Here is a 72,089-nt window from a genome sequence, read left to right as displayed (position 1 = left end):
CCAGGAAGTAGAATAGAGCTAAATCCTGTGTTCAAGGAGATAAACTGATTAAGAAATGGATAGAGGGAGTAGTGAGTAGTGACGTCAGGGTAAGATCCCACCCAGCTAAAATTCCAACTGGTAAAAAGGAATGAAAGAAAAGCTTAGAGCTGAGAGTGGCGGAGCACACCTTTAATCCCAGCACTCAGAAGGCAGAGGTTAGCAGATCTGAGCTTGAGGCCAGCTTGCTTTACAGACAAGTTTCAGGACAGCCAAGAGTAAAGGACAGAAATTTGATGAAGATGTAATTAAATGAGGGTGCTATGTTTCATGCCCAGTAAGCAGCAGACCTTGGCAGCTTTGACCATGTGATTCTGGCTCTAGAGTTAAGGATAGGAGAAATAGGGTATGGAATTTGCCACCGAGTTAAGCTTCTGAGGCAAGGCATTCTGAATGGAGGCCTAGTAGAGAGGCCATTGCATGAATAACGTATCTTATTTTAAGATACGTTACATTTGTTTTTTCTGTGGAATATTTGTTTAATAATGCAAAGATGTGTTGCATTCCTTTATTTTACATTTGTTTAACTCTGTGAAACTGTGTTACTTTGTCTAAAACACCTGATTGGTCTAATAAAGAGCTGAGTGGCCAACAGCAAGGTAGGGAAAGAATAGGCAGGGCTATCAGGCAGAGAGATTAAAAAGGGGGAGGATCAGGAACAAGATAAGGAGGAGACCTCTAGGGGCCAGCCACCCAGCTACACAGCAAGCCATGGAGAAAGAAGTAAAGAAAGAAATACAGAAATAGAGAAAGGTAAAAGCCCAGAGGCAAAAGGTAGACAGGATAATTTAAGAAAAGCTGGCAAGAAAAAAGGCAAGCTAAGGCCTGTCATTTATAAAAAAGAATAAGCTTCCATGTGTGATTTATATAGGAACTGGGGGTGGGCCCCCCAAGAGAATAAGAGTGAAAACAAACAAACAAACAAACAAACAAACATGTGAAGCTGTGAGGTTGAAGCCTGGATTTCCTTGGAGATTTGGAGAACCCAAGATGTTAGAGATGCCAAAGTCGTGGGATACCTGTCTAGGAGCTGCTAAAAGGGAGTAGAACCAGCCCAAGAGAAAGAAGTGTATCGCAATCAACTTTTACATCAGACATGGAGATGCAGAGTTTGGAGTTTGCCCAGCTGGTTTTCAGTCTTGATTTTGTCCAGTATTTCCTCACCATGCTCCCTTTCCTCCATTTTGGAATGGTAATGTATATTCTGTGCCATTATATGTTGGAAGTATGTGATATGCTTTTTGACTTTGATTTTTACAAGGGGATTACAGTTAAGAGGTTTCCGTGCATTTAAAAAGAGATTTTGGACTTTGAAACAAATTTGAGACTGTTATTGACTGTGGGGACTTTTGAAGTTGAAACAAACGCATTTTTGAATTATGACATAGCTATAAGCCTTTGGGAGCCAGGGAGTGGAATGCAGTGGTTTGAAAAAAAAAATGGCCCCAAAAGAGAGTGGCACTATTAGGAGATGTGGCCTTATTGGAGGAAGTGTGTCACTGTCAGGGTGGGCTTTGAAGACTTTTTCTCAAGCTCTCCTCAGTGTGACTTCAGTCAACTTCCAGTTGCCTGCAAGATGTAGGACTCAGCTCCAGCACCACATGTGCCTGCATGCCACCATGCTCCCACAATGCTGATAATGGACTGAACCTCTGTAACTGTAAGCCAGATACCCCAATGAAATGTTTTACTTTATAAGAGTTGTTGTGGTCATGGTATCTCTTCACAGCAATAAAAGCCCTAACTAAGACAAGCACATAACAGTCTAATTTTTAATGCCATACTTATCTCTTCTTTCTCTGACATTCACTAATGTTTATAGTAGTGATTATTTTCATATAGCGTTAAAATATTGACAATGGACTTAACACAGTATTACTTACTATCAGGTCTATAATATATAATAAATTTGTTCAGAATTTAACAATTTCCCCAATTTAATATATATGGGATATTTTAGTTTCAGGAGCGTTTTATTCCATTCTTTTTTAAGCTATTTTTACTCTTTATTTTGATTTCTTACTTAGAATAAATAAGGAATCTTACCTTGAGTTTTTATTTTAATTTTAAGTGTTTTGTCCTATTATTTTCACAGTTTTAGTGTTTTTAACCCAACCTTAAATTTGACCTTCATATTCTGATTCAGTTTCCCACCCAAATTACCTTGGTATTTACAGATTTTGAATTAGAAAAATACTTGCATCTATCTCTTATTTATTTCCCATTTAATTTTTGAGTTATCTTTCTTCTTGGGCCATTCATTTGCTTGTTAATGTCTATTTGTTCTTCTGTTGGTTGCAAAATAAGTATTTTTAATAATTTTTCCACTTTTGGCAGGTAATATCACATTTACCTCATTTCAGCACTAGTTCCACATTAAAGATCAGGTAGGAATCTATAGTTCCAAACAGATAATCTTACAGATCTAAATTTGGAACTTAGGAACAACTACAGGAACGAAGCTGTTTACCCTTATTTATGCTTGCGTTGATTAAATTCTCCTTTTCAGGTGTGTAGACAAGGAATGCTCTCAGTTACAGAGCATCCTGTCCAAAATTACTGTTATTTTCATGAAGAAGCTTTCGTTGGTCAAAAAGTATAAGTTGGAAGACATAATAACAATGCCATTAGTATACCACCTCTAGCATCGGCTATTCATGTGGGACTTTTATACTAAGTGAAGGTAGAGATGCTGAAATTATTTTTCATCAATTATCTCATTGATTGATAGGTCTGGAATAACAACTCTTTTATGAATATATAAGCAGTAAAAATGTTAAGCTTTCATTGCTATTCTTATTACTGTCTGTTTAAATTCAAATAGTTTTTATTATCTATTACTAAATAAGTGGATTATACTTTAAAGATAATGTCAGCAACAGATGAGACATCAAAAATTACTCTCCTTCACTTGAACAGTTAACACAGTTAAATGGTAATAGTAAATTGAAATGGACACATGTTAATTTTGTATGTCCCCTGCCCTTGTGCATCAGCTCCACACAGAGAGGACAAATGCATCTTGGATATAATTAGTGCATCATGAAGTATAATGTCTATTCCCTTAAAATTGCAAAAGAGATTGTTGGCCAGATTCATAGATACCAGGTGGTAGGGCAGGAGTTGGAAGAAAGGAGTAGAGGAGGCAGATTAACAAAAACAAACTATGTATGAGGGTCCCATGGTAAAGTCCATTATTTTGTATATTAATCTTAAAGCACTAATACAAAATTTCTTATATCCTATAATTTCAGTTTTTAATTCAGTCATGTAAAAGAAGATGTAAAAACAAGATTTTCCTGAATTTTTCCTAATCCAGGTTTCAATAAGCTTTAATATAATTCTTTTTCATTTTTAAAATCAAATCATTTTATTAGCTTTTAAAGAACTTCAAGCAATGTATTTTGATTATATTCTTCCTCTTCCTGCTTTCCACCCAGATCTGTCCCCACTTCCCAGACTACCCAAATGTACCCTCGTCTCTTTTTTAACCCATTGAGCATGATGTGTGATGCCCATATACTTTTCAGGTGTGGCCTTCACTGCAGCACACTAGCTGCTTCCTCCTCAATGATAACTCAATCTCCCTCTACCTGCAGGTATCAACTGCCAGCAGTTCCTTAGTGGTTGGAGTTCACGTCTACTTCCTTCCATCTAGAATTTTGTCTGGGTGAACTTGCACAGGCCTTCTGAATGCTGTCTCAATTGCTGTAAATTCATATATTCAACTGCCCTTCTTTGTTGAGAAAATTCTGTTCTCTTTGTAGTCATCTATCACCCCTGGCTCTTACAAACTTTCTAGCACATCTTCCAAGAAAATCTCTGTGCCTTACAAGGATGGGTTATTATATATGTCCCATTTAAGGCTGAGCATGCTGCAGTATCTTGCTCTTTCTGCCTTGACCAGTTGTTTTAAAATAATAATAAATAAAACCTCATCCTTTGTAGTTAGAACTTGGTCAGCGTCAAGAAAGGTTGCTTAGCCTGCCTGATTAAGATACAAGGAACTCTGTGAGAGACAGTAAACAGATTTCAAAAGAATTTCAAAGTCCAACATACCAATATGGAATTAACTTTTAGTAGTGCTTCTGATACTCATTAGTTTTGTAGCTTTGGTTAAACTCTGCAACAGCTATAAGAGTGAATAATTTTGACTTGTAGATGAAGAAGGAGGAGAAAATGAGTAAGAAGGTGAACAACAGAAAGTGGGCAGGAAAAAATGATTGATGAAAAAGTTAAATCAAATTTTAGGTCAATGTTTGATAAGAATACCATGTATAAAGTTATTGGCTTGTAACAGGTTTATTTGGGTGTCTCTGTTCAGGTTTGTTCACATGTGGCACAGGTGTGTGTGTGTGTGGGGGGGGTTGTGTGTGTATGTATGCCAGAGATGGATGTTAGGAGTCTGTCTTGGTCACTCTCCATCTATTTTGTGACACAAGTCTCTCACTGATCATGGTGTTTATTAATTCAGCTAGGCCAGCTGTCCAGTGAGCTCCTTTCAGCACTGGAACAGTAGATCCCATGATTCCCTGCTTCTTCCATGGGTGTTGATATTCAGACTCAGGTCTACATGCTTTGTGGCAAGCACTTTATTGAATAAACTACTTTTACAGCTCTTACTTCATTGAAGCAAGTTTTAGTTTTCTTGAGTAGCACAAAAATCATCTATTCCTATGATTTCCAAGAAACTTATTACAGTATTTTAGAACATCTTATGTGAATCATGTCTTTTATCTTAACAGTTATGCCTCCTTAGTCATGATAGTCAACTTTTCTTTGTCTCAGATTTTTCACTGACTTGGATACCATTAAAAATATATTGCTCTGTCATGGTGGCACACATTTATAGTACCCACTACTTCTCTAGAACAGCATAACCTGACTCTGTAAGTTGAAGGCCACCAGGGTAATATAGCAAATCCCTGTCTTAAAATAAAAAAAAAAAAAGCAAAGAAATAAATGTGAAAGACCTTTCCATACCAGATCCTATGAAAAGGGTCAGTGAGATGACTGAATCTTAATTCTGAAGACCTCATACTTTCATTAGGAAATAAGTATTCAAGTTTCAAAGTATTAGCAGAAATTATTAAAACAAACACCCCCTTGGTGTGGAGCATTCTGAGCATTGTGTCTAGTCTGTCACTTATAAGCTATATGACATTCAGCAGTCCACTTAACCTAAGACTTAGTCTTCTCATCTCCAAACATGGTCTCAACGATGCTATCCCCTCTATGGATTACTTTTCAACAGAGTCAATGGGGTGTGAGGAGTGCTGACTCCACGAAACTTGTAAAAACAATATGACTAATAGATACATCAAGGATGAGAACAAGAGAAGAAAATAGAGTGAACTGTTATTGCTATTTTATAGTTTTAGTAGTAAAGTTATATATTAGGTCTAACTTTTTTTTTCAACATTTTCTAGCTAAGGTGCAGTGAAGTGCAGCAACAGTATTAGAAATCAAAAGAATAGTAGATTGTAGCAGAAACAGTGTCCCTGAATCCCTCCTAATAACTTAAGTAGTACATTCATTTTTTAGATCTATTAAAATTTCATACAATGTAGTATTTTGAACTGAAATAAGAACATTTTGTAAAGCCCCTTAAGTAGAAAAAGACTAGAAGATCATCATCCTGAGGCACATTCTTACAGTATTTTGAAATAAAATTAGTCATTGGTAGAAATTTTCTAACAGGTTACACTGAAGTTTATCCATTCAGTTAATATTTTCTCAACATTAATAAAAAGTCTGTATATCTGCCTTCATTTACTGTGATCTTTATCATAAAAATGAAGACAAAGGCTCGGAGAGGTTCAATATTTTACCCTTAGTCAGATAGGTAGGAAGCAGGTCAGATTCAGTGGCCTCCATATCCAGAATGCTCTCCCCCTCAGATGCGGATGCAAGTGTAAAAGCACACCTAGTTTTCTCCCAATCTAGATTTAGTTAAAAATCACTTGCAGGTGCTGTTTCTTTTTCTCCCCCTCTAAAATGAATTCTGAGGGATATAATTGTTTAAAACTCCTTTGTCATTTAACATTTCAAATATACTAACAGATGGCTTCTCCCAACTCCAGGCAGATGATGGTTCAGAAATAAGTGGTGTTGCGAGATTTCTTGGGAACACTTGGGGACAGGAAAGACAGCTGTCACTGAATATCTTAATTACAGCATTTACAAAGTTCTAATTAATGTAATGGTACTTTTATGATTATATTAATGTTATGACCATTGGGGCATTTGTTGCTGAACTCATTTGGCAAGATAGTTTGGAAGTCATTGTGGATTTTAAGGCTAACAACTGTTATATAAGCTTGAAGATTTCTGGCCTTACTCTAGAAGTGAAAAATAAAAATGATCTCATGCCTAATAATTTAGCTGAAAATGTATCTTTAGAAGTTCATGTTAATCAAAACATAGGAATTGAAGGGTAAGGAAATGTATATTTTACAGTAAATTAACAGATATGATAGAACATACTGTAGAAAGATCAATGGTCTTATAGCATAGGTGTTCACACTGTGGCTCCCAGAAATTGACTTTGTTATCCCGGGAAAGACATTTTGTCTTTTCTGAGCTTTATTCTATTTTAGTTAAATAGAGAGAACATCTTTCTTTCTTATTAATGTCTTTCATGACAAGAATAACTATGTTACAACTAAATGATTTTGAGGCTATCGTTTTTTGTTTGTTTGAGCCAGGTCTCATGTAGTGAAGGTTGGCCTGGAATTTATTTGGTAACCAATGATGCTGTTGAACATCTTACTCTTTTGTTCCCCATTCCAAGTGCTGGAATCACAGGCTTATGCCATCATGCCTAGTTTTATACAGTCTTAGGAGTAGACCCCACTTCATGAATGACTGGCAAGCACTCTACAGCCTCACTCCTGGTCTAGACTCCTTCTCTTTTTGTGTGGTTTATTCTTACATACATAATTATCAGTTCTAAAATACCTGGATGACTCAGTGAAAGCTAGATAAAACAAAAACGGAGTTTCAAAATTCCAAATGTCTTACTTTCACCCAAATTAATGACTTATACCAACCTTTTCAATGTTTATTATTTTTCTGGTATTTGAAGAAGCAATTGGGAATTTAGGAAAGCTTCTAGAATAGTGAGCTTTTTCTTATCAGTATGAAATAGTGTTTGGCTATTATTGTCAGCTATAGCACACAGCATTCCTGTGAAAACACAAGAAAGCATGGGCTAAAGCTCCTGGGCCTAATGTCAGATGTGCAACAATTTAATCTCCCCTTCTTCCTTCTTTAGATGAACACTACAGACCTCACTGACTTCAACATCAAAGAAAAATAAAAATTATAAAAAAGTGATTTGCAAATAAATAATTGTGCACTTGTGTTTTTGTAATATCTATTCTAATAGCTGCCTATTAAGTTGTGTGGGGAAGGAGACAAGTTTAAATTATTTATTAAACATTCAAAGATATCTGAATTCATTAAAATACTGTATTTTAAATTGCATTTAAATTTGACTCAATCACATTGTCTTTACTGTACAAAACAATGTGAGATTAGTAATAAAATGTTTCATCTGGATGTAACATCAGTTTCAGAATAGTTTCTATCCCTTATTTTTATTAATTTAATACATTCACTATTAAATTTGATATGTACTATTATGTTCACTTTGCCTCTTATTTTTCTATAATATTGCCTCCTTACTGGTTTGGCAGACATGTTAGGGTCTGGATTTATTATTATTATTATTATTATTATTATTATTATTATTATTGGTATCACAAAATTATCTTTGTCCACAATTTTGCATTAAGCTTGTGCTCTTCATCATGTATTGTGTCATAACCAGTTTATCTAACTGTGTGCTCAGCACACAAAAGGCAATCAATAATAACCATTGTATGAGTGAATCACTGGCCAGTAGGGTTTTCATACTGCCATGACATAGTAGTTTATTAACAAATTTGTGGGCGCTAATAAATGATTAGACAATTGAGAAAGAAGAAATAGAAATATCATCAATATAGAATAATAGCTATGAGCAATCAGGATAATAATTACAAACTAAAGTTTTAATTTTTCTAAGTTCATATATTATGATATACACTGTTTAGCTACATTGAAGAAATGCTTTTATAAAAAAAAATGTGATTGTTTTTAGAAAATTAAAATTGTGGGCCGTGTTCTCTTGGTGTCCCCTATTCTCTCTGACTCCTATAATCTTTCCTCCCCGTCTCCCTCTGGGTTCCCCTATGTCAAAGAGGAAGACCTGATGGAGACCTCTGATTTAGACTCTTCATCATGTCTGGCTATGCATCTCTGCACTTGCTCCCATCTGCTGCCAGAGGCAACCTCTTTGATGATGACTGGACAAGGCACCAATATGAGGGAAGCAGAATGTCATGCCCAGCCTCAGTATGAGAGCTTTTGCCTTGTTTTATTGTACCTTGTTTTGTCCTGTTTCGCTGTAATTTCTTAGTGGCCTGCTCTTTCCTGAAGAGGAAACAGAAGAAGAGAGGTTCTGGGGGAGAGGGCAATGCGGGGAGAGAGAGGGAAAGCTGTGGTCAGGATATATTTTTTGAGATATGAATCTATTTTCAATAAAAATATAAAATTGTGGTGGGAAAGTAACTAAGGTAATGACCAATTTAATTTAGGTAGTGTTGCAATAGGAGAAAAGAGGTCTCCGTATAGACTTGGACTCAAATCTAAAATAGCAAGTGGAGACTTATAGCCAAGGAGCTTTTGGAGAAAAGGGCAGATGCATAGAAAATTAGGAGAAAAACAACAACAAGAACAACATCAAATACAGGGGTAATCCTTGATAAACTGATCTAGATGGGTTTTTATTGACACCAGAAAAGATAAAAATCCAGCACAAAGAATTTTCCAACTTACTAATCACGATTGTTACTGGGTTATCTTGGTGATTCAGGATCAAGGAAGAGGTCCAAACAAAGTTTCTTTGACAAAAAGTGTTTACAAGTGCCTTTAGAGTCTCTGTTATGTAATTAGCACAGAATATGTAATTTGCCTAGAAGATTGACTAAACCCATTAATTTTTTTTTTTCTGCTACAAGGACTTACTCAGTGTTTATAAGTGACATGCAATGTGACCAAATGCTGAAGGGAAAGCAAGGAGAGTAATTCTAATCATAACAGAACTATTTAGCATCTATATAGGATGGCAAATTGTATGTAAAAATTATCTGCAGATTGGGGAATGTGGGGTGGAGAAGCATCCAAAAGAATTAGGGGTGAGCCAAACTTAACCCAAGCACAATGGAGGCAAAGAAGTTGCTTGTTGAGGCGTCTGTGGCCTGAGGTCTTCAGGTAAAATTAATGCCATGTGGAAAGACCTGGAGCAATAAAATAACTTGATAATGAGTTTACAATACCCAATGCTGTAGCTTAAGAGATAGGGTTCTATATGTTCTTGGAAATACGAGGAGATGACTGTGGGAGGTAAAACCTGGCCCTTGAAAGCTTCCAGAGTTCCTTCTACTGAGATAAGTCCCTCAGAAAGAGAAAATTCTTGAAGCAGGGGAATCTTTATGATTTAGTTTTCTCTCTTTCTTTCACAGTGTTCTGCCGATGGAAAGAGTCAAGGAAAGAGATTTGTTTTTTCGTTTTTTAAAATAGGATTTAAACTACAGGCAAAGAGAAAGATCATGTGAAAATTAATTAAGAAATATGAATGATAGAAGACTATGTACAAAATAAAAAATGGCATAGAAGAGTGTTAAGAGCACCTCTAAGGGACACTGTTTCCTTCTAGGTGGGAAATGGTAAGACCCAAAGTTAATCCATAAGACCCACCTGCCCAAGGACCAGGTGACTTCTGGAATTCTAGGAGTTATTCAAAGACCAGGTAACTTCTTGGAATGCTGGGAGTTTTAGTTGTAAGGCCCACTTCTTCAAAGACCAGGTAACTTACTGGAATGCTGGGAGTTGTACAAAGTCATATGGGAAATAAGGTAGCCCTCTGGGTTTATCCTTAAAAGCTCTACAACATGTGTCTTATGACTACTGGCTGGGATTCCAGAGAGTGGGTCTGGCCAAAGTCTGTCTACCTAGCCAGTATTTAATATTTAATTAAAGCTTGCTTCAAATTTGGCTCAAAATTGTGGAACTGGTTTTTCTTTCGCAAATCTCAGGATTAACAAAATCAGAAAACATTAGTACTGGATTCTCATTTGAGCCTCCAAATGATGGGCAATTCCTCAGTGGCCAGTAATTAGAGTAAACAGCACTTTAGGTGGAAGGAAAGGGGAAATAGCATATGCAATGCACTCATTTAATGGTGTACATGTAGAAAGGAGTACTTTGGGTCATAGTTTAGATACCTCAGTCCAATATGCCAATCATGTTCAATTATGTGAAAACTGGAAATGTATTCATATGGAATTTTCTATTAAACACTTTCTTGTATTGACTGGTTACTATGATCCACTCACTTTTGTACAATAGGATTTTATAGCAAATAAGAAAACTGAGAGGTTCTGTTACTCTGAAGTATTTTAATTATTTCATGTCAAATGTTAAGACATTAGTATGTGCTATAATTAGTTTTATGCCACCGATATCATTAAGTCAGCTTGCAGCCTCATTTGTCTGAGAGAAATGTTCAAATTGCTGCCAAACTCTGAACTCCCACAGAGCAGGTGGTGTGAAGTCCAATGAAACTGAGAACTTTGGGCACCAAAGCTGTCTCACTCTTGTTCTTTTTATATAGCATAAAAAAGAAAAAATGCATAGATAATCTTGTAATCAATACCTCTAATTATTCTTTGTCCTTTCATTGTCTTTCTGACTGTATAGTTTGAGGGGCTGATCCCTAGAACTGTGTCCCTCACATCCCCCTGTCTACTGGCTTCTGACTGGATTCACAAGAAGTCACTTAGAAACTGAGGTCTCCCCCAGGACTCCAATAGTGGTTGAATAATCCTATGCACTGTATTTTGTTTGTTTTGGATGTTTGTTCATATTCATGTTTCTTTTTTCTTGTTTACTTATTCTTCTCTCTTGCAATACATCCTAACCACAGTTTCTCCTTCCTCTACTCCTCCCAATTCACCCTCCCACTCTCTCCCCTAGATCCACTCCTCTTTCATTTTCCTTCAGGAAAGATCAGGCCTCCCAAGGATATCAACAGAACACAGAATAATAAGATACAATAAGACTAGGCACAAACTCTCTCAAGGCTGAACAAGACAACCCTGTAGGAAGAAAGGGTCTCATGAGCAGCCAAAAGACAGAGGACCTAACTCAGACCCATGCAGGCTCTGTGTTTGATGCTTCAGTCTCTGTGGGCTCCTATGAGCCCAGTTAGTTGATTCTGTGGGCCGTGACCTTCTGGTGTCCTCGAACCCTCTGGATCCTACAATACTACCTCCCTCTCTTATGCAGGGTTCTCCAAGCTCTGCCTGATGTTTGGCTGTGGGTCTCTGCATCTGTTCCCATCACTTGCCTGATGAAGCTTTTCTGATGACTATTGGGCTGGCCACTGATCTATGAGTAAAGCAGATTATCAATAGGAATCTTTTCATTGACTTTTTTTTCCCCCGTTCCTGTTTGGTTCTATCTTATGTCTCTGTGCTATCCAACCTTGAGTTCCTGGCCTTCCAGGCAGCATTGGACATAAGATTCTTCTTGTGTGGGCCTCTCATTAGACTCGTCATTGTTCAACCACTATGGCAAGTTCTGCGCCACCATTACCCCAGCACATCTTGCAAGCAGGACAGATTGTAAGTTGGATGTTTTGTGGCTGGGGTGGCTGGGTTGGTGTCCCAGTGCCACCTCTAGAAGCCTTGCCTGGTTACAGAAGATGGCCTGTTCAGGCTCGTATTCCCCATTACTAGGCATATTCCCTAGGGGATCACCCTCATAGATTCCAGGGAGTTTCACCTGCACTAGGTTTCCACATAACTCCATTTCTTAGGGTTTTCATTGCTGGGAAAATACACCATGACCAAAAAGCAAGTTGAGTAGGAAAGTTTATTCAGCTCATACTTCCACATTGCTGTTCATCATCAAAGGAAGTCAGGACAGGAACTCAAGACAGGGCAGGTTTCTGGAGACAGGAACTGATGCAAAGGACATGGAAGCAGACTGCTTACTAGGTTGATTCTCCTGGCTTGCTCAGCTTGCTTTCTTATAGAACCCAGGACCACCAGGCCAGGGATGGCACCACCCACAGTGGCCTGGGATCTCTTTCATTGATTACTAATTAAGAAAATGCCTTACGGCTGGATCTCATGGAGGCATTTCCTCAAGAGAGGCTCCTTCCTTTCTGATGACTCTGGCTTGTGTCAAGTTGACATACAACACCAGCCAGTTCACCCCTTAAATACTCCCCCCAATACCATTCATTTCTCTGTATACTCTCTCCCACCACCTGATACCTTTTGCTCCCATTCCTATCCACCCCAAGCCTACCTGCAAAATCTAATCTATTTCTCATTCACAGTGAGATTCATGTGTCCCCCTTGATCCTCTCTTGTTATCTAATTGCTATGGGTCTGTGCACTGTAGCATGATAATCCTTTACTTAACCACTAATATTCACTTATAAGTGAGTACATACAATGTTTGTCTTTTTGTGTTTGTTTTTTTTTCTAGATTTTTTTTCAGAATAATTATTTTCTAGTTCCATCCATTTGCCCACAACTTTCATGATGTCATTTTTTAACAGCTGAGTAATACTCCATTCTGTAAATATACCACATTTTCCTTATTCATTCTTCAGGTGAGGGACATCTAGGTTATGTCCAGTTTTGGGTTATTATGAATAAAGCTGCTATGAACATAGTTGAGAAAGTGTCATTGTGGTAGGATTGGGCATCCTTTAGGTATATATCCTAAAATGGCATATCTGGATTTTGAGGTACATTGATTTTATTTTTTAAAATTTTTTTGAGGATTTTATGAACACATATAATATACATTGATGAAATTCACCTCCTAGTCCCTTTTAACTCCCCATCTCATCCTTACTACTATTCCCTCCAAATTTCTTGTGTTCCCCTTGCCCTACCATGGAATTCACTTAGGACTGCAAGTATGTGTAAAGCCATCTAATGGAGTACCACTAGACTCTCAGGGGTTTGAATCCTTGACTAGAACTGGCTCTCAGAATTAAAATTACATTGAGATTTCATCTCTTCCCAAGCAAAATGTCTAAAGAGAGTGAGGAAGAATTGTAGGACTCAGAAGGGTTGAGGACACCAGGAGAATACAGCCCACAGAATCAACTAAGCAGGTCTCATAGGGGCCAACAGAGACTAAAGCAGCAATTATGCTCTGCCAGGGTCTGCCTTAGGCCTTCTGAATATATGTTATGGTTGTTAGCTCGGTGTTTTCTGTGAGACTCTTAACAATGGGAGTGGGGGTGTCTCTGAGTCTTTTGTCTGCTCTTGGGACCTTTTTCCTACTGCAGAGTAGGAAAATGGAGGAAGTATGGATCTAGGGAAGAGGAGAGGTGGCAAGGGACCTGGGAAGAGTGGAGGGAGGGGAAACTGAGGTTCAGATTTATTGAAAACAAACCAACAGCAAAAAAATACACAAACTAAAAGAAAGGACAGCAAGTACTGAATGGATGAGGGAAAGAGGAAGACATTTTTGTTTGTAGGAGTACAAACTGATGCAGCCACTATAACGATCTTTGTGGAGGTTCCTCAAAAAAGCTAGAAATAGATCTAACACAGGACCCAGTTATACTATTCTTGAGCACGTACTAAAAGAAATCTGTATAGTACTAGAGATAATTGCTCATGCATGTTCATTGCTGTTCTGGTCACAATAGTCAGGAAATGGAAATAGTCTACATTTCTGTCAGCTAATGTATGGATAAAGAGAAAGTGGTACATTTACACAATGGAAATTATTTAACTGTTAAAAAAGTGAAATTATGAAAATCACAGGCAAATGTAATTACAGGATACAGCTAAATTTTGCTTACAAGAATTGGAAATGATCATTCTGAATGAGGTAACCCAGACAAAGAGTGAGTATTCTCTTACACTGTAGACGGTAACTTTAAGTTATTAGATATATGCTTTTTAAATTGCAATGAGATAACTACAGTGTTTACTGATGTGGAATGGGATCTCATGAAGATTAGTTTTCATCTGAGTTAAGGGCTATAGAAGGTAGGGAACTGGTAAGACACAAACCTTTTAAAATATTTTCATGGAAATATTTCTAAGTAGTTAATACTTCCGTGATATTACAGCTTTTCTAGAATTGCAGTTTCATATGTTGCATTGTGAGTGTTCAATATTGTTTCACACATGGCACTATAAGTTGCCTTGTATTATAAATGTTTGTAAAATTTTTAGAGTTTTTTTCTATTGGTGAAATTATTAAGGCCACTTCATGTAGTTAAAAGGATATTTATTTAATAGCGTAACTCACAAATTAAGGGATAGGTAGGTCGCAGGGTCTGGGGAAGGTGTATCGCAATCCAGCATTGTTCTCTGGAGCTCTCCTCGGTCCACCTCCACCGTTCAGGGTCCCGGCACGGAGAGCTTGCCCATCCAGCTCTCGGGTCTCCAGGCACCTCCCCTGGCCCAGCATCATAGGCGTGACAGTTGCCAGAGTCTCAATGGGGGTTGGAACTTCCAGATCCAAGCTGGAATGGCTACCCACTACATTTTTCTTTTTTAGATTTTGATTTATTTTTGTTTGTGTGTACTGCTGCATGTATGGAAGGACACCATGTATGTACGGGTGCTCTACAGACCAGAAGAGGATGTTTGGGTCCTCTGGAATTGAAGTTACAGGAATTTGTGAGCCTCCTGATACGGGTGATGGGAACTAAAGCTTTGTCCTCTGCAAGAGAAGGGAGGGTTTGAGTCACTGAGTCATCACTCAATGTAAAGTTTTAAAATTTCAAAGACATCTAGAAACAAAAGTATTGTAGTTTTTTAAATTTTTGTGAATTTTAGCCCTTCAACACAAATTTGACTAGAAAGGCTGAGTTCAAACTTCAATGAAAAAAACAAAATTTTTACAAAAATTCAAATAGAATGTCAATCAAATTTGGACATTCAGTGAACATGTAAATAAACAATAAAAAAATAAAAATTTATGTTTCTAATTATAGACCTTGTCCTTACGCATGTCTACAAAACCATCCTTTGGATAATAGTATTTACTTATTTATAGTCTCTAAGGTTCAAGGAGCAGACACTGTGGGGTGACTCTACATATTTGTAAAATCAACCCAATTAAAAATGGAAGAGGTTGCCGGGCGGTGGTGGCGCACGCCTTTAATCCCAGCACTTGGGAGGCAGAGGCAGGCGGATCTCTGTGAGTTCAAGGCCAGCCAGGGCTACCAAGTGAGTTCCAGGAAAGGCGCAAAGCTACACAGAGAAACCCTGTCTCGAAAAAACAAAACAAACAAACAAAAAAAAAAAAATGGAAGAGGTAGACAGGCCCAGCAGCAGAGACAAGCAGACGCAGGTAGGCCTGCAGCAGCGGCCCGCAGAGGTAGATGGGCCTGGCAGCAGTGACAAGCAGAGGTAGGTAGGCCTGTGGCGGCAGCCGGCAGCTGGCAGAGACATACAGGCCTGGCGTTGGACCGCAGAGGTAGACAGGCCCAGGGACGGAGATAAGCAGACGCAGCTTGGAACAGGGATGCCTCTAACCCCAACACCTGGGGAAGAAGTTATCTCCACGAGTCAGAACCAGAATGAGTCTGAACACTCTGTCTGAGGACAACCCACGGCCCAGCTGCTGATCCTGAGAAACCCAACAACTTGGAGGTGTTGGTGAGACTACCCCGCTCAGCTGAAACCCATCTGGGAGAGGATTCAGATGCCTACAGTTTGAAGTCTGAAGAAACAAGATCAGCTGAGGAGTTGACAAATGAACAAAACGTGACCTGGGAACACAGAAGAAGATGCTACCCAGCCACCAAACCAGATCACCAGAATCATAAGTATATACTTCACCGACTGAAATCAGCTGTCCCTGAAGAAATAGCCCAATAGCACCAATTTAACCAAGAACCCCTACTAAACCAAGACTAAAAATTAGAACAAGAGAGGCACTCTCAGACACAGACACCACCTGCACCACACAGAGGAAGAGATGAGTAGACGCCAGTGCAAAAATACAGGCAACAACATAAAGACCTATATGGCAACATCAGAACCTAGTGATTCTACACCTGCAAGACCTGAACATACCAAGACAGAAGAAACAGAAGAAATCAACCCTAAAAATGACTTTAAGAAGATGATAGAGGCACTTAAAGAAGAAATAAAACATTCCCTCAAAGAGGAAATAAAAACTTTCCTTAAAGAGGAAATGAAAAACTCCATTAAAGAGGAAATAAAAACCTCCCTTAAAGAGGAAATGAAAAACTCCATTAAAGAGGAAATAAAAAACTCCCTTAAAGAAATGGAAGAAAAAACGAATGAACAAAAAATGGGAAGAAATCAAAGAAAGCCAAGAAAAAGCAATTAAACAGATAAAAGAAACATTCCAAGATCTGAAAAATGAATTTGAGACAATAAAGAAAACACATACTGAGGGAATGCTGGAAATAGAAATCCTGACTAAACGAACAGGAACTACAGAAAAAAGCATAACCAACCGATTGCAAGAGATGGAACAGAGAATCTCTGACAATGAAGACACAATAGAGAAAATAGATTCATCAGTCAAAGAAAACACTAAAGACAAAAAAGTCGTAACACAAAACATCCAGGAAATTTGGGACTCCATGAAAAGACCAAACCTAAGAATAATAGGGATAGAAGAAGGAGAAGAATACCAATTCAAAGGCACAGAAAATATATTCAACAAAATCATAGAAGAAAACTCTCCTAACCTAAAGAAAGAAATACCTATGAAGATACAAGAAGCTTACAGAACACCGAATAGGCTGGATCCAAAAAAAAAAAGTCCCCTCGCCACATAATAATCAAAACACTAAACACACAGAACAAAGAAAAAATATTAAGAGCCACAAAGGAAAAAGACCAAGTAACATATAAAGGCAAACCCATCAGAATAACACCAGACTACTCAATAGAGACTATGAGAGCTAGAAGATCATGGACAAATCTCATGCAGACACTAAGAGACCATGGATGCCAACCCAGACTATTATACCCAACAAAACTCTCAATCACCATAGGCAGAGTAAACAAAATATTCCAGGATAAAACCAGATTCAATCAATACCTGTCCACAAACCCAGCCCTACAGAAAGCACTAGAAGGGAAAATCCAACCCAAAGAAGCTAAACACATCCATGAAAAATCAAGTAATAGATAATCCCACACCAACATACACCAAAGAAGGACAACACAACACAACCACAAAAAATAACAGGAATTAACAATCACTGGTCATTAATATCCATCAATATCAACGGTCTCAACTCACCTATAAAAAGACACAGGCTAACAGAATGGATAAGAAAACAGGACCCATCCATCTGCTCCATACAAGAAACACACCTTAACTTCAAAGACAGACACTATCTCCAAGTAAAGGGCTGGGAAAAGACTTTCTAAGCAAATGGACCTAAGAAACAAGCTGGTGTAGCTATCCTAATATCTAATAAAATAGACTTTAAACTAAAATCAGTCAAAAGAGATCAGGATGGACATTACATATTTATCACGGGAAAAATCCACCAAGATGAAGTCTCGATTCTAAACATTTATGCTCCAAATACAAAAGCACCCACATTCATAAAAGAAACACTACTAAAGTTTAAAACACACATCAAACCCCACACATTAGTAGGGGGAGATTTTAACACACCACTCTCACCAAAAGATAGATCTACCAGACTGAAACTTAACAAAGAAATAAAGGACCTAACAGATGTTATGACTCAAATGGACCTAATAGATATCTACAGAACATTCTATCCTAACACAAAAGAATATACCTTCTTCTCAGCACCCCATGGAACCTTCTCAAAAATTGACCACAGGAAATAATCAAATTGAGGGCTGAAAATCAACGAAATAGAAAACAAGAGAACAATACAAAAAAATCAATGAAACAAAGAGTTGGTTCTTTGAAAAAATCAACAAGATAGACAAACCACTAGCCAAATTAACCAAAAGGCAAAGAGAGAGCACCCAAATTCACAAAATCAGAAATGAAAAGGGAGACATAACAATAGACAACGAGGAAATCCAGAGAATCATCAGATCATACTTAAAAAACCTGTACTCCACAAAAATGGAAAACCAGGAAGAAAAGGACACTTTTCTGGATAAATACCACATACCAAAATTAAATCAAGACCAGATAAACCATTTAAATAGACCAATAACCCCTAAAGAAATAGAAACAGTCATCAAAAGTCTCCCAACCAAAACCAGACGGTTTCAGTTCAGAATTCTACCAGACTTTCAAAGAAGAACTAATACCAATCCTCTTCAAAGTGTTCCACACAATAGAAACAGAAGGAACACTACCAAATTCTTTTTATGAGGCTACAATTACCCTGATACCCAAACCAGACAAAGATGCAACAAAGAAAGAGAACTACAGACCAATCTCCCTCATGAACATTGATGCAAAAATACTCAACAAAATATTGGCAAACCGAATCCAAGAATACATCAAAACAACCATCCATCATGACCAAGCAGGATTCATCCCAGGGATGCAAGGATGGTTCAACATATGAAAATCAGTCAATGTAATACACCATATAAACAAACTGAAAGAAAAAAAACCACATGATCATCTCCTTAGATGCTGAAAAAGCCTTTGACAAAATCCAACACCCCTTCATGATAAAGGTCTTAGAAAGATCAGGAATACAAGGAACATTTCTAAACATAATAAAAGCAATTTATAGCAAGCCAACAACAAACATCAAATTAAATGGAGAGAAACTCAAAGTGATACCACTAAATTCAGGAACAAGACAAGGCTGTCCACTCTCCCTATATTTATTCAATATAGTACTAGTAGTTCTAGCTAGAGCAATAACACAACAAAAGGTGATCAAAGGGATACAGATTGGCAAGGAAGAAGTAAAACTTTCACTATTTGCAGATGATATGATAGTATACATAAGTGACCCCAAAAACTCTACCAGGGAACTCCTACAGCTGATAAACTCCTTCAGTAAAGTGGCAGGATACAAGATCAACTCAAAAAAAATCAGTAGCCCTCCTATACATAAATGATAAAAGGGCTGAGAAAGAAGTCAGAGAAAAATTACCCTTTACAATAGCCACAAATAATATAAAATACCTTGGGATAACACTAACTAAACAAGTGAAGGACCTTTTTGATAAGAACTTTAAATCTCTAAAGAAAGAAATTGAAGAAGATATCAGAAAATGGAAGGATCTACCATGCTCATGGATAGGTAGGATTAACATAGTAAAAATGGCAATCTTACCAAAAGCAATCTACAGATTCAATGCAAACCCCATCAAAATCCCAACACAATTCTTCACAGACTTGGAAAGAAAAATACTCAGCTTCATATGGAAAAACAAAAGACCCAGAATAGCTAAAAGAATCCTATACGATAAAGCAACCTTTGGAGGCATCACCATCCCTGACCTCAAACTCTACTATAGAGCTATAGTAATAAAAACAGCTTGGTAATGGTATAAAAACTGACATACGGACCAATGGAATCGAATTGAAGACCCTGACATTAATCCATGCACATATGAACACCTGGTTTTTGACAAAGGAGCCAAAACTATACAATGGAAAAAAGAAAGTATCTTCAACAAATGGTGCTGGCATAACTGGATGTCAATATGTAAAAGATTACAAATAGATCCATATCTGTCACCATGCACAAAACTCAAGTCCAAGTGGATCAAAGACCTGAACAGAAATCCAGTTACACTAAACTTAATAGAAAAGAAAGTAGAAAGCACTCTTGAACGCATTGGCACTGGAGACGATTTCCTAAATAAAACACCAACAGCACAGACCCTGAGCACAACAATTAATAAATGGGACCTCTCGAAACTGAGAAGCTTTTGCAGGGCAAAAGACACAGTCAATAAGACAAAAAGACAGCCAACAGAATGGGAAAAGATCTTCACCAACCCCACATCTGACAGAGGATTGATCTCCACAATATATAAATAACTCAAGAAACTAGACATCAAAGTACTGAACAGTCCAATTAAAAAATGGGCTAAAGAGCTAAACAGAGAATTCACAAAACAAGAACTAGAAATGGCTGAAAGACATTTAAAGAAATGCTCAACATCCTTAATCATCAGAGAAATGCAAATCAAAACGACTCTGAGATACCACCTTACACCTGTTAAAATGGCTACGATCAAAAACACCAATGACAACCAATGTTGGAGAGGGTGTGGAGCAAAGGGAACACTCCTCCACTGTTGGTGGGAATGTAAACTTGTACAACCACTGTGGAAATCAGTATGGTGGTTTCTCAGAAAATTAGGAATCGAACTACTTCAAGACCCAGCCATCCCACTCTTGGGCATATACCCAAGGAATGCTGATTCATACCATAAAGATACATGCTCAGCTATGTTCATAGCAGCACTATTTGTAATAGCCAGAACCTGGAAACAACCTAGATGCCCATCAACGGAAGAATGGATGGAAAAAATGTGGTACATATACACAATGGAGTACTACTCAGCAGAGAAAAACAATGAAAGCATGAAATTTGCAGGCAAATGGATGGAACTAGAAAAAATCATCCTGAGTGAGGCAACCCAAACCCAGAAAGACAGTGATGGTATATACTCACTCATAGGTGGATTCTAGATATAAAATAAAGAACAATCAGACCACAACCCATAGAACCATAGAGGCTATATATATATATAGCATGGAGGTCCCTAGGACGACTGTGGCTTATAATAAATTTCAGTTTTACTCAGTTATTGAAAAAAATAGCCAAATGAATGGAAACACATGAACTATGAACCAAAGGCTGAGGGGCCCCCAGCTGGATCAGGCCCTCTGAATAGGTGAGACAGTTGATTGGCTTGATCAGTTTGGGAGGCAACTAGGCAGTGGGACCAAGTCCTGTGCTCATTGCATGAGTTGGCTGTTTGAAACCTGGAGCTTATGCAGGGACACTTGGCTCAGTCTGGGAGGAAGGGACTGGACCTGTCTGGACTGAGTCTACCAAGTTGATTGCAGTCCTCAGGGAAGGACTTGTCCTGGAGGTGGTGGGAATGGGGGGTAGGCTGGGAGTAAGGAGAGGGAGTGGGAGGGGATAGAATAGGGGAACCCATGGCTGATATGTAGAATTGAATGGTATTGTAAAATTATATATATATATATAAAATCATACATATATATATTATATAATTATATATATATATATATATATATATAAATGGAAAAGTGTGACAAGAAGAGGAGAATCAGGAGTGGGGAACATTAAATAAAAGTCAATCATTTCTGTTACCCAAGAAACACAGCTTCAAACCATAAGTCTGCATTCTTCTACACCTGCCAGGAATGCTTAATATTAAAAAGATAGAAAATATTGAGTGTTGGTGAAGATAAAGGCAAACAAACACTAATCAATTCTTGGGGAAATATCAACTTGTAGAAACTATTGACAAAGTTATCAGTATTTAATACAAACACACACATAGTGGGGCTCAGCATTGAAATTTCATGTCCCATATACATATGGAATGTTCCTGATGGCATTGATTAGCATAAAAATCTAAAATTGCCACATTCACTATCAGTAATATTCAACAAAAGTGTTGGTATATTTATAAGATTAACTATTATGGAGTAATGCCAAGGAATAAAGTAAACACTTGATTTGATCTCCTAAGCTTACTATTAAATACAAGACATCAGAAACAAAAGCAAGCAAAAAATTCAACTTTAGTAAGCAGGAACAGGTACATAACTTAAGACAGCAGCTCTCTGGAAGATGAGGCCCTTCTGAAGTGCTGTCAGCTTTCTCTTTTTCATCTGATTAAAATATACATGGGTATATTTGCTTTCTAAAGGGTCATTAAGCTATACATATTACACACACACACACACACACACACACACACACAAGTCTTATTTCTTAGAAAACAAAGAGAAGATAATGTCTCAAGTCAGAAGCTAAATGGAGCTATCTTCACAAATTTTAATAAACAGATCTCATTTAAAATGTTGATACTTCTTGTAGCTCTTCATATTTCAGATAGATCAAGACAAACAGCTTTGACTCAACAATTCGAATATTCTACAAAACAAAATGCTAGGGTAAAAACAGCAACAAGGACAAACAACAGTACACGGGTAAAATCTTGTGGATTGAAATGGGTGCATGAGAAGTTGAGGGAAAGTGTAGGGAAGTCAAGGGTACATGGTAAGGTTCTCAGGTCCTTATTCAACCAAGGTTGTGTCTTTGGCTGTGGCAGATTGATTGAGTGGCCCATCTGCATTTATGCTGACAGGGATGAAAGCATATTTCAAATTGGAACACAGTGTCCACAATGCTCCTCTGTTATTATTTAAGTTCCAGACTTTGAGCCTCAGTCAAGTGAGCATCAGTTTGGGGGACAAAATGAAACTATGATATTAACAAAATAGTTTTAAACACAGCAGCAGAGTAGGTTTTAAAAAGCAAAAGTTGATTCCTGTTTTTGTACTTTCATGCTGTTGTTTCTGATATCAAGAGTGGCCTTGGTTGCCGGGTGGTGGTGGTGCATGCCTTTAATCCCAGCACTTGGGAGGCAGAGGCAGGCAGATCTCTGTGAGTTCGAGGCCAGTCTGGGCTACCAAGTGAGCTCCAGGAAAGACGCAAAGCTACACAGAGAAACCCTGTCTCGAAAAACAAAAACAAAACAAACAAACAAACAAACAAACAAACAAACAAACAAAAAACAGTGGCCTTGGTGAATATATAACCCTCTTGATTTCCAGTCAGTAAGACTTATTTCTCAAGCAGTATGTTTCCTTGGAAAGATGTCACATTGAGTGAAAATGATGTCTTTCTATAAGTCCTCATCTTCCCTCACCACTATTTTGTCTACCCCCAGTATCTCAAAGCACATGACTTTATTTACCTTCCTATCTAGGCTGAAGACTATGATAATGAGGGACTTTATATTTTTCATTTCCTGTCAATCTGATCCTGCAGGCTACTCTCATATAGGAGACTCTCAGACTCTCAGTAATTATATACATATATAGATAATTATATAAACAAATATATATATGAAGAATATATGGATACCAGAGATAGGAGAAACCAAGCATTCCAAATCAGGGTGAAAATCAAACATGCAGAATTTTAACCTTTCTGACTTCTACTGCTAAACTTGTTTTTTTTTTTTTTTATAATTAAATCATTAAATGGGCATGAAACCCCAATGCATTTGTCAGTTTCTGAAATTGAAAATGGAATTCTCCCCTGTCTCTAATTCCTTCCCCTCGTCTACCATCCACTTTTGGATTTGCACTGGGCTTTCAGGTGCCAGTCAAGGTTCCTGCTGCCCAGGAAATAATGCACATGAGCAAATGCCAGTTTCATATAATTTAGAAGAAAGGGCTGCAATTCAGGTGATTTACATAAAAATAAAATTTATACTCTTCCCTACAGAATAGGCTCTGGTCAGCAGAGCACAAATCAATCTGTTTGCTCCTAACTTTAAATTTCCATAAGTCATTACATAGTTCATAATCACATTGATATAACTGAATTGAATTCTCAGAGATTATTCTATGTGAGAAAGGACTTTCAGCTATTTAAACTGCTGCTTTTCAATAGATAAGGTCTGTCGAGTCTGACCTCTGTTTTACATTAAATTTCTGACCTAATTTCCATTTCTCTCTGGGTTCTCATTTCCTCCAATGGAGAGGTCTTAGAAGTTTTCTCATTGGGCACTTTCATATTTGCAGACACAGAAGAGGAGTGTAAAGAAAGATAAGCTTGCAGATGTGACTGAAGCGGGTGTGGTCAATAATTAGTAAGCATACAGGCTTGGGGGGCAGCCCTTCCATTTTTTGCATATGAACTCTTTCCCATAATGTTGCTTACTTTGGACAATTTACTTAGTTTCTCTAAGCCTCAATTCCCTCATCTGCAAAAGGCAGATAATATTAGCATCTACCCCACATGTTTTTCCACAAGAATTCAGTACAAACAGGTAAACTGAAGTCTGTTCATTGGAAAGGACTTTATTAACTATTGCCACTACATTTTCAAATAATTTGGATTATTAATCCCAAACACCACATTAAAACAAACAGCAAGAGCATAGGATAAATAGAGAAAGCCAGGCAAAATATTGTGTTTGGCTTCAGCTTTTTGTCTTCTTACAGATATTTATTTATTGAAGTTTCTACATATATCTGTGAGGGCCTGCATCATTTGCATGTAAGGAACACTGAGGCCAGAAAAGGGAGTCAGATCTCCTGAAACTGGAGTTACAAATAGTTGTGAGTCATCATGTAGGTGCTGGAAATTTGTCCTGTGTGCTGTGTGTGTGTGTGTGTGTGTGTGTGTGTGTGTGTGTGTGTGTTGTATATAGTGTGATTAGAGGACAGAAGACAAGTTGGACCCTCTGGAGCTAGAGTTATAGGTGGTTGAGAGCTGACTGACATGGGTACTAGGAACTGAATTTAAACCCTGAGTCATTGTTCCAGTTCCAGGAAGTATATTATTATTAAGCAATTTATTCTATAAATAATAATATATAAAATTGACAGATGTTAACTAAAATTTATTGGTTCTTTAGGTGTGAGTAAAAATAGTTATATTTTCCAGAAAAAAATAATAAAATATACTTAATGTTTCATGGACTGCTGATTCTATTCTGCATTCAGAATGTGTATATGAATACTCAAATAAATATACACATATACATTTAATATTGAAAGAAAACCAAGGAAAAATATAAATAATAGTGATCCACCAGGAGAGCATAGGAGCACTTAAATTCACATACGATTACTAAAAATGAATCCCATAGACATAATTCTAAGAAATGTGAAGTATAGACATTTCTTAGTCAATTACTAAGAACTAATTGGGAATCTAATCTTAGTCAATTACTAAAAACTAATTGGGAAAATGTATCATCTGGATCTAGGAAATGTACCTGTCAGCAAGATGAGCTTCTAGCATATTAGATAGTAGAGACTCAGAATTCTGACTCTGGATGAAAAAATTTCATCCAAACAAACACAAACACTCATGCCTCCTAGTAAAAGCTTCTTGTTACCGGTTGGATCATGATTATTGGGAACAGTAATACATGTGCATAGGTATGTGCATTTCTGTGTACACTTCTCAGTTAACCAATAATATGTGTTCTACCTAAGACATCTCTATTGAAATCTCCTAATTTAAAAAAAGAATGTGATTTTAAAATTTCACAGTATAATCCCACAAACCAGGGTGATACACTGCTTCCAAAGCTAAGGATTTAATTCTGAATGAAGCAATGTAAAGATTGACTAATTAATACCCACTATATAGAACAAGAAAAAGACAAAAGTGTGTAAGCATTATCCCTTGAAACTCGGAGTTTCTATAGTACTCTGCAAGATGAGTTTGATAGTTAATTTCAGAACTCTAGCACATATTTAATATGCATATCCATATTCATTCACTTTATTAATTACTATATTGGTGTGATTAAGCAGGGGAACACTGAACTCAGACAGCATGCATTTATACATAGACTCTATTCCTAACCTGCTAAGGGAATTTTGGCAAATTGCTTAATGTCTCTGCACTTCATATCCTAATCTGTAAAATTAAGATTATGAGAATAAATATAGAGTCTCATGAGCATTAAATAGGTAATAAAATGCTTACTATAGTTTTTCTTTAGAATTAATAACTCACTAAGTGTTATGCTGCAACATAATTCAATGATCTGGTAAAAGTCATGAAAGTGTTTGACATCATTTTCTTTACTGAGAGTTTATCTCAAGAAAATAATGTGGCACATCTCTCAGACCCTTGCATAAAGATGTTAATTTCATGATTGAACTACTTATAATCAATAAAGTCAATTGTTTAAAAATCTCCTATAAGTTGAAAAAAAGTTTTAAAATGTTGGAGTGAAGTACAAATATGTACAACAGAACATAAATGTAGGAGGGGAGAATGGTACCCATTTTCACAAATAAACTAGGTCTTTGCTTGCTGTTCTAACTAAATATGAATGCACTGTGTGGCATTCATATTATATATGGGAAACATTTATTTCTCACCATGTGGAGACAATGAAGTCTATCATCAAGGTACCATCAGATTGGATATCTGATACAGTCCCACTCCTGTTTCTTGGTTCAACGATAGCTTTCTTCATATAAAGGAAGAATGGGGGTGGATTTCTCAAGTACCTGTCTTCTACATGATAAATTCCTATTCCTCCTTGCAGGTTGCCAATTGCTTTTATGATGACATGATGGAGATGCCAGGTGTCCTAGTTTCATTCAGCTGCTTTGAGAAAAAAAAAAACAAAAAACGAAAAACAAAAAACAAAAAACAAAAACCACTGACTAACTTTGCACAAAGCTTAAGTCCAAGTGGATCAAGGACCTCAACATAAATCCAGGTACTCTGAACCTGTTAGAAGAGAAAGTAGGAAGTAGTCTTGAACACATTGGCATAGGAGATCACTTCCTAAATATAACACTAGTAGCACAGACACTGAGAGAAACATTCAATGGGACCTGTTGAAACTGAGAAACTTTTGTAGAGCAAAGGATACGGTCAACAACACAAAGCAACAGCCTACAGAATGGGAAAAGATCTCCACCAACCCCACATATGACAGAAGACTGATATCCAGAATATATAAGGAACTCAAGAAATTAGACATCAAAACGACCAACAGTCTAATTAAGAAATGGGCTATAGAACTAAACATAGAATTCTCAACTGAGGAAACTCAAATGGCTGAAACATTTAAGGAATTGCTCAACATCCCTATCATCAGGGAAATGCAAATCAAAACAACTCTGAGATACCACCTTACGCCTGTCAGAATGGCTAAGATCAAAAACACTGAAGACACTTTATGCTGGAGAGGATGTGGAATTAGGGGAACTCTCCTCCACTGCTGGTGGGAATGCAAGCTTGTACAACCACTTTGGAAATCAATATGGTGCTTTCTTAGAAAATTGGGAATCAATCCCCCCCAAGATCCAGCTATACCACTCTTGGCCATATACCCAAGTAATGCTCAATCATACCACAAGAGCACTTGTTCAGCTATGTTCATATCAGCATTGTTTGTAATAGCCAAAACCTGGAAACAACCTAGATGCCCTTCAACTGAAGAATGGATAAATAAATTGTGGCACATATACACAATGGAATACTACTCAGCAGAGAAAAACAATGACATCATGAGGTTTGCAGGCAAATGGATGGATCTAGAAAAAATCATCCTGAGTGAGGTAACCCAGACTCAGAAACACAAATATGGTATGTACTCACTCATAGGAGGGTACTAGATGTGGAACAAGGATGACTGGACTGCTACTCACATCACCAGTGAGGCTACCTGGAAAACAGGACCCCAAGAAAGACACGAGGATTGCCCAATGATGGAGAAATGGTTGAGATCTACATGAACAACCTGGACATGAGTGGAAGCAATGAAGGGTGAAGGTCAAGGGAAAGAGAGAGGGAGATCCCAGCTGGATCAAAAACAGAGAGGAAGAACAAGGAATAGGAGACCATGGTAAATGAAGACCACATGAGAAAAGGAAGAAACAAAGAGCTAAAGAGGCCCACAGAAATCCACAAAGATACCCCCACAAAAGACTGCTGGCAATGGTCGAGAGACAGCCAGGACTGACCTACTCTGGTGATGGGATGGCCAAACACCCTAATAGTTGTGCCAGAAACTCCATCCAAGGACTGAGGAGTCTGGATGCATACATCCATGGCTAGGCCCCAGGTGGAGCGCCGGGAATCTAATTACCGAGAAAGAGGAGGGTTTATATGAGTGAGAATTGTTGAAACCAAGGTTGGATAAAGCACGGGGACAAATAGCCAAAAGAATGGAAACACATGAACTATGAACCAAAGGCTGAGGGGCCCCCAACTGGATCAGGCCCTCTGAATAGGTGAGAGAGTTGATTGTCTTGATCTGTTTGGGAGGCATCTAGGCAGTGATACCAGGTCCTGGGCTCATTGCATGAGTTAGCTCTTTGAAACCTGGGACTTATGCAGGGATGCTTGGCTCAATCTGGGAGGATGGGACTGGACCTGCCTGGACTGAATCTATCAGGTCGATCTCAGTCCTGGGGGAGGCTTTGCCCTGGAGGAGGTGGGAATGGGAGGTGGGCTGGGGGGAAGGGAAGGGGAGCAGGAAGAGAGAGAACAAGGGACTCTGTGGCTGTTATGTAGTACTAAACGGTATTGTAAAATAAAATTAAATTAAAAAAAAAGAAAAAAAAACTATTTCCTGAAATACATATTCGACTACTCATAGTAAGCTACTAAGAATACAATGAAGGAACACATAATTTAGTATAAAGTATGTGGGAGAAAAATGCTTCAGGTTGAAGGTCTATTACATATATGTTAACAAGGTAAAAGGAGATTAAGATGGAGTAAGTGAGTGTCTTGTGTGTCTTCTGAAACAGCATTCCATTGCATATCTTCTAATCACACTCACTTAAAATATTATCTGGAATTAATGTGGTACATTTAATGTAAAGAAATTCATGTGACTTATGAATACATGAACTTTTCCTGAAGGAAGGAGAGTTTTTGTTTCATTATTGTACTGATTTGAATAAAAAGGAACAATTTCTAAGGAAAAAAAAAAAACACTGACTAAAAGCAAGTTGAGGAGGGAAAGTTTACAACTCCATATAACATTCCATTAGCTTGGGGATTCAAGGGAGGAACCTGGATGCAGGAAGACAGAGAAATGCTGCTTGTTAGCTTATTAGCTGGTTCTTTCACAAGTTTATTCATAGTCAGCTTTCCCATCCAGACCAGTGCCACCAACCTAGGGACTACAGTGGTCTGTACTCTCCTGCATTAACTACTAATAAAGACATTCTCCCAAACACATGCCCATAGGCCAATCTGATCTAAGCAATTTCTCAATTGCACTTAACCTGTTAGATGGACTTAGAATGGGTCAAGTTGGAACTTAGAGGCAACTAGGACAGTAGGTAAGATAGCACAATGGGTAGAAGCACTTGCTGGTAAGCCCAATGACGTACGTTTGATTCCCAGAAACCATATATAGATGGAAAGAGAGAACCAATTCCTGAAAGTTGTCCTCTGACCACACAATGTGCTGGGATTTTGTTTTGTTTGTTTGTTGTTTGTTGCACACTGTAATCTTTTACATATAGACAATAATACTAAATGATATAAAATTATAAATGACAAAGATTACTAGCTAGCCTGGTTACTTCTTTTACAGACAGTAATCTAATCCATGAGATCTGTATTTTGATTACCTAATCATCACCTCTAAAAGATTCCATCCACAAATATCATCATGATGGGAGTTAGGTTTTGGATGTTGAATTTGGAAGGAAACAAACATTCAGAGTATGGCAAACCTTTTTTCTTCTTCTAAGTTTTATATAACTACACAATACAACATACAAATAACACCTACATGCATGCCTATGAATGTGTATGTGTGTGTATATATATATATATATATATATATATATATATATATATATATATATAAAATGTATGTATATATCTGTCTAGAAACAAAATTTAAAAAGCATATATATTAACTTAAAGATATCTAAATTTAACTTTGAGAAAAACTGAGTGCTAAGAGACTGGGAGAAAATTTAGGTATACATTTCTTAATATGATTTAAATACTACAAACAATTTGACCTAGGCCTTCATTTTTTTTTCTTGTTTAGCTGGGGATTTTTCAGGGTGTATTTCATATTACATTATGCATATAGAATTTCCTATAATCAGATAAGTTTGGCAAATGCTGCAAATTCTCTTTCCTTATTGAAGATTCCCATCACACATTAGCATAATGAAGTGTTTGCATGTTTCTCCAGCTAAGCATACCCTTGCATTTTACCCTTGCTGAGCCTGAGTTCCCAAAGTGCACTTTAGAAAGGAGACATCTTTATCTTAATGTGAATGTCTGTACTCTTCACTTCCCTAATTTTACCAACACACACACGTTTATCAGAGGCATGAGGTACAGAATTAACAAAGGCCAATTTGCATATCCCAACATGCCTTGAAGTTGGAAAGAGAATGATGAGGTAGGGCTACTGCCTGGAACACTATTCATGTAGAGGAGCTCCTTTCAGATATGAGAGCTCACTTATGGGGCCACACTTAATTTTTAGGGCCAATATTATTGTTCTTGAAGAATGTGACCCACAAGTTTATAAATTTCAGTTATGGGAAATTTTAAAAGCCCTGTGCACTCTAGGATAGAAGCAACCACAGAACTGGCATGATCATTTTATCCTGAGATTAAAACAATATTAAAGACAGGCAATTTTGAATACCACATCTGATGTTAGCTTGTCATAATTAATTGAAGAGCTTCTACTCTGCAAGGCTCATATAGTATGTAAATAAATAAAAGGAAATAGTTCTTACCTTCATCCTTCTGTTCCTATTCTAAAACATTCCTCACAGACCCGATGTTTGAGAGTAAAGAGACTTAAATGTAGAAAGAAAACAAGCAGCTTTTCAAATATTGCCCAGTCAGAATGTGGGAAAACAGAACATCTTTCTCATTTATTAAGGACTGAGTGGAAACTGGATATGTGGAAGGTTCTGTAGAGTGACTTGAACACAACACTGTCATCATACCTCTCACTCTATTATAAAGATAAAATAATTTTCAGTGATAATCCAATAGATTACATCCCACAGAAGAGCCAGGCGTAATTTCATACTACCTGTTCATTAAATTTCTGTTGGGCACTCACTCTAAGCTACAAGTTGCTGCTCCATATGTTAATTAGATAATTGCTGTTCCTAGAGGGCATATATTCTAATGAAGGAAATGAACATGAACGGGTCCTCTCCTTGGTGTTTGGTGATGAGAACATGTAATTGTTTTTAAGTGTTTTCTCTTCTCATTTTGTATAGCTCATTCAAACTGCAGAGCAAAATTTAGGATAAGCACTACTTTTCTCTGTAGTAGACAGATGCTATTGGAGGAGCAGAAAATGCTTTCCTTCTTTTGACCAATATTTCCTGGCAAGAAGGTAATTAAAGCTGGCATTTAGATTCAAAATGTCTGACTCCAGAGCTCACAAAATTACTTAGGATCTCTTAGGGAAAATTAAGCTGTGGTTACTAGGAGTTTAACACAAATAAAAATAATATAAAAGACAGAATAATAACATTTAGGGTAGGTGATAAGTTGTAGGTTCCTGGGTAGTTCCATTCATATCTCTTACTGTTGCCATGTTCACATAAACATTCTCTTACTCACTTTATTCATTTTAGAGAAGCATCACATTGAGGATTGCATTATAAGAACCCAGGATAGATTCAGGAGTCTTGAACATAACAAGAGAATTATTTTTTGTATGTTTGGTTTTGTTTCTGCCTCCCTGAGTGCTGGTTTAAAGGTGTGCACTACCACTTCCTGGCTGAACATTCTACCATATGTTTGCCAACTGTATATGAGGTCCATGGTCAGGAAATAGGGTTCTCAATGCAGCAATAAATTGAAATGATAATTAATAAAAGTTTGTATTTCTTTATTGACATTTTTTTTGTTATAGGGTATGACACACCTGTCAAATGCATGCAGTTTACTAGAAGTGAGACACCAGAAAAACAAGCTGCTTAGGGGCTCAGCAGTGAGTAGTGTTTGTCGTGCTGCATTTGAGGGTCAAATAGCTGGCAGAGTCATGGCTTTTGAGTCATAAGGCTGCCAGGTTGTCAGTTTCCATAAGAAATGTGGGAAAATGTCAGTGAATATTACATGTGATATGTAGAAGAAGATGGAGCTGAATGGTCCTTCCCTGTAGGGAATAGAGCTCTGTGTAAATATTATTACATTTTAAAAATAATTTAGTAATGACATGTTTTGTTGACTATTTTATTATTACATAATGCTCCCTGTACTCTAAAACAAAACATTTCAGTGACCCACTAGTTATCAAAAGGTCAAAATAATTTGTGTGAGAATTTATAGATATCTTATGTTCTCAGGAAAGCTGATAATAAGGTGTGTGCACAAAATATTTTTAGATCTATTAAAATCTGCCATGGGGATTAAAGTAACATCATTAACCATATGAGACCTAGAGGACATTTTGCTGATGAAGAAGCAATAGCATTTACTCCATTCGTTTATTTTTTATCTTAGAGGCATAAGCTTAAAGGCATCGTTACTTACACACTGTGGCAGAAGGTGATCTGTATCTCTGTGGTCTGGCTTTTGATTACCTCATATAATCACCCTTTTCATAGGTAATTTTGCTTGCTTTTGTTGTCAGTATCTACAGGGACAAATAAAGTGCAGTGACATGTGGTAATGAAGAAGTTCTATTGTTAAAGTACATAGCCATATCATGTTGCTAAATTCATTTTATTTCAATGGCAAGGAAGAATTCACATAAAAACAACCAGTTTGTTTCGAATGAGGGATCAAGTGTCTATCTAATTTATAAAACTAATACTAGTTTCTGTTGACTGTTTTATCAAAAATGAAACATTGTATATTATATTGTGTTGGCAGAGTTTTTTGTTGGGACCACCAGTCAGCTCTGTCCCGCCAGCTGCTCCCAAATAATGACACAGAGACTAATTATTAATTATAAATATTCAGCCAATAGCTTAGACTTGTTACTAACTAGCTCTTACTACTTAAATTATCCCATATTTTCATCTGTGTTCTACCATATGGCTCAGCACTTTATCTCAGTACGGCATGTGCATCTCCTGCTTTCTCTGCATCTGGCTCGAGACTCCCATCACTCTTCTGACTCTACCCTTTTCTTCCCAGTGTCCTCCTTGTCTGGCTCTCCCACCCAATTTCTTCCTGCCCAGCTATAGGCCAGTCAGCTCTCTATTAACAACGAGAGCAACACATCTTCACAGTGATCAAAAGGATTATCCCATAGCAACATTGAATTAAAACTCTGTTAAAGTTAAATTTGAGAATGAAATTACTCATTTTGTGATATTTCATGCAGAAATTCATTTGAAAATCACTAAACTACTAAATTCAAGAGCCTGGGAACTAGATCCCATAAACCACTAAATTATAAAACCTAAGGTTGTGTGTACTCATAATTGGTGGCAGTACAAAATAACTCATAAATACATCCAACTAAGTCATCACACTTCCAACAATAAAAACTAGTGAGTCAGACCTTACGAATACATTTCCTGTAGCTATAAACTGATATTAACTAGGAAAAATCTCAAGTTACCATGGTTGTATGTAAGTTATCTTGGCTTCATTTATTGATGATTTAAAATCACAGATTTAAATGACAGGGCCTAATTTTGTTTGTATTTTGAACAAAATTATTGATAGATCTTTAATCAAAATAATCCCCGAATATTATTTTGTGAAGAATAGTAAGTTTTGGCTTTTCAAGATGTTGGTAAATGGCACTTACTGAGAATGAAGTTTGCAAGAGTAAAAAGCACAGAGCAGAGTTCTAGAAAACCAAAAGACAGTGAAAGATGTGAACTATTTGCTGAATAATTGTGTTTGGGAATAATTCAGAATTAAATTTTAGGTGACATAAATATAAATGTCATTGTCTTTATTTTTTTCTTCTTAAAAAGTTGGAGACAGTACTTTAATTGGATATGTTTGAATTCTTGAATGGAATGGAATAAAGTTGTAAAATATCTACAATGTCATAGCAACTAATTTTGCCACTGCATACAAATAAATATAAACAGACACTATATATGATTACTTTTCTCCTTCTAAAGAAGAGCTTTATTTAGTCATTTTAACCAACAAAACTTTAATGTAATTAGACAATCAATTTAGACAACTAGTCTCTAATTTAAAAAAGACATTGAAATTCTGGAGAGCGAAAAGGAAGGGGAGAAATGCAGAAATTATGTTATAATCTCAAAAATACAATCAGTACTTTTTAAAAATTTTGACTCAAGAGTAATATGTGGTAATGTTATTCTTTCAATAAATTATTTAATATTGGGACTAAATTTTTATATTTATATGTTCAGAAATGATGTTCATTTATTAGGTTTCCTCTGAAATTAAATGACTGATATAATCAGAACTCTTCCTAAAAACATGAAGTTTCTTTTATGTGAAAATGAGAATATTTACATATTTTCCTAAAAACATAACTACTTTTAGATCTTGATAATTAGGCCAATTAAAAGCTGTCTGGCTTTTGTTTGGTTTTCTCCAGAATACCACACAATTGTGGCTATCCCAATGCTTAAGTTGAGAAAATTAAAAGTTAAATAAATTTCAATAAATTTGGATAATTTTAAATTTATCAACACATGCCTTTTTTAAGAAAAAGAAATTCAAATATTTGAGGCCATACAGATTGAGTTTATACAGAAAGGTAACTGCTTCATACATAAAATCAAATTACCTGATTTAGATGAATGCTTGTATATGTACTGTGCATTTGCATAGATGCATATTTTTAACCTCAAGATTGTGAGTAATCATGTGTAATTGGTTTGGCTTCTATTGAAGAAATTAGATTATATTTCAGAATTAATTTTAGCAATTGACTCCCTCATAGATAATATCAGCATTTTACTTGTAGTTTTGCTTCCAAAAGTGAGTGGAACCATGGGTTGAGATTTGTTGATAAACTCTCACATTAGTGTTACTTGTGATATCATGCCCTGATGAAAACAGCAGTTCATTCTGAACTGTTTAATTTACCTCAGTTCCAAAATGCTCTTTTTATGGCCACTTAACCAGCTTAAATACATGTCCTGGTTAGAAAACACATTTCCTACCATTTCATCAATAGCCTATTGAATCATGCATACAATTATGAATGAGAGTTAAATAGCTGAGAATTATCATTAATTAAATATGGATTAGTACTACTATAGTACATTGTCATTAAATCTTATATGTTATTAATATCGATGTGCTATCTAATAGTCAAAATGCTCACTGGGTATGGAATTAGAGACGCAGATCAATTTATCAATAGTTTTGATGACTTCAGAGATGTAGGAAAGAACCACATTTCTTTGTAAAAATCTATTGTTTTAGTAGCTGCTGCATTTGAAAATCCTGACAGCCAGTTCCCTTATTCAAGAACATTTATTCCCTCATGTTTTGTGGTCCCAAAGTATAAAAATTACCTATTGGAAGAGTTATTGCTTCAGGCAGTAATGAGAACATAAATCTGTTAGCCTTCTTTAAGGACTCTGGAAACACACAAAAACTGTTGGGTTGTTTTCTTGAAAAGTGTAAAATCATCATTTTTGTTGATATTCATTTAAATCAGGCATGTTTTACCATTTGGGGCAGAATTGCCTTGATAGAAAATAAGTTATACGGTCTCCAACTTCCAGCAGTTGTAGACACCTTGCTTGAACAGAACAATTATGTTCCTAAAAATAAAACAGCTTGACAAAGGCCATCACATTTGCCATCATGTGGTGTTTGAATTACATGGATTCTAGACATACAAGAAGAAGCCTCTGGTAACTTAATCAGTAACTTGTAGACTTCCAGCAGATATGACATAGCAAATGCATATGGGTCATGTGCATTTCTCCTTACTGCTCCTCAGTTTCTGTATCAAAGGACACATAATTCATCATTAAAATGTATGGATTGCCCAGTGTCCAGGGAAGATGCTATGCCTGGCATGGGATATCTGAGGGGAAAAAGAAATCTACGTACACTATACTCTTATGTCTGTTAACTTTATTCCTCTATGACAAAATTTTATCTATACAGTTACTGAAAAAGAAAAATCAGTAGCCATCTTGAGAGATGCTCCCCACCCTGACCCCCTCCTCCTCTAAAAGTATTTGCTGACCAGCAGTTTTAGAACTGACCAGAAGCTGAACTTATGGGAAGATAAGGATGAAACAATAAATCTATATATCCTGAACTTGGTAAAACAGGATATGGGGAGTAATGGACTCAACTGACCAGAAATTGGGAATAATAGGACTGGAACAATAAATCCAAATGTATATATCCTGGGTTCAGCAAAAGCAAGACAGAGGGAGTAAAAAATTTGTGTCACTGTAGATACCCTGAATCCTGTTAGCCATCTGTAACCTCATTCTTAAAGTTCAGCCAGTAACTTCAAATAACTACCTCACCCCTAACCCCCTCGTCCAATCCAAAGCTGCATGTAAACTTTTCCTATATAAACCCCTCAAGGGGAGTGCTCAGGGCTGTCCTTGTTAGTTATTTTGCGGCGCTCTTACCCTGCAAGGAAATGTCACGAAACACGACAGAATCCGCTAACAAGAATTTTATTAAGATGAAAGGGACAGATGAGTGCCCAGGCCTGTGGAAAAGACACGTGTGTAGAGAAGAAGAAGAAGAAGAAGAAGAAGAAGAAGAAGAAGAAGAAGAAGAAGAAGAAGAAGAAGAAGAAGAAGAAGAAGAAGAAGAAGAAGAAGAAGGAGAAGAAGGAGAAAGGAAGAAGAGAAAGCCGGGAATATGGCGCCGGCTTATAAAGGCTGGGTGGCGTACATGTGTTCACAGGTCAAGGTAACTACTCCATGCCTGCGCAGATCACATGGTTGCGTTGCACTCTTACGCAACCATGCAAAGTCACGGATCCTGGTCACGTGAGATGCCTTGACCCAGAAATGGCTATTTTGACCTGGAACTGGCTAGGCCAAAGTGTCCAGGTCCACCGGGCATGTGCAAACACGCCCAACAGTGGGGGCGTGTTGTGAACCCATCAGTCCTCCTCCACCCTCTGTGTTGGATGTTGGACCCCCTTAAGGTGAGTGCTCAGGGCTGTCCTCCACCCACTGTGTTGGATGTTGGACAGGAGGACCAAGCCCCAGGCTTACTTGTTTTGTTATTAAAAAAACTCTGTGTGTTTGCATCCGATATCAGCTCTGTGGTGGTCTTGCAACCTGGGCACAACACTACAGCTCCATTAGGCATTCAGGGCAGGAATAAATCTATATACACCAAGCTCTTTATCCATCTACTTTATTTCTTTGGAGTAAAATCCTGTCTACATAGCTTCAGTTCTGTTCTGACACTCAGTTCCTCTTTGTCCCCTCTTTTACTGCCATCCCACAGTCCTACTAATGACTAAGCTCTTATGCTTCCAGCCTCATCTTCATCCTCTGTTTCTTCACTCTCAATCTCTACTTGCTCTCTATTGGATCTGATGAACTTTACAAGAGTTCTGCCTTACCACTTACAAAACTTCTGTGTCCTTCCCTTCTCCCTGGTCATGTCATTCTGTGTCCTCTACAGAAAATGCCTGTCTCTTTTTCCCCTGGCCACTGTTCTCTGCCTCCTCAGGAATGTTGCTCCACCCTACCTTCCACCTAGATATGTAAAAACCTCTTTTGTTCTCAGTCAATTGTTCTGGAGAGTTGTTCTTATGTGATAGAAAGTGATTTAGGTACAAAACTTTGGACTCACCCAGCTTTGCCAAGACAAGGTAGAAAGTAGGCCAATCCTTCAAAATTCCTGCTTCACAGAAACGTCTGTCAGATATTTTAGGCCTGTAGGCCAAAGATGTATACTCCAACACTGCAGAGGAATCTTGGATGACTGTCCAGGCAGCCAGCTGTCTTATATGATAGAAAGTGATTTAGGTACAAAACTTTGGACTCACCAAGATAGGATAGATAATAGAGTACTTTCTCCAAAGTTGCCAATTACAAATGGACTGGACATTGTGAAGAATGTAATTCTCACATATTAGTTCTTCTTGTATATATTTTATTGGTGTTAGAGAAAGCGCCTTTTATTTGACTGAAAGAGGGGGGTGGTGGGATAATTCATACTCTGTGTGAAGATGTCTCTGTTTTACCTCACCTGCCTAAGGCACCTTCTGATTGGCTAATAAAGAGCTGAATGGCCAAGAGCTAGGTAGGAAGAGGATAGGTGGGACTTACAAGAAGAGATAGGAACTCTGGGAAAGAATCTGAGGCAGGGAATTTGCCAGCCAGACATGGAGAAAGTCAGACATACTATACTGCAGAGAAATAAAATGAGCCATGTGGCAGAACATAGATTAATATAAGTGGGCAAATTTAAGTTTTAAGAGGTAGATGGGAGAAAGCCTAAGCTAAGGTCAAGCTTTCATAATTAATAAAAAGTCTCCATGTCATTATTTGGGAGATGGCAGTCCAAAGAAACTCCTGTTGTGTGTGTGTGTGTGTGTGTGTGTGTGTATGTGTAAAGGAAATCATTATTTGCCTACTTACTAAAATTAAGTATTTATTGAGGCTTGGTATATTTTTAACTTTGGTTTGATCTTTCATACTTTAATTTTTTCATATTTGACATAATTAAAACTTATGTCCTTGTACACCTTCAAGTTGATGTTACCAGTTATAATTAACATTCTATTTTGAGGCATAGATTATTGAACTCATATATTGATAACTTCATTTAGTTAAATCAGGAATGTTGTAGTTTGTGATTCCTTAGAATAAAAAGCAACTTTGACAATAATTTCAGGCTGCTTTGAATATTCACTATTTTGTACTGCATGACAATTTTTGTAAGTATAATTTTTACATTAATAAGACACACAGAAAAATTGGCCATTGATGTCCTGAATCCATATTGATTTAATCACAAAAGTAATGTTAATTTAAACCTGTACTGTTATGTGTTCATCAGTATGATTGCTGAAACCTACCTGGTTTCTTTCTTCTAGGCTAAGAATTCTTCAGCCAAGCATGTGAAGAACTATCTTCCTAGGATTTGTTCCATAAACTCCAAATTATCCTACAAAGAATCAAAACATAGATGTCCAATGGATGCTACAATTAATATTTAATGAACATAAAATTGCACTATAAATAGTTAAATTAGAAGAATCAAGCTGGCATATATCCATTAATCTATACTGCAAATCAGATGGGTTCTGTCAATAGGATAAAAATCCAGAAATTTATAGATGTACGCCACTATATTTTGAACAGCTATAGACTGGGCATTAGCAAAGTTATCAGAGGCATTGAGAGCCAGTAGCCAAAAAGAAGTGACATATGCTTGAGTTGATATTGAGAAATTTGCAACAAGAAGAAAAATAACAAATGAGTTTATATCAAAAAGATAAACTGTTAAGAAGGTAAATATGAGATTCACCACCTTTAATCTGGTGCAAATTCAGGAAACTTTTGATTTATTTTGTAGCAAAAAAGTATAAGAAAAATATGAAAATCACAGCTGGAGCAAATACTCAGTGTTTTAGAACACTTGTTATTTCTGTAGAAGCCCCAGGTTTCATTCCTTACAGCCACCTAGTGGCTTATAAGTATCTCCAACTACAGTTCCAGGGAATCCAACACTCTCCTCTGGCCCCTACAAGCATTAAGCATGAATGTAGTGCACTCTCAAACATGTAGGCAAACCCCCCATACATATAAACTAAAAATAAATCTTTAAAAATTATGGAAATAAAGACTAAAAGTTACATTAATGTTTAGACTAAAAAAAATCAAGAGTTTACAATTTTGATTGTGCTACAGTTTTGGTTCTGGGACACTGGAGGAAATTTTCAAACTACTACTAGTGTACCTCTCAAGTGCAAAAATATGTCATAGCTTCAAAAACTGTTTAGAACGCATGGTTTAGAAACAGACCTTGGGAAAGTACCAATTTCCTGAGATAACAAAGACTGCTATAGAAGATGTTTACTCTCAGTTCTTTCAAGATGACAGAGTGAGTGCACAGCTAGTTAGAGCATCAGAGACAGGGCAAGTAGCTGTGAAAAAAAATCAGAGTCTCTTGTGCTTTGTTCAGTTTACATGATAGAAGATGCTGATGTTGCAATAATGTTCCAACAAGTAAGTAAAGCCCGTATCTAAAGGAGCTCCATATATTTGTCAAAAATGGCTGACAATTGATGAAAAAATAATTCATCCATTTGCAAAACAGCCCAGAATGATTTTAAAGTAGTATCTCTTAAGCATTCTCATGGGGAACACATTCAGATTATTTTTTAAATCCAAACAGTAGAGCACTGAGTCAGGATTAAATTCTGGCCTTTATTAATGAATATTTTCTTTTCTTTTTAAAATAAACTGCATAACTTCCTTCTTTATTTTTCTTCATAAAACTATCATAGTCCTTCTTCAAAAGGTCTTATGACAATCAAATAAAAGTGAGCCTCGGTGCACATTGAAAATATAGGACTCCATTCCAGAGCACACACCACTGTTGCCAAGTTTTCCCAGCTCTCCTTGCACACAACTTTATGTATTTCTTCAAAAATATTTTATTAGCTATTTGAGAGTTCCATACAATGTATTTCAATCATATTATACTACAAATGAACTCTAAACTTTCTAAGTTATTCTTTAATTTGGATTTTTTATTTATCTCATTCTCTAATGATTTCTTCATCTCACCATGAGAACATTTTATAAGGTGTGTTGGGGCTATGAATTAGGCTGACAGTACATAATAATCCTAAAGGAAAAGTTTCAAAATGCTGACAAAACATTGTGTGCATAAAATGTTAATTTAAGTGTTATTGTCAATCGGATTGGAAAAGCAACTTTATTGGATTGTTTGTATTTAATGTGTTTTGAACAGAAAAATTCATTCTCATAGGCTGTTTATAGGACATTATCTCTCCAAATTCCATTCAGTGAATGCTAATGCTATGCCTGACTTAGGTCTAGGTGCTGAAATATTATCAAGCTCAATAAAAATATAGTCTTTATAACATGGATCATTTTGAAAATATAGTCTCTCTCTCTCTCTCTCTCTCTCTCTCTCTCTCTCTCTCTCTCTCTCTCTCTCTCTCTCTCTCTTGTTTTTTCAAGACAGGGTTTCTCTAAGTAGCCCTGACCATCCTGGAACTTGTTCTGTAGACCAGGCTGGCCTTGAATTCAGAGATCCACCTGTGTCTGCCTCCTGAGTGCTGGGATTAAAAGCATGTGCCACCACCACCTGACTGGATAATAGAATTTTATGTGGGAATGCACTCATTTTCTTGAAAAATCTCATTCATGATTTTGACACTCTAGGTATGACCTGCAAAGCTGTGGCAAGACAAAGTTCAAAGACTGGCCAGTAAAAATAATTCACATGTGTGATAAATCTAATTTTATATAAATGAATGACTATGAATGGTGATGATGGTGTTCTTTTGTGATTTTAAGGCAATGCCCTTTTATGGGTTCCCTCAATTAATCATATTCAGAATTTGTGGCCCAGAGACAAAGTTTTGAGCCTTGGAGAATTATAATTAAATATGGACAAAACTGAGAATCTTCTGATTATGTAAATCACTTAAGCTTTCTGAACTTTTATTTCTTGACAAAATAATGGAAGTGACTTTCTTTAAAAATTTTTATGATCCAATAAAAGAAAGATGTTGCAATTAAAACAGTATGCAAATATGATCATTTTTGTTAATGCCCATCCATTAGTTATCAAACATTGAATGGATAAAACATTCTAAGTTAGCCAGAACATCTCTAGACTAGATCTAATCATTGACTACACAAAATTTCACAATAGCTACATTATGGTACTTGTAGTTTTTGTAGATGTAAATTTTATAAAATTTAATTAAAATACAATTACATTATTTGCCCCATCAGTCTCCTATACTCCAATGTTTGACCCTGTTGTCACAAACACACACATCTATAAATATAAATATGTAAATATATAAATACATATAATTATATATAAATATAACATAAATACAGCCTGCTGAATTTATTCAGTGTTGCCTGCATGTTTCTACAGTTGACTACTCAGTATTGGATAACCAATAAAGATGCTCATCCCTGGGGAAATCTAATTCTTTCTTTCTTCCTTTCTTCCTTCCTTCCTTCCTCCCTCCCTCCCTCCCTCCCTCCCTCCCTCCCTCCCTCCCTCCCTCCCTTCCTTCCTTTCTTTCTTTCTCAGCAGTTGTAAATTCTTGTGGCTCTTTATGTAGGAGCAGGGTCCTGTGAAATTTCTCTTTTACAATGAGATGTCAACTGTTGTTGGAATTGCTTGGATCTTCTTTAGGCAGCCATGTTGTTAGAAGGTTACCCGTGTAGCATACCTGCAATAGCTACAAAGCACACTACCACCACAGACTTCCTGGTCCTTTGGTTCTTATAATCTTTCTGACCTCTCTTCCATGATGTTCTGAGAGGCGGTAGCTATGTTATATATGTATCAATTGGGGTTGGACACCTCAGGGTGCTGCTGCAAAAAGAAGATTCTTTGATGAAGGGGTAATAGCTACACTTATCTGTGGATGTAAGGGTTAGTGTTCAGAATGCAGCTAGGAATTATACTGGTTTATGGAAATGGAAGTAGTATATTTTCCTTTACGATCTCTGGCTGTGGTAGCCATGTGTAGTTGTTCAGGCTTACAGTATCAGACATGGTTTACTTCCTATGAGGTGTGGTTACATCCAATCAGACAGCTGTTGGTTATCTTCACCTTTAGAGATACCTTGTCATGCTGGTCATTATCATTTTTTCAAAGACATCACAGCTGGGTATGACTATTGATTGCTTTCCTTACTTACTATCATACATATCCCCTTTAGGTACTGTGAAAGATAGTCCTCAGGGAAGAGGTTTTCAGGATATATCCAGCTCAAATCCTCAAAATGCTATAGTCAAAGTACAAGAATTCCGTCAGTGACACAGACTTACTTTCAACTTCCAGCAGACAACCAAGGTCAACAGCAATAACTTGTATTGTTTTAGGAGTCTCTTGGAATCCCCTAATCAACCATTTGTAAAAAGGTTCCTCATGCCTAACAGAGGCACTGAGGTTTTTGTTAGTTTATAGCTCTTGAGAGGAGTATTATCACCGAAGTGGTATACTTTCATTATATATGTGTGAATGTGTATGTGCATATGCATATATTTATATGTAAGTTTCAATAAGTATAAAATAATAGGTCCTTATATTTTTACAAATATTTTTGTAGTGTTTTTTGATGCTATTAATACTGACAATGTATAATACCCAAGGAGCAGGGCAATTGCTCAAACAGGTAAAAGTCAATTTCATTTAATAAAATGGAGTGCATGATTTTATTTTTTTAAAAATTAAAACAATCTTTACTATGTTAGTCCTTCCTATCCATGAGCATGGGAGATCTTTCCATTTTCTGATATCTTCTTCAATTTCTTTCTTCAGAGACTTAAAGTTCTTGTCATACTGGCCCTTCACTTGCTTAGTTAGAATTACCCTAAGGTATTTTATATTATTTGTGGCTATTGTAAAGGGCAATGTTTCTCTGATTTCTTTCTCAGCCCATGTATCATTTGTATATAGGAGAACTACTGATTTATTTGAGTTAATATTGTATCCTGCCACATTATTGAATGTGTTTATTAGCTGTAGGGTTCCCTAAGATTTCTTGGTTGACAACTGATCAGGTTGTATTTGTATACTTAGGAGATATATATATATATATATATATATATATATATATATATATATATACATTTATGATTCGATTTGAGACTATGAATTTGAGAAAGAGCAAGGTGAGATGCATGGGAAAGTTTGGAGGGAGGATGGGGAAGGGGAAAATAATATAATAATATTTTATTTTTAAATTATAGAAAAAAAATGTATATAATCCACAACTGGCACAACCATATCTGAATGGAATGGCAGAAGTCATAGAGCCAGCACAGCTACTTGACAAAGATCCAGCAAAGCTGAGCCACATGATGGCTGCCATGCCACCTTTGGTTTTCATCTCCACCTGTTACATACTTGGGGCACTTTTAATAATTGTACAATTTGAGGATATTGAGTTAAAAGAAAATTCCTTATGAATTATTTATGCCTTCTCCCAAGAATGCTGCTTCTAAGCTTACCAAGGAAAGTCCTGAGCATACTATCCCCCCCCACACTTTATGGAGATATCCTTATCTACTTGAAGGTCTTCCTAACACCTTGGAGGTTGTGACACATAAAGAAGCCAGAGGTCTCTTCATGAGGCTATGAGACATTCTTGAAACATTTGTCCTTATACTTACACTGGAACAAGATATTCAAACAAAGTAAATTCAAAAAGGTCAACAAGATCCAGTGGGCTAGAGGAGTTGGCCACAGTTTAGATTATAAGGCTCTTCCCACCGTGCATTCAGACAATTATGTGGCATACAACTCTGCCCTATATAAAAACATATTGACAAGCAAAGTATGGAGTGGAAAGATAATAAAAGAATGAAGTGTCAGGATCTCCCTCCCTTCAAAAAGTTAGCTCATGCAGAGCCACTATAATGTCATATGACCAAGGAACAACAGAATGCCAGGATTAGACATATAGACAAATTCTATAGAGATGTAAATGTGAACATTGTATTATGCCAGAATTTGAATAATAACTGCAGTAGCTTTAGCCTGAGAATTTTTCCTGGGCACTCTGACCACTAAGAGTTAATAATACACTGCTTGAGACATGGCAAAATGCCCAGGGTGGTTGAAGATTTTGTTTTTGTCTAGTGTCCTTGAAGCAACCAAAGAAACCAGCCTGAGCACAGGCTGTCATATGTCTCTAGAGTCTCAGAAATTGGGTCACAGGGTTAATGAGTAAGAATGATAACTCTGTGTATTAGTGATGTCAAAACTTGAGGGAAAATGATTGGAAATGATAACTCTGTTCTGTCATAGTTTATTAATGATGACTAAAAGATGAGCAAAAGGAAGTGAAACACATGTTCAAAAACCAAAATGATATGATATGTTTTGGAACATCATGAACATATCCTAGCTAATTAAATTCTGTATAAATAAAGAAACACTCTGACAGTCAGTCAGGCTGCAAGATTCTCCCAACCACCATGACCTGGCTCACTTCTTTCTCCTGCTGACTCCTTACACCCTCTGGAGGACCCATTCACCACTAGGGATGGCTCTGAAACACAACTTCAAGGCCAATAAATAGAAAAACAAAAAAATATTCATTTGATAATATATGAAAGTTTCATATATAAAATAAAATATTGCCTTTATAATTACATAATATATTATATTTACTATAGTTTACATAATATATTATATCTTATTATGCTTTGCATATATTATAAAACATTAGGCAGAGCTCAGGGAATTCTGTGGAAGAGAGGAAGGATGATAGAAGCCAGAGGGGTCAAGGACCTCATAAGAAAACCCATAGAATCAACTAACTGGTTGAGGATACCACAAGAACATGGTCCACAGAGTTAATTAAGTGCAGCTCATAGTGGCTCTTTCTGCATGTTCTTTCTCTCATTTTAGGAATTTAACCATTGATTTGTAAGAACCTTATACTTGTAGCCTATATGAATGAAGTAATAATACTTATATTATCACTGCTCTAGCCCGAATAGCTTTTACAATACTTAACATAAAACTGTAATAGTTTTCTAGTTAATTGAATCTGATTAAAATTTCATGTCTGTTTAATTAGACAATTAACTGAATTGTGATTCAGTCTCTATTTCATCTCTTATTATGGTGAATGTGATTTAAGATAAAAAGTACTAGGGACTGGAGAAATGGATCAGTGGTTAAACCATGGGTGGCTTTTCCAGAAGATCACAGTTCAGTTCCAGCACACACAAGTGGGCAGCTCACAACCACCCTTAAGTGTAGCTCCAGGGACTCTGTCACATTCTGATAACCACAAACACCTGCATTCATGTACATAAACCTACACACAGATGCACACATCATTAAAAAACAAATAATTCTCTAAAAAATAGAAAAGTATTAAATATTTGTTTCCTATTGCTTCTTATAATTTATAATGTCTTTATTTTTCACAGACACTTGGAAAATTAAAGTTGTAGTTTGTATAAAGTGATCTCTCCAAGTTCCCTATATTTTTCAAATGTTTTCTTATTTCTTTCCGCAAGCTTAAGACAATTCTAACCTAGTGATGCTATGAATGGAAGCATAATTATCAGCATTATATAGTCCTTCAGATAGTACAATATAAAGAGGTGAGGTAATTTCAGTTTTGGATGATTCTGATATACTTCAAGAATGACTAGCAAATTAACAGTATGACATTTAGAAAGAAAGTAAATGGTCATCAATATATCTTGCCACTGAATGCAAGAATCAGGATAAAATATCAAATCACAGTTAAAGATAAAGGACACCTTATGGATCAGTGTTTGTAAGTTCTCATCCCACAGCCTCAAAATAAAAAGGTAACTGAAATTTTCCCACAACAAGGGAATGAACCAGAAATTGGTATTATCAATGGATCCAATGAAGAGACTTTTTTTCTCAACTAATTCTTTCACCTTTACTGGTTATCTAACTTGAGACCTCACTGCACAAACTATTGTTTAATTATTCTATTTAGTGACAGTAGATATTTGATCCTTTGATCTCTATTTTCATGTCAAATCCTTGATGCTGGTAGCAGACATTCCTATTCAATCATAATTCTCCTGTTCAGCAAACTTGGGCTTATTTTTATTAAACTAAGCAGAAGAAACTGTAACATTAAGACATTTACAAAGCAAAACAGCAGCAGATACTTTTTCAAAGTAACTAAAATATATGTATGTATATATTATATGTATATTATCAGGGCTATAAATAACAGAAGAACCTGTAAGTGTTATCCTCCCTGAACACCCTTGTGCTATTTCCTGAGAAATTATCTGTCTGTGGAGGAAAGAACTCTAAATTAGAGATGAGCATCTTGAAAAAGATTAGAAGATGCTTCACAAAGACAGGATCTTTGAAGAACAAATGAGTAGAATTAATACATCTAGCAATCTAATCTCCTGAAGGGCAAAACCTGGGATAAACTCATGAGAATGTGTGCCAAAATTATGCATTGGTGATAAATCACTAAATGATAATGCCAGTCTATGCCATAAATTAGAGAAAAATCTAAAATTGCATCAACACCGTAGAGGACACTCAATACCAAGGATGGCTTTGAGCAGAGGAAACCTGTCTAGAACTTCTTGGGGAATTTAGCATAGCTGAAACATGTAAGACATTTGTACTGGACAAGAGTTGGAGAATTACCTGAGATTTATATGTGGAGTTCTTTTTTGGGGGTGCATATAAATTCATCAGGAGCCCCTGTTCTTATCAGATCAATAGCAACCTACTCGTTGTCAGTGGAGGGTGGGATTTTTTTTTCTGAGTCAGAAATCGTGCTGGAGGCAATGTATGAAGAAAGGCATTGGTGTGACCATTTTTACAGTAGTTAACTGAATACTTTTACCTGGTCTTCACTGTCCCAATTCCAAGTTTCTGGTATATTTCTGTTATTTCCTTCTAGGTACTTACTATTTGGCTAGAATACATCTTTGCAATCGCTCTTTAATTCTTAACTCAGACTCAGCTTTCCTCAAAGTCTGCCCTTCAATTAGATCAGTCAGTACCACCCTTGTTATCAGTAAGTAGGTTGTAGCCTTGTAGCCTGTCTTCACTTACCTAAATTACTACAAGAAAGCTTATCACACTGAGGTCTGAGCTAAAAAGAGAGAGAAAATGAGATCTCAGTATTACTGTATTCTTTGTCAATACACTCAAGAAGCATAATAAGCAATGAAAACATTCATGTATTTTGCATTTTGTAATGCACTGCACAGTATGAATAATCTTCACAAATGCTGGTTACTGGTGCAGAGGATATTTTCCAGATGCATGCACATCACGGAAAGCAAATTAGAACAGGAACAGACAGTAGCTTATCTAAAGCCTGATTCTGTCTTGTACTCTTTCTACTAACATTCCTGTTCAGCTTCCTCTGCACTCCTAGCAAACATGTTTCTGAAATATGGAAACCATATTATTTGAATTAAATACCCAAGTCAGCTACAGGGTGGTAGAATGAATCCTAGCATTTATAGTTTCATTATTCCAAAATAACAATCCTGTCATTCATGTAACCTTGCATCTTAGTCATTTTCAATGCTTCTGAATAGGTCCCACCATTTTTAGCAGGGTCCCCAGCACAGTATGCTCTCTAGCTACTTCCTCTGTCTTCAGCCTTTCAGCTCAGCAATATCTCTCCAGGTGGTATTGACCTGTAGTAACACACTCCATTCATTGTGTCTTCCTTCTGGGTCTCTGTTCATACTAATATCTCCTGAATATCATGCCTACCTTCTCTAATGATAACACACACACACACACACACACACACACACACACACACACACACACACACACAATTTTCAGCACCAATCTGAAGCATCCTTTCCCCACCCCCCGCAACAATATACTTCCTTTCTCTCCTAACATAATTAGTAGTCCATCATAAAAGACTGTAAATGCATTGTAAGAAATCAGAAAATAATATACATAGGACGGAGGATTTAAAAGAACTACACGTTGTTTCAAAATGTATCCTTGTTGAGCACATAGTGAAAGATGATGAGGTTGTTCATGCCGTCACCCTTTGCCCTCTCCTCATGCCATTCCCTTTTCCTTTAAGAGGTCAGTCTGTGCTGTCTTGGTCAGTGCTATCTAAGTAGGTGCTATGGTGGTGGATCTTTTTTTTTTCCTTTCATTTTTCTTTATTAAGAAATTTTCTACTCACTCCACATACCACCCACAGGTCCCCTCCTCCCACCCCCAGCCCTCTCTCCCAAGCCACCCCGCATCCCCACACTCCCGAAATGAAGGTCTCCCATGGGGAGTCAGCAGAGCCCGGCACACCGAACCTAGGCAAGTCCAAGCCCCTTCCCACTGCACCAAGGCTGCTCAAGGTGTCACACCACAGGCACCGAATTTCCAGGACCCTGCCCATGCACCAGAGACAGATCCCGATCCCCCTGCCTGGGTGTCCCCCAAATAGTTGGAGCCAAACAACTGTCTTCCGTATCCAGAGGGCCTAGTTCAGTCCCATGGGGGCTCCACAGCCACAAGTCTACAATTCAATGGGTGAAGCATCCCTTTCTAGAAAACTACTACAGAGGAAATTTGTATCAGTTGTCATGGAATGGAGCTTTGAAGGAAAACATATCCCTTCCTCACTCCTTACCAGATGTGCAAAGGTGGCCTGGTAGTTGTGCTTTAGTTTACATATTTATGGAAAGGATTAATGAAGAACTGTAACTACATCAGATAATTTAGTTAAGGACTTAACATTGTAATACTTGTAGATAACGCTTATTCTCAACTGATGAGAATTGATTATTATCTTGTTTGGTTGTTAATGACTATTGGGGTCCAGTCCCTAATAGTCTCTTTGCCAGGGTCCGGGGAAGAATCTATCAACTAGCTGAGAAACTATTCTTAAGGTTGCAAATCAATCTATGCACACCAAGCTCTTTGGTCCATTCACTTTAATTCATCCTTCTGTCTCTCACTTTACAGTTATATACCCAAACAGTCATAATCCTTCCTTCCATCCAGGTCACCAGGCCTGAATTCCTGTGTGGTCATAAGGCCAGGTAAGAGTTTCCTCAGGCAGTAATTTTCAGGCTTCCAGGGTTAAATGGAGGGGTGATAAGAATCACATAAAGGGGCAATAATTGTTAATTATCATTTGCAACCAAAGGGGAAGTGACTAGTGAATTAACTAAAGGCTAAATTCAGGTAATATCTAAGAAGAGGGATCTTATGTGCACAACTATAATCTTAAACCTGATTGGTAGAAAAATGTTAAAAATCTGTAAGTTACTAGGTCAATGGTAGAAAATAAAACTGACTTCTTTTTTTCCTGTGGTTCCTATCTGTCCAAGCTATCTGCTGTTTTTCTGCAGGGTGAGGAATAACGTGCTCAGTCGCTAGGCAACCTAGGTACATCTGAGATCTGGAACTAGAGGTAAGATTTGGGAAAGGAGGAAGTTAAGCTTAATTGGCACATCTGCCAGGCCTTCTCCAATGGATAGTCTGGACGATTAAGTCTGTTCTTAGTATAGAGGTATTACTGATAAGGAACCTTCCTCTGTCTGGGGATGGACCTGGCCAGATGCTGCCAATGACGATAATTATAGGGAGGCTTGAACTGGGGACCTGGAACCTTGTGGCACCTAGAGTTTGGGCACTATTATGGTGAGCAAATATATAATGGGATGTTGGAGAGAAAGAAAGAATGGTTCATGTCCTGTGGAGAGAGGTAGATATGAAGAGATGAAGACAGTGAAGAGCAGGCTGAGGTGGGTGACTTGCTTGCCACCCAAGGCCATGGTAATGTTTAGGTTTGGGCTGTTGCCAAGACCTATGTCTGGATCCATGGCTTTGCTCCAGCTGAGGTCTGTGTTGATGTCCATGGCTCCTATTACCATCAAAGGCTGAGAAAATATGACTATACAGAGTGGGTCCCACCCCTCACAGGCTGAAACACTAGGAGGAACTGGCCATGCCCCTCACTGGCTGAAGCACTCAGGATAATTGGTCCTACATCTCTTATTGAGAAGCACAATAGAGCTGAGCCTGCTCGTGGAGGCATGGCTGAGCTGGTCCTGAGGGCATGAGAGTGGGAGAGCTAGTCTCACCCCACTCATCTGCCATGTGGCAGTGTGGGTGAAGGAAAGATGCCCTCCACTTCTTGTCTCTTACCATCTGCAGCAGGGTGGGAAGCTGACACAGCACCTCACCACTGCAGCACTTGGGAGAACGGCTTTGCACCTTACCTGGGCAATAGAGTAGAGCTGAGCCTGTTGACAGGGGTGCAGGTGAGCTGGGCCCATAAGCTTGTGAGATCTAGCCCCACCCCTCATCTGCTATATAGTGGCATGGGCCAGGAGAGATTACCCGACCCTGTCTGTGGCAGATGGGAAAGCTGTCCTTGAGGTCATGAGAGTGGGAGAGCTGTTTTGGCTCTTCACCAGCTACAGTACTCAGGAGAGTGGCCCCTGCACCTCACTTGGGCAACACAGTAGACCTGGTCCTGGTGGTGTAGGTGTAGGTGAGCCTGCTCTGAGAGTATGAATGCAGGAGAAATAGTCCTGCCTATTGCTCCTTGCTGCATAGGATGAACTAGCCAAGGCAATGCTGGAGAGCTTGCCCTGGTGGTGAGGGTGGAGGAGAACTGACAACCTGACCAACACTGAAACCACCCAGGCCCAGAATCAAGTATATGAGTTGGCCCACCCCAACATCCAGCAACTTTTCTTCACTCAAACAAATATTGCATTTCCCAGAATGTGTCTGAGATGATGGCTGAATGCTGAAATCCACAAATTTTAGAGACAGTTTCTTCCCACAGTGAATTCTACAAAACACTCCCCTCCCCAGCCCCTCAAAAGCCCACAAGCATGAGACAAAACTCCTTTTAGTGTCAATTATTCTACTCCATGAGGGAGTTGTTTAAACTTTTGGAAGTCAGGGGCCAAAGAACTGGTCTTGTCATCGTCCTAAATTTGTCTGTATTTCCTGACTGATGTCATCCTTTTGTCTTGGGTCTTTCTACCTCATGGATGCATTCGGAAAACTCCTTAGTACCTGAGACCCTTTTATGACATGCCTTTTATCCACCTGCTTTGTGCTGTTTCACAGACTTGAACATTTCAATGACCTCTGTATGACTTCATCAAACAAAATAGTCAATGGAAAAAGGGTTTGATTGTCTATCTATCTATCTATCTATCTATCTATCTATCTATCTATCTGACTATCTATCTATCTATCTATCTATCTATCTATAAATATGATATTGTGTTATATTTAACATGTATTTACTTTACCCTCACAACAGTTCTAGGAAGGAAGTTCAAGATTTTAGATTCTTCTGACAAATAAAACAATAAATTCTGAGATTTAAAATAATTCCAGAGATTTTAAATAATAGCTATAAATCACACATGATTTTGAAATTCAAATCATTCTATATCTCAGCTTTCTTTTTAAGATATTACATGCATGTATATTAATATACTTTGATCATATTCATTCCTCAGTTACCCTTAACCCCTGTGAGTATCCCTTTCTCTCCTTTTTTTGCTATTGGTTATTTATTTATTTATTTATTTATTTATTTATTTATTTATGTGTGTGTTATTGTCCATGTGTATGTATGTGCACGTGTGAATTTGGGACTTTCAATATTTTCTTTTCATATTCACTTAATAGCAATTTACTATTGAAAATAAAACTACATGGACATGCATTTAATTTTCTTTTCTCAAATATGTTGTGCATGTATCATTTATGTACCACAATATGAACATGTGTAGGCAGCAGTATTCCCACTATTTCTTCTAATTCTTATTAGCTATAAGTTAATAAACAATGTTAAAGCATTTGCCATAGTTAATAAGCATCATTAGGTGGTTCATTTCTTCTGAAACATGACAGATGCTAGAAGGCAGGCAGTAGAATCTGAGGTGACTAGTCATATTGCCAAGCTTCTTCCCAATGCCTATTTTCTAAGTTCTGCTACAGAGGATTATATAATTCCCTATAGCTTTAATGCTTAATGTTTTGCTAAGGCCAGAGTTGCTATTTTTTATTCTATCAAATATTATGCTTGTAAATGAGAAGCTTAATAAATGTTTTCCAAATAAGAAAGCATTTCAGTCATGTTGGCAATAAGCTTCTGGAGTGCACTGTGAACCATACCTTTAGCTGCTTCTCTCAGTATGTCTTGGGTGTATTTTAAGGCTCCACCACACTAATAAATTATTCATATGGTGCTTGGAGATTTAGCTTGAAAAGCTTTTATGTACTGAGTTTAGACTTATGTAATGGTCATTACTGTATAGGCATTATCCGCTTTGAATGGTTGCCAGGTTGATAAATATCAAATGATTAAAATATTGAGATTATAATAGTTCATTCAAGCAAAACATCCTTAGGAACTCCCAAATGCTGATTTTTTTTGTACTTTCTTTGCAAATGTGTGTCTCTATCTCTTAGCTATTAACCTTTAAAGGTACTTTTGTGGATATCTAACTGAGAAAAAGAAAAGATCTAAAGTGGACCTAGTTCCTCTGAGCACATCACAGGTAGAGTGGAATCATTTTCTGACTTACTGAATCAGCAAAAAGAGAGCAAATCTGGCAGCATTAATGCAGTGTGTGCTATGCCCTATCACAACCGTGTGAAGAGGCAGGAAATTACAGGCCAGGTAAAATGATGGGCTACTGGGAATTTTATCAAGTCCAGTTCTTCACTTCAACGATGGTTGCAATGTCCGCTTGGGGTCACTGTGCTCATTAGTTGTACATCCCCAACTGAGTACTCGACCTGCAGTGCTGTCATCATATAATTACAAGGAGAGAGAACTGGCCCAGGCACTTATTTTGAGTCTCTAACCTGCTCTCACCCTGCCCATCTCGACACTTCACTAAGTTTTCAGTACAGTCTTTGTGATAGTATTATTCCTAACATGACCACTTCTTAACTGTCACTTGGAATTCATCAATGTTAGTAACCAGTAGTCACCACAGTATCGTATATAACATCTGTCATTTGGCTTTTACCATCGTTGTGCCTAAATAATGGGGTGTCCTTCCTAAATAATGAAGAAATCCAATCATAAGCCAATATGAAATTCTGATTTTACAAGAAATGATTGTGTGTGTGACTCAACCAGAAATACCTTGGGTTTGTATTTTCCCATTAATAGCCTACTACTAACTTTTGTCAAAGTTGTAGCAGTGGAGATTGATATTAGATGTCAACTTGACAAAGCTGACCAAGTAACCAAGTAGGAGACAAGCCTCTGGTCATGTCTGTGAGAGATTTTGGAGACCTAGTTTATTGAGGTGGGTAGACCCATCCTAAACATGGGCAGGCAGTGTCATCCCACAGGCTGGGGACCTGGACTTAATAAAAAGGTGAGAGCAAGCTAAGCAATAGTCTCTGTCTCTATCTATCTATCTATCTATCTATCTATCTATCTATCTATCTATCTACCTACCTACCTACCTACCTACCTACCTACCTACCTACCTATATATCTATCTGTTATCTATCTACCATATATCTGTCTATCTGTCATCTATCTATCTATCTATCTATCTATCTATCTATCTATCCATCCGTCTGTCTTTTTATGTCTACCTACCTACCTACCTATCATCTATCTACCATCTACCTATCTGTCTATCTATATATCTATCTGTTATCTATCTACCATCTATCTTTCTGTCTGTCTGTCTATCTATCTATCTATCTATCTATCTATCTATCTATCTATTATCTATCATCTGTCTCTTTCTATCTATACCTACCTACCTATCTACCTACCTATCATCTATCTATCTATCTATCTATCTATCTATCTATCTATCTATCATATATGTATCTACCTACCTACCTACCTATATATCTATCTATCCATCCATCCATCTATCATCTAACTGTCTGTCTTTCTATCTGTATCTATCCATGTATCTATCTATTTATCATCTATCTATGCATCTATCTATGTATCTATCTATGTATCTATATATATATCTGTCTCTATCAGTCTTTATCTTTCTTTCCTGACTGTATATACAAGCTAACCAGCTACCTCAATCTCCTACTGCTGTGGCTTCCCAACTATGCCAGAGTACCATGAATTGTGAGCAAAATAAACCCTTTCTTCTTTAATTGTTTTTGTCGATTTCCCATTTTTATTTATGTTTACTTATTGTGAGTCTCCTTGCCTATGTTTACACCATGCAATGTCTGTAGAGAGCAGAAGGGAGTTGCCTAGTGTGGTTGCTGGAAACTGAAACCAGGTCTTCTGTAAGAGAAGCAAGTACTCTTGAGTTCTGAGCCATCTCTCCAGCTCCTGTTTGTCAGGTGCTCTGTCAGAGCTGTGACCAAAGTAACTAATACAGTTGACCTAATTTCTGCTTCTTTCTTGACTTGGAAGTTGATTTTAATCTCATCATGATCTTTGTTATTATTCTTGTCACAAGAATTTTCATTATGTATTGACCACATACTAGTCTAGTTTATAATGTATTTTCTAATAAGTCACATTTGTTCTGGTTGCTGGTATGTTTCATGTATGGTTCTTTCTGTCTCAACTTCAACTCATTAAGCCTTGTACTTTCTTCAAATTGGATGCCTTTTCTGTGGAAGCCATCTGTATAAGAAAGGGTTCCAACACTCAGCAGATGGCACACTAGAAACTGGATTGTTTTTTGGAGAGTTTATTTAAAAGGTGGTCATTTACAGAAGTTGAGTGTTGGACAATCTCAAAGATTATATATTTACAAGGAATTAACCATCTATAAGCCTAAAGGGATAAGTTAGAGGTATTAGTTCTGATATCCATAAATCATCACCAAGTAAACTGAATTCCATGGGCCTATGAAATCCAGCAGGGAACAGAGGTAACTGGAGTAGGAGGCAACAATACAAAGAGACAACAGAAGAGAAATGGAAGGTCCACTGAGAGGTTTTTTTGAGGAGAGGGAGAGATACCATCTTTTTTCTCCTCTCTCAAATTATGAAAATACTGAATTAAGTCTCATTGACAATTTGAATACTATTTCTGATGATGAGACAGACATTATGAGCTTAGTCCTATTTTTTTTTGTTTTCCAGTTTTTCCATACACTCCTGGTATATACATTAAGAGGTAGTCCAAGTGTGATCTATAGCTAGTCTTCCTCTTATTTTAACATAATTCTAATAATGAAAAAGTCCTTTAGGACTTGGTGGGATTTGGTAGGGTTCTTTACATTGTTTTAACAATATTTATGGCTCTTAGCATGTCTTGGGCCAAATAGAAGTGTCTAGTTGGGCTTTACCCACTTTAACTCAGAGTTGAGCTCTCCATTTGCCATCTTTCCACTAATCTTAATTCACTGGATAAAAATCCATCGAGTTTTGCTTGTCATGAGACTTCCCCACTACCATACAGCAATTATTAATATAATATAGATCTAGTTTACTAATATACATCATCTTCAACTATTTTTATGAAATGAAAGTATACCCTAAAAAACATAGGAATGCATCAGTTTCAACTTTAAATTATGTACCATTTCTGGAAGTAAAACCACATACATATATACTATAAGTGCCTACAAATGTAGTGTGCATAAAGTGCGTGCACTTGACCTTGTGGTAGTGTAACAGGCAGAGTGGTTGTCTTCATCAGTTGTTCTCCACATTATTTTTTTCCTTTCATATAAAATAGATTTTTTTCTGACCATAATATATCCCAATAATGGTTTCTACAACTTTTACACTTCCCAGTTCCTTCCTACCTGCCATCCCACCTGGATCCACTCCTTTCCGGTCTCTCATTAGAAAACAAGCAGGCTTCTCAGGGATACTATTAAAATAAAATAAGATAGAAAACTGAACATATCAGAATCGAACAAACAAACTAACAGAAAGAAAAGAGCCCAAGAAAAGCCACAAGAATCAAACATACCTGTTCATATACTCAGGAATACCATAAAAACATAAAGCTGAAAGTCATAGTATATACACAAAAGGCCTATAGAGTAAAAAGAGGGAAAAAACAAAATTAAAATTAAAATTAAAATTGAAAATTAAAAAAGGAAATTTAACGAAGGAAAAGCCCTGACAGTATGACACCAGAAACCTCCAAAGATGCCACTGAGTTTGTTCTCTGTTTGCCATCTACTGCTGGACATGTAGTCTGCCCTTAAGAACAGCTCCTTTCCTTGACGATACTCCCTTGGAGGAAACTAAATTTTCATTTGCAAGACATTATCAATTGGAGACAGCTTCTGGGCTAAGGATGGGGGGCTGTGTCCACTTCTTCTTCAGTTCTAGGACCCCATCAGGTGCAGACCTGCGCAGGCCCTATGCATGCTGCCTCGTCTCTGTGAGTTCATACGTGCATTAATCACGTGGATTTAGAGGGTCTTGTTTTCTTGATGTCCTCCATCGCCTCTGGCTTTTACATGGTTTCTCACTCCTCTTCTAAAGAGTTTCCTAAGCCCTGAGGGGAGGGATTTGATGGAGATTTAGCATGAGTGTTTCAAGGTTTCTCACTCTCTGCATATTGTCTGCCTGTGGGTCTCTCTATTTGTTCTGATCTGCTACCGGAGGAAGCTTCTCTGATGGAGGCTGAGCAAGGCACTGATCTATGCGGACAGCATAATGTCTTTAGGAGTGGTAATTTTGCTGCTGTTTTTTCCCCCCTCTCTTAAGAACGGCAGTATTTGGTTTAACCCTAGGTTCCTGGGCTATCTAGTCTCCAGTTTGGTCACTCCAGCAGTGTCGGGTAGGGTGATGTTTCCTGGAATGGGGCTTCAGTCAAATCGGATATTGGTTGACTTGTGACACAGGCTTTGTGTCACGATTGCACTAACGTGTTGCATGCAGGCTGATCATTGTATATCAAAGGGTCTGTGGCTGGGTTGGGCTTTCTGCTTCTCCTTTGGTAGCATGCAGAGTAACTTCCTGTACCAAAGATGCTAGAACACAGGAGTGAAAGCACTATGTGGGCTCCAGTCTGACTTCCGCATGTTCAGTGAGTTGTATCGACGTTGTCTTCGGCAATGGGATCTTGATGTTGTTTGGTGGAGAGCAACCTATAGTCTGGGCAACAGTCTGGCTTGTTTGGGCATTCCCATGGGACCCCTTTGGCCAACAACTCAATTAGATGTAACTCAATCCTGGTACTGGAAGCTTTCATTTGGTAACAAGAGATAGCCAGTTTGGGCTCAATCTTCCCATTATTTGGTGACTTCATTTAGATCACCTTCGTATATGTATATATTTTAGGAAGTTTCTACTATGTTAATTTTTCATACTATTCTTCAAATAGTTCTTAATTTTATTTTTTATAATAGAGCTGGCTACTGAATATGAAGCTCTCTGATTTAGCTAGGGTTGCTAGCCACAGCTCCAGGGATCCCTCCATCTCTGCCTCACCAATACTGGACTTACAGACACAGCCGTTTTGCCTCACTTTTATGTGGATGTTGGCAATCTGAACTCAGATTCCCATGTTTGCAGTATAGATATTGTACTGACTGAGCCATTTCTGAAGGCCCTTTTCTATATTTTAATCTTCGTAAAATTTGAGGTTTCTTAAGAGTTAAATGAAATCTGTATATAATGGCCTGGTGATAGTGATGCATGCCTTTCAGCAGACAGATCTCTGAGTTCAAGGCCAGGCTTGACTACAGAGTGAGTTCCAGGATAGCCAGGACTACACAGAGAAGTCCTGTCTCAAAAACCAAAACAAATCTATATATAGTGTTTTAAATACTTAAGTGTAAGAATATAGTATAGTCAGGTACTTACTGACTTTGACTCATATCCTTACATTGTTTTGAGATATTGTTATTACCATAACAACATAGGCACTCAATAAATAATGAAAACAAAATAGCACCAAACTTGTCAAAGGAAAGTGTTGTGATTATAATACTTCCCAAATTTGGAAACCCTGTTCTCTCCTACAGTCATGATCATCTCCCTTTAAATAGAGAATCACTGTTGCTGCAAGAATTTCAGATTGAAAATACAAAATTACCTTCAGGTTTTCACCCTAATTTATTATGTACCTGCAATAATGACACAGACCTTTTGAGATTTCTAGCCCCACTGTCTCAGACATCTGTTCTATTTTATCAGAATTATTTAAACCATTAGCATTATTTTGTTTTCAGAAAATAGAAGGGAGAGAAGACAGTGGAAATTATAAGTGGATTAAATGGAACTTTTTTTAATTTAATACTATTTATCATGGAACTATAGATTATCTTTTTTTTTTTTTTGATTTTTCAAGACAGGGTTTCTCTGTGTAACTTTGCACCTTTCCTGGAACTCACTTGGTAGCCCAGGCTGGCCTTGAACTCACAGAGATCTGTCTGGCTCTGCCCCCTGAGTGCTGGGATTAAAGGCATGCGCCACTACCGCCTGGCCAATATAGATTATCTTAAACTCTAAAATTTACTACTTCATTTCTTTATACTATAATAAGAGTATTTATCAGTGAGTATAATTGCAATGATATGTAATGTATATTTTAATATTTATTTCAAAAGCCTGAAAAAAGTCCTGTTGCACACCTAGAAATGCACATGCATACACATTATCTCTGCTACTATTACACACCTAGACATGCACATGCATATGCATTATCTCTGCTAGTGTTACACACCTAGACATGCACATGCATGTACATTATCTCTGTTACTGTGCACTCTTCTTCACAACTGGCAGTCACTTCTAGTCCCATCTCTTAATTTATAATCTCAGCTCTATTGGCACCTTGTTGTCTGCTTTTTGTTGATTTCAAATAAAATCAAGGTTGAGAGAATTTTAACAATTTATGCTAATTGTTCACAATTACATAAATTACTAAACTCTCTAATAAGTAGTTTTGTTGTTGTTGGCTATTACAACTTGCACCTAATGAGAATTCAGGTATTTATCAAAGTTAAATCTTACTTACTTTTGGTTCATGACATTACTTAAAAAGGATCATATTTTTAACAAGATTCTCAGTAGCCTGCCCTAGGCCTCACACACACTAAGCGCTTTATTGCCACCATTGCACTCTGAACTCAGATTAAGGATGTACATGTTTTGCTGATATCCATGGGAGGTCTGCCCTTTTCTGAATAGAAATGGATTAGGAGTGGATGTTGAGGGACACAGAGGGTGTGTGTGGGGAGGGGCAGGGAGGGAAACTGTGGTCATGATGTCAAATAAATGAATAAAAATTTTAAAAAGGATATATTGTTTCCTTTAATCATGTGACCAAGTAAGTCTTGATACTCTGTGCTCAACGTATTGGAGACACTGCAGGTGATACCTGTGTGCGAGCCATGTGCATAGTGCTCTCTACTTCAATACTTCTAAATAAGAAATAAAGTACTTAAGAGCAGTGCCTTTGGAAAAAATGAAAGACTGTATTCAGGTATAGTTGTGCCTTAAACTCTGGGAATGGTAGTAAAAGGTACAAATTTTAATGTCATTATTAATGAAATGTGCATCATGATTAACTCAAAGGGAAATTCAATGAAATTTTATGTTTTTTTTCTAACTTGATACCTCACATAAAGAGCTTAGTATGATGTCTTATATGTCTGTACATTGGAAGTCCAATTCAGAAAAATGTGTAAACATTTATATTTAAATTATAAACTTACTGCAAGGGCGTGCATAGCCTTAAGAATTAAAGAAATTTTAATTTATATTTAAATTTATTTTCTAAACAAAATAAGAAAGGAAAAGATCAAAGCAAGAATGTTCCCATATAAACCTATTAGATTTACTCTAAATGGAAAATAAGTTTTTATGGAATACTATTACACTGCAGAATACTATTACTCACCGTTCATCTCCAAATAATAGATTACTTCCAGTTGTTATTTTTCTGTATCTCTTTAGAATTTGAAAAAAATTCCTATGTTTCTTGACATGAAAAATTTGAATAGAAAAAAAAAAAGCTTGGTTTATCTCCTATTCCTTTCTGTTACTTTTGTCTAATTTGTTTCTTGGTGATGGCATTACAGAATTAACCCTCAGTTCTCTGAGTACATCACAGCAGGAGGCAAATGACGAGGCATCAATGGAGTCCACAACTGTTGATGCCACATTTGGTTACTCGTTTAAAGAGATGCATGTCAGAGTAATCTTATTTTTCTTGGAAGCAAACAGTTATCTTGTGGGAGTGCGTTGTAGCCTATGTAACTCTCCTCTCCCTCAAACATTTGCCCATTAGAATTAACGTAGCATAGAGCGGTTGCTTGTGCTTGACTTAAGTGTATTTTTCTAAGAGCAGAAGACAAATGCACAGGAAGGTCTGCTAATGACAAGAGGGTGACACATGGAAAAGTTGGCACATGCTATAGCATGAATCTTAGAAGGTCTTATTAATAAAGTCAAACCTGAGGCCAGTTATTGGGGTGAATGCTGGAAGATCAGAGAAGCAGAACAAGCCACAGCTACCTCACCTTGCCAATTCCTCAGCTGATCCTGTTTCCTCAGACTGGATGCCAAAATGAATCTCAGCTGAACTGCTGCTTGAAAGCCTGAAAGCTTATCCAGCCAAAAGCTTCTAGTTTCTGGTCTTCACACCTTATATATTTTTTTGCTTTCTGCCATCACTCCCTGGGATTAAAGGCTCACTTCTTGGCATTAAAGGTGTGTGTCACCATGCCTGGCTATTTCCAATGTGGCCTAGAATTTACAGAGATCCAGAGGGATTTCTGCCCCTGGAATGCTAGGATTAAAGGCGTGTGCTACCACTGCCTATCCTCTATGTTTAATATTGTGACTGTTCTCTTCTCTGACTCCAGATAAGTTTACTAGCATGCACAATATTTTGGGGAACACAATAACACCACAACATGCCTTTAATCCCAGCATTCAGTGGCAGAGTTAAATGGATCTCTGTGATTTCTATGTGAGCCTTGTATATATAGGAAATTCCAGGACTGTTTCAAAATAAAAAGAAAAGAAATAGACACATAATGTTCAGCTTCTGTGTTTATGCACATAGGGCCATAGATTTCTTCCTACATTCTGAAATTCAACTGAGATGGCTGTGAATACGTTTGCACAAATATTATTTTATTTAATTATGAATCAAAAGTAGGTTCTTAGAAATAAGATTGCTGTGCTACAATGAAACACAGAAGATTTTAGTTTGGGTATATAAATAACATTAAAATTTTTCATAACCATTTTTATAAGAAAAAGTTGAGAAAAAAACCCAGAAATCACAATTTCCATAGACCCTTGGAAAACTGAGTCACAGGACTCACTGCCACCTGAAAGTAGAGTAATGGGTCCACAGATAGCATCAATAAACTCAGCCAGAGCAAAAGCTGTTGCAACCATAAACTGTCAATCAGTGTTAAAGGAAAATATTGACAAGTGAATGGCTACGATCAAAAACACCAATGACAGTCAATGTTGGAGAGGATGTGGAGCAAAGGGAACACTCCTCCACTGTTGGTGGGCATGTAAACTTGCACAACCACTGTGGAAATCAGTATGGCGGTTTCTCAGAAAATTAGGAATTGAACTACCTCAAGACCCAGCCATCCCACTCTTGGGCATATACCCAAGGAATGCTGATTCATACCATAAAGATACATGCTCAGCTATGTTCATAGCAGCACTATTTACAATAACCAGAACCTGGAAACAACCTAGATGCCCATCAAAGGAAGAATGGATGGAAAAAATGTGGTACATATACACAATGGAGTACTACTCAGCAGAGAAAAACAATGAAAGCATGAAATTTGCAGGCAAATGAATGGAACTAGAAAAAATCATCCTGAGTGAGGTAACCCAAACCCAGAAAGACAGTCATGGTATGTACTCACTCATAAGTGGATTCTAGATTTAAAATAAACAACATTCAGACCACAACCCATAGAACCATGGAGGCTATATATATAGCATGGAGGTCCCTAGGACGACTGTGGCTTATAATAAATTTCGGTTTTACTCAATTATTGAAAAAAAAATAGTCAAATGAATGGAATCACATGAACTATGAACCAAAGGCTGAGGGGCTCCCAGCTGGATCAGGCCTTTTGAATAGGTGAGACAGGTGATTGGCTTGATCAGTTTGGGAGGCAACTAGGCAGTGGGAATAAGTCCTGTGCTCATTGCATGAGTTGGCTGTTTGAAACCTGGAGCTTATGCAGGGACACTTGGCTCAGTCTGGGAGGAAGGGACTGGACCTGCCTGGACTGAGTCTACCAGGTTGATCGCAGTCCTCGGGGGAGGATTTGCCCTGGAGGAGGTGGGAATGGGAGGTGGGCTGGGGGTAAGGGGAAGGGGGAGAATAGGGGAACCTGTGGTTAATATGTAGAACTGAATGGTATTGTAAAATAAAATAAATAAAATTTAAAAAAATGTTGACAAGTGATTGGCATCTTCATAGCTGCTAGAATTAAGGAAAGACCCAGGACCTGCAACTACAGAAGTCTACTGTCTGTGCCCACAGAGCTGGCATCTGAAAAGAAAAGAAAATGGTTTATTCTGGAGTCATGTAAGTGACCATGGCCTAGGATCACAGATTTAGTTTTCCCCAAATACCACATTCCCCAAATACTCACAAAAGTGAGGTAACAATGTCATAAAGTTTTTATAGTAATCGTGTAAAGAAAGTCAGAAATCAATACACCTTTCAAACACATTCATGGCACCAGGTAGGCCCATTACAACAAATTGGGAAAATCTCTGTCATAGGCCTCAGGTGTTTTTTGAGGATATTCTTAGATTTTGGGTTGGTGAAATCTAGGAATCAATGTGTATTACCTAATAGTCATATGGACATTAAGTCATATACAGGAGCAAGCAATCAATGGCCTTTTGAGAGCTAAAGACAGCCACAGATAATCTGACTCTGGACCTAGAATATTACAACCTCTTTGCATCATTAAAGTAATGAACCAATCAATCAGCCTATGTAGTAAGTCCTTCTCAGAACATTCTTCATTTTTTTTAAACAAGCTCTACATTTTTGGTCCTTATTTTAAAAATCCTACTAAATTTAAAGCAAAAATACCAAAAAAGTTCCTTTTATAAATGGAAGGGGAAAATGCAGAGTAATTCTACATGCACAGTACTTTTGTCATAGATACTTCCTGCTTTCAGGGAAAATGATGTCCACAGATTTCTCTGAAATTTTAAGAGGAGCTTCTCCTACCTCAAGCCTCCTAAGATATTTATTACTTTATCAGAGGGTGGAAAAATAGAGTTAGTGAGGACTAGATATTCTGATCATTAGATCCAGCATATCTCAGCCTCCAGAAGTGTGGGAAATTAATCCATGTTGTGTAGCTCAGATAGCTATACTAACAAAATCCTATTATGTACTGTTTGTAAATCATTCACTTCACATATGACGATTTAGGAAAGTAAAGGAATGTTTTCATTATGTAAATTCCATACCGAGCAAATTTTAAACAAGTAGTATCACCAAGAATGAAAGCTATTACATAATTTAAAAAGATGCAATTCTTCAAAATCTATAATTATACTTTTTCATGAAGCCAACAAGTAGATGTCAACACACAAAGCAAACAGTGACAAAACTTAAAGGACAATAGACAAAGTCACTATGACAGTATGAGAATTCAATATACGTTTCAGTTGTTAATAAATGAAGCAGGCAGAAAATCAATTAGGATATAGTTTATCTGAACAGCACAATCAATCAATTTGATCTAATTGACATATGAGCATTACATCCAAAAATACAGAATACACATTTTCCTCAAACTTTCACCAACATAAATGACATGTTATATAAGACAAATGCACTAAATAAAAAAAAATAAAAATTATACAAATATGATCTTAGACAAAAATTAAAGTCAAATTCATAATGTAAATTTCAAAAAAACCTTATGTCAATGGGAACTATCCATAGTAATTATTAAAATTTAATTCAGAGAATAAATTTTAAAAACTTTAAACATTTATAAATGAAAGTAAAATTTACCTTATCAAAACTCACAGAATGTAGCAAAAAACATTCCAAAAAATTTATAAAAGTAAATAAATTTATTTGTAAAAATAAAATTTTATCATAAATAACTTTGATTACCTTAAAAACTCAGAGAGAAGATACCTTTTTTCCTACAGCAAACAAGAAAAACAATAAAAATCTGTGATGATATTTTATATGGGCTCTACCAAATAAAGCTTGCTTGGCAATCAGAGGAAAAAGCCAACCACTATATTAGACAGAGTTCAGGCAGTGGTAGGAAACATCTTTTTATTTTATTTTATTCTATTTTATTTTACAATACTATTCAGTTCTACATAACAGCCACAGATTCCCTTGTTCTCCCCCTTCCTGCCCCCTCCTCTTCCCCCCAGCTCACCTCCCCATTCCCACCACCTAAGGATCAAGGCCTAATCCTAGCATTTGGGAGGCAAAGATCCATCTGGATCTCTGTGAGTTCAAGGCCACACTGGGAACAGAGCCAGGCATGGTGGCACTAGTTAAACATAGAGGTCTGGAGGTCTGTATAGACAGACAGGAAGTAATAGAGCTGGGTGGAAAGATGAAGTGATGTAGCTGGGCGGAGAGAGGAAGTAAGATGACAGGGCACAGAAAGGTATAGAGGCATGGGTATACAGGAAGTAGCTCTTTCTTGAGGCTGAGGATTTCAGTCAGAGGATTCCTGGAAACGTGATCGGCTGAGGAGTTGGTGAGGTAATAATAGCTGGTGGCTATAGCTTGTTCTGTTCTTCTGATCTTTCAGCTTCACCCCAATATCTGGCTCTGATTTTTTTTTTATTAATAAGACCATTTAGCAATTGGTGTTACAAAAATCCTTGCATAAATCAATATAGGTTAAAAATAGTGGAGAAAATCAGCAAAACCAAAGCAACTGGTTCTGTATTTGATGACCAAAATCAGTAAAACCCTGGTAAAGCAAGGAATAAGTGTGGAGTAGACACAAATGAGCCATTTAGAAATGATAGTGGAGGATTCTTTATTGATTTCCTGAGCATGAATAGGAGAGTGAAAGAAGCGTCATAACTGAATAAATGTACTCAAACTCTGGAAGAGGGAGACCACCACTGGCACTTCCACAAGGGGTAGTAGACAATGTGGGGCGCTCCATTGCTACTAAAGTAGATGAGTAAAATCTAAAACGTTCCAAAGAAAAAAGATAGAAAGACAGATGGTTTCCCCAGAAGATACGAGAAACTTCCAGATTGTCAAGAAAACAGATTGTTTCCTTCCCAGTTCATTCACTACCTACTACCCAAACCATTTATGACACCACAAGCATAAGGATAATAATAACAATCTCCCTCATTAATAAATTTACAGAATTAAATATGACAGAATTAAGTAAAACAATATGCAAATCTGGTAAGATATATCTTAATAAAATTTTACTTACATTGAAATAATCAGATTCAAGTGTAAAATTTCAAAAATAACTCCTTATTTTAGTATCTGATTATATAATTTTACTATTATTTTTACAATTTTATTAATTTGTGTATTAGTGACATTAGCATTTCATACATAATTTATATGAATAATGTTTCTTCAGCCTGTCACATTTTTATATTTAACCACAATCCATTTAATTTTAATTTTTAATTATGTAAAAGGTCAGTATTCTATTTCACTGCATTTAGAGTTAAGGTGTCTAGAAAGCTGTGACCTGTACTAAACCTAATGCTGGTAACATTCTATTTCTAATTAGTTGTTGTTATTATATAGTACCAAACTCTATTCTGTGAACTTGATAATCCTGACAGGAGATCTTTTAAATGACTCATTGGTTTCTATTTGGATGATTACCTCATCTGTGAATGAAACTGGATTTTATTTTTTTCCTTATATTGGTACATGTTTTCTTTTCATTGCTAGGAGCTCCAGAGCTATACTGAGCAGGTTGTGACTGGCTATTTTTGTTTTATTTGCAATTCCAATACATTTTCTTATTTCATTAAAGGTAGGATAAGTTATTTGATTCCTTATCAAGTTAAGGAAGTGTTTTAGTCAATGTTCTATTGCTGTGAAAGACACCATAACCACATCAACCCTTACACGGGAAAACATCTATCTGGGACTGGCTTACAGTTTCAGAGGCTTAGTCCATTATCATCATGGTGGGAATTATGGCATGCATGCAGCTGGAGGAAGAGCAGAAAGTTTTCCATCTGGATCTGCTGGTAGCAGGAAGAGAGAACCACTGGGCCTGGCCTGGGCTTTTGAAAACCTCAAGGGCCACTCCCAGTGACACACTTCCTCCACAAAGCCATACCTCCTAGTCCTTTCAAATAGTTCCACTTCCTGGTGATCAAGCATTCAAATCTATGAGACTATGGGGGCCATTCTCATTCAAACCACCACAGGAAACTTGTGTTTTATTTAAAACAAAACAAACCAACACACACACACACACACACACACACACACACACACACACAAACAAACAACAACAACAAAAAAAACCAAAAGCCAAACAAAAAAAAAAAAAAACAAAAACAAAATCACAGTAACTGTCAGTGTGGTATGACTGTCCTGTGGGAGTGTGTGTACCCTGCCGGAGACTCACTTGGGTCTCTGGTTTCAGTACACTCTTCCTAGTGATCATCTTGAGAGCTCTATGCTAAGGAAATGAACCTGAAACTCTAAAGATTATAAATAGTCACATTAGCATTAGCCAACAATTGTGCTGTAACAATTTGTCAAAATTTCAGGGTTTTTTTTTTTTTCTAAATCTTTTTATAACCACCACAGTTTCCTCTCATGTTCTCCCAGAAGAAAAATCACTTGTCATGTCTGATCTCCCTCCACAAGGCTGTCGTTCTGTTGAATTCAGGTTACCTCAGATCTTTATGGCTTTAGAGTGACTTTGTAGATTATCTGATTTTTTTTTCTCATTGCTAGCTGTTAAGTGGAAGAACTGTTATTAGTGATCTCTCTCTCTCTCTCTCTCTCTCTCTCTCTCTCTCTCTCTCTCTCTCTCTCTCACACACACACACACACACACACACACACACACACCTGTGTGTGTGTGTGAATTTTTTTTAGAAATCTTCAACCATGTGCTGATTGCCTCTCTCAGTGGGATACTGAGGTCTGAGTAGAATCAAGTCTCTATCAAGTCGAGGCTTGATATTCGCTCCCTACCTTACTGGTTCTGTATCGAATTTTAGTGAGCCCCAGTATATGCTGTGTTTCCCCTTTTCTCTTCTCAGTAGTAATGACTTTGTGGTGAACATCTAAATGGGGCATGCATATACAAAATAGTTTATCTTTTTTTTTTTTAATTTGGGAGGATAATAAAGCTATACTGCAACACACCGTCAATGTAATTTAAGTCTCTACATTCTGACAAAGTGTCCAGGTACCATGTTTCTACTTAAGTCAGAACATGAAAGACAGTGGAAATTTCTAAATTGTTTCAAAATATCTGTGCTTGGATACAGGGTTCATATTTTTTTGATAATTAATTAATTTCTATTTTATGTGAATTGGTGTTTTGCCTGCATGTATGTTTGTATGAAGGTGTCAGGTCCCCTGGAACTGGAGTTACAGACAGTTGTGAGCTGCCATGTGGGTGCTGGGCATTGAACCCAGGTCCTCTGGAAGAGCTGTAAGTGCTCTTAATTGCTGAGCCATCTCTCCAGCCCCAAGTTCATATTCTTATGAATACTTTCAGAAGAGCAAAGTTGGGATGAGGTTTTAGATTGGGAGTGTGATTTAAAGACAAGAGGAGACCTTTTACATACAAACCTATATTTATAGGTGGGAATACAAAAGCTCAGAGAGTCCAGGTGATGTGTTCCATGTTTCAGACATAGAGGAAACAGGAAAGCAGGGTGGATGAGGTAAACAAGCCTCAGGGCAGCACACACATTAATAGAAATGTGTTAAATTAAGTTTAAAAAAGGTTATCTAGAAATAAGCCTAAGATAAGGCCAAGCATTCATAATTAATAATAAGTCTCCATGTCATGATTTGGGGGCTGGCAGCCCAAGAATGCCTGCTAGAGGTGAGCATTGCACAACGATGATGATGTCATCTCTAGTCTCCTACTGTGCTCCACGATAATTGTGGTAGTATATAGTTTCTATATACAACTCCCATTTGTACAGTTAAATTTTATCAGTGCACTTCATGACATTCAAATGACCTTTTATTTATTTTCTGTTTATAATACTCCACTGATAGTTCATAAAGACAAAACTTGACTTCAAACCCTTTAACATTGCTATAAATGCTTATTAGTTATAGAAACTTAATTTGTGGATTGTTCAGAATTTTCTATATATACAATAATTCTATCTATGGGTTGGACAATTCAACAATTTATTTCTTCTTGCACTCCAGTGTACCTGTTATTTCCTTTCATTATTTGATCATTTTGACTATAATTTTTGGTGTAGTGCTTAATGGAATGACAAAATGGTAACTTTGTCATTGTTTCAATTTTAGAGTGGAAACATTTAGTTGCTCCCATTAAAAATAATGTTATTGGTGGTTTTTTTTTTTTGTTTTTTGTTTTTACTGTTTTTCTTTACCAGTTTACCATTATTCATAGATTCTGAGCATTTTCACTACGATCTTGATTTTTTGATGTGCATATAGTATTGATGTTGTCTTGTAGCAGAAATCAGGCTGAGGAAACAAGACCAGCTGAGAAGTTGACCAGGTGAGGTTAGCTGTGGCTTGTTCTCTGATCTTCCAGTTCACCCCCCCCCCCCCCCCCCGCCTCAAAAGAGGCATTTTGGCTGGTTAAGCATTTGGCTGGTTAAGCTTTCAGGCTTTGAAGGAGCACAGTTCAGTTCAGCTGGGATTCATTCTGGATGAGGACTCAGAGGCTTCCAACCTGAGGAAACAGGACCAGGTGAGGAATTGGCAAGGTGAGATAGCTGTGGCTTGTTCTGTCTCTCTGATCTTCCAGTGTTCACCCCAATAACTGGCCTTAGGTTTGCCTTTATTAATAAGAACTTTTAAGATTCCTGCTACATTGTTTCTTCTGTTTTTTCTTTTTTTAAATTAAGACATTTTTTATTCATTTTACATATCAAGCGCAGATTCCCCCTCTCATCCCTCCTGAACTCTCTTTTTACTGCTATATAGATGTGCCTGTTGGTTTCTGAGCTGTTTTCCATGCAGGAAGTAAAAGTGGATAGCCACTTTCACATTAATATGTTCTATGAACCATATTGTAATTTAAAAATATGTTTGTCTGTCCTCATGGCATCAGTATATGATTTCTAGCATTACATAAAAAGACAAGATAATATGTGAGTGGTCTTCAGCCTGACTGAGGTGAATGGATAGTTTTGTGAAACTTAGACATGTTTTGTTCTTCACCTTACAAATTTCTTCTTCTTTCCTTACATTCATTCTATATCAGCTAGAACTTTCTTTTTTTACCAGTCAAATCTAAGGAATCTATTTTTGCTATAACACACAAATAACAGTTCCTTTCCTATTTAACCAAGCAATTATGAGTGAGAACAACATGAGGATAATTTGGGAGATTTTTTTTTCTTTGCTTTTAGAGACCAAGTCTAAGATGTACATGGAATTTGAAGCAACAGATATTTAAATTGAAAAGTAAAGTTCTGGCTGTATAAACTAATGACATGACCCCTCCATGGTATGGGAAAGTGGAAGGTTTGATTGTAGGTATGAGGGAGAGAACAGCCAAAGGCATCTAGAAGAGTCTACAACAGAGAGAGAAAAAGTAGTAGCTTGAACATGGTCAGCAGATTGGACGTGGCCAGGAGAGAAGTAGAAGCAGAGTAGAGAGAGAAGAAGGAGAGAGAACAAGAGATAGCTGAAACAGCAGGATTATAAGGAGAATAAGTAGCTGTGGGGAGGGAAGCCCCTGAGCCAGAAGAAGTTTAGGTGAGAAGAACTAGGATGCTAGCATGGGCTTTGAAATGTGTAACAAATGCTTCTGTTACAGAGGGATCCTAGAGGCCAGTGTGCACTTTCGTATGTTAATCGGTACCACAGGTAGCCATTTGTTCCTTCTGTCAGTGACTTGGGAAATGATTCCTTTGGTAGGGTGGGAATAGCTTCAGAAGTTCCTGAGGAATGCTGGCTTCTGTCTAACTGCCAGAAATGGCATTCCTCCAGACCTGACATTGGTAACAGAAACAGATATTTCAATTGCAAGTCTAAGTTGTTTCTTTTTTTTTTTTTTTTTTTTTTGATTTTTCGAGACAGGGTTTCTCTGTGTAGCTTTGTGCCTTTCCTGGAACTCACTTGGTAGCCTAGGCTGGCCTCGAACTCACAGAGATCCGCCTGGCTCTGCCTCCCAAGTGCTGGGATTAAAGGCGTGCGCCACCAACGCCCGGCTCTAAGTTGTTTCTTTACCTAGTAGGGAGCATGTACACACACACACACACACACACACACACACACACACACACACACACGATAATTTACTAAAATAATTAAATTTATTCAAGCATAAATATTTAATCTATTTTATTCATTAAAGTTTACTTCTATAAATGTATCTTTTAAAGTGAAAAAGGTTGTACTGCATTACCACAATTGTAGGTATTTTCTGATTCATGATTTGAAATTAACATTTTATTAAAATATAATTGGGATGAACTAAGATGTAAATGTTTCCATAATCTTTGAAAATGATTGAATTGTATTTACATTAAAAGTCACAAAATACCACAGTACATGATTATGTAAGCAATTTATTATCAAATATTTGTAATCTAAAGCAATATATTTTTTAAAATATGCAAGTACACCTTCTATGCAAGAAACATCATCTTAACCTGCTAGTTGACTATTCTTCATATATGAACAAAAAATGACTTGGTAGGAAGCAATAAATTAAAATTTCTAAATGTTGGTATTATTATTTTTTGTAGCAGTGACTGCTTAGGGAATAAAATTAGCATTATACATATTGGTCAAAGGGTAATGCAGTACAATCTTTTTTACTTTAAAAGACACATTTATAGAAGTTTTTCTCAGGAGGTATACTTAAAGAAGAATGTTGTATTGGAACTGGAAATCTGAGTTTTGAAAGAGCTTCTATGGACATGATGTGTAGCCAGGGCCAGGTCATACACTGTGTGCAAGAGTATTGAGAAAGCCCCAGTGTTTTTTGTTTTTGTTTTTGTTTTGTTGTTGTTGTTGTTGTTTGAGAGAGGCTTTCTCTTTGTAGCTTTGTTCCTTTCCTGAAACTCACTCTGTAGCCCAGGTTGGTCTCAAACTCACAGAGATCCTCCTGGCTCTGCCTCCCGAGTGCTGGGATTAAATCATGCCCCAAGCCCCACTTCTATGGCAAAGGCACATAGACCCTGATTAAATACATGACCATACAGAATGTGAAAAATCATATTTCTGAGAGTTGACTTCCCACTCTGGTGCCACAGCCAGACAAGAAATATCACCACTGGAAAAGTTGTGAGCACAAGGGAGGCACAAACAGACAGTGTTAAAACATAAAGATAAAGAACCAAGAAACTATTTAGGACTGGCTTCAAAGAATATCACAAAGATAGTTGCAAGCACTAAATGTGACTAAAGCAATAAGGAAGATCCATTCTAAGGATATATATAATATATATATATATAATTTTGCATATGTATGTGACTGTGTGAGTATATGCGATTCCTTATAGCCTGACCAAAACTGATGGTGAAATAGATTTATT

This window comes from Peromyscus leucopus, chromosome 1 (assembly GCF_004664715.2).
Source record: "Peromyscus leucopus breed LL Stock chromosome 1, UCI_PerLeu_2.1, whole genome shotgun sequence".
NCBI lineage: Eukaryota > Metazoa > Chordata > Mammalia > Rodentia > Cricetidae > Peromyscus > Peromyscus leucopus.
This window is presented reverse-complemented; position numbering follows the sequence as displayed.